This window comes from Ochotona curzoniae, unplaced genomic scaffold (genome assembly GCF_017591425.1).
Source record: "Ochotona curzoniae isolate NIBS_2020 unplaced genomic scaffold, NIBS_Ocur_1.0 contig_66, whole genome shotgun sequence".
In the NCBI taxonomy this organism is placed as follows: Eukaryota; Metazoa; Chordata; class Mammalia; order Lagomorpha; family Ochotonidae; genus Ochotona; species Ochotona curzoniae.
In genome coordinates this window covers 8,583,156-8,653,807 of record NW_024466512.1, presented here as the reverse complement: position 1 = coordinate 8,653,807, position 70,652 = coordinate 8,583,156, and the positions used below count along the sequence as shown (strand labels likewise).

At 49.9% G+C, this 70,652-nt stretch overlaps 2 protein-coding genes and 2 non-coding genes across 9 annotated transcripts; 1 reads left to right on the top strand and 3 right to left on the bottom strand.

Annotated features, from left to right (window-relative positions):
- Positions 1 to 35,090: 35,090 nt before the first annotated feature.
- NANOS1 (nanos C2HC-type zinc finger 1) lies at positions 35,091 to 36,969 on the top strand. 2 transcript variants are annotated; one of them, XM_040992034.1, is made up of 2 exons: positions 35,123 to 35,300; positions 35,382 to 36,969. In XM_040992034.1, exons 1-2 carry the CDS (start codon positions 35,123 to 35,125, stop codon positions 35,993 to 35,995), a joined length of 792 nt encoding a protein of 263 aa, XP_040847968.1. In that variant the 3' UTR covers positions 35,996 to 36,969. The 2 variants fall into 2 exon arrangements, with proteins under 2 accessions (XP_040847967.1, XP_040847968.1); XM_040992033.1 differs by having other exon boundaries at positions 35,091 to 36,969.
- A 2,176-nt stretch (positions 36,970 to 39,145) lies between these two features.
- Positions 39,146 to 69,403, bottom strand: EIF3A (eukaryotic translation initiation factor 3 subunit A). Of its 5 annotated transcripts, none has more exons than XM_040992030.1 (23): positions 69,215 to 69,392; positions 64,100 to 64,290; positions 63,808 to 63,944; positions 63,346 to 63,509; positions 61,869 to 62,068; positions 60,279 to 60,487; positions 59,264 to 59,435; positions 55,232 to 55,336; positions 54,178 to 54,276; positions 53,060 to 53,176; positions 52,288 to 52,473; positions 51,115 to 51,462; positions 50,924 to 51,028; positions 50,726 to 50,839; positions 48,705 to 48,827; positions 48,030 to 48,183; positions 47,476 to 47,660; positions 45,058 to 45,146; positions 43,632 to 44,320; positions 41,645 to 41,840; positions 41,007 to 41,185; positions 40,330 to 40,436; positions 39,146 to 40,293 (listed from the first exon to the last, which is right to left on the bottom strand). In XM_040992030.1, exons 1-23 carry the CDS (start codon positions 69,261 to 69,263, stop codon positions 40,150 to 40,152), a joined length of 4,062 nt encoding a protein of 1,353 aa, XP_040847964.1. In that variant the 5' UTR covers positions 69,264 to 69,392; the 3' UTR covers positions 39,146 to 40,149. The 5 variants fall into 5 exon arrangements, with proteins under 5 accessions (XP_040847964.1, XP_040847965.1, XP_040847963.1 ...); XM_040992031.1 differs by having other exon boundaries at positions 40,336 to 40,436; XM_040992029.1 differs by having other exon boundaries at positions 39,146 to 40,436; positions 43,632 to 43,796; positions 43,827 to 44,320.
- On the bottom strand, positions 53,479 to 53,609 carry LOC121164421. Its single transcript, XR_005885090.1, has one exon. It is a non-coding gene; the product is annotated as a small nucleolar RNA SNORA19 (small nucleolar RNA).
- On the bottom strand, positions 54,994 to 55,119 carry LOC121164422. Its single transcript, XR_005885091.1, has one exon. It is a non-coding gene; the product is annotated as a small nucleolar RNA SNORA19 (small nucleolar RNA).
- Positions 69,404 to 70,652: the final 1,249 nt, after the last annotated feature.

Genomic DNA, 70,652 nt, shown 5'->3' with positions numbered 1-70,652 from the left:
CTAGCTCCAGAGACCCCAGACAAGTAGTCAATGCTCTACTCCCTGCTGTGAGCATGCGGGTTGGAGGGGTCTCTTCTGTCCCCACATCTCTTTGCAAAGAGTTCCTGATTCCCCAGGAACTTTTTCCTATATCTCACCCCCAACACCCCACTTTGGACATCCCCTCTACTTCCTGCCAGGATCTAAAGGACCCACCCCTCCCTCTCCAGGAATTCTCTCCAAATGTCTCCCACCTGGAGCTCCACTGAACGCTCGCAGGAGCCCTCGCCCTCACATGGTTTGAGGTTGGTCAAAACATGCCAGTCTGCTTTGCCCAGCTGGCTCCTGACCCTCAGGGCAGGGACTGGATATACTCACTCTGTGTCTACTAAACAGCCTGAGCTGCTTACACCTTCAGCAGAAGGCCCCTTCCCCACCAGGAGCAACCTGAGATGCCAGGTGGGGCTGAAGGAGGGCCTGCGGAAGAGAGCTACGGGTGAGTGACGGGAGACCAGCTGGAGGCACACCATTGCCCTCTCACTTGTACATCTGCAGGATGCCCTCCTCAGCCAACAGTGGGCCCCGAGGCAGAAGAGAGGATCCTCCCCGGAAGGCCAGCACCCTCAGGAAGGTCACTCAAACAGCCCAGAAGTTGGGCCTTGGGGCCAGGAACATCAGACACCTTGAGATCTAGACGCAGCCAGCAGCAGTGTATGTTCCGAGGGGGTTCAGCATCCGTCTGGTCCGGGCCAGATCCTGCCTGACTGGGCTGCTCCCAAGGGATGGCTTAGGTTTCCTACAGGTAGACCTGCACACAGAGAGCTGGGAATTTACCTGGGTACAGCCCCAGGAGCCACGGGTAAGGGAGGAGGGAAATGTGGCTGGGAAGGGAAGAAAGTCACCAAAAAAATGAGTGAAGGAGTGTTCACCATTGAGTTTCCCTCAATCCCATGGGCAGCCTCCAGGGAACCAGTAGGACACCTCCACCTAGTCCCATGAGGAGCTGTGCTGCTTTTTCAGCAACCCCTCACCAGCAGTGGTTGGGGATTTGGAGAAAGTTCCAGGGTGCCAGTCCAGGCTAACACCCAGGTCAGCAGCATTCACCTCAGCCAGTGAGCACCCTTGAGAGAAAAAGCAGAAAGGGACCAGGGCGACCTTAGGGGTGAGCTGAGGAGCCCACAGCAGCTGGTCCCTTCAGCTCTCTGAGCCTCACTGTATAATGAGGTCGCTGAGATTGCTACGTACACAGAGCAGCACAGTGCATTATGGGCACCCTCCACACTGGCCTGGAGCCCAGCACCATCTCCATAAGTAGCCACTGTCATCCCAGAATGACAGTAGTTCCTGTGCAAATGGGTCTCAGACCCTAGAGGCCTCTGAAAACAGTCCTGAGTGGGAGCTGAGAGATACTGCCCAAGAGGCACTTGAAGGATGGGGTGGGGGGTTTGACCAGCAGGTAGAGAATCCAGCTTAATCATCAGACACTTCTGCTCAGTCATTGCTACTGAGGCTCTGGGAGAGACCCCAAGAGGCATCTCAGAGGAACAGGGAAGGAGTCCCCCCGGGAATAGCCTGCTCCCCAGTCGGCTCTCCTGACACAGAGGCCTGTGTCCCCCACTGCCTGGCCTGCACCCAGCCCCTTACCCTGCCCTCAACGTTGCTGCTCCACCTCCTCCAGATGGCCACAGTACCCCTGGGCACCACTGGGAGAGGTGCCAGATCCTACAGGAGCAGCTGCCCAGTTCTGCAATCCAACTCCCTCCACATACAAGAGTCTCATAAACACGTCCACCTGCAGCTGCGACAAAGGCAAGGGCCAAGTCCCAGTGGGTCGTCTCCTGAGCCACTTCGCCAGGTTCCAGCTCCCTGAAGTCTGCCACCCGAGTGGCATCTTTGCGTTTGAATCTCCCTCCTTCCACCAACAAGTATGGAGTACTTTCAGGAGCCAGACACTGAGATCCAAGTCCAAAGAGGAGATAAGCCCACACCAGCAAGCACAACCCCATATGAGTGGCATGTCATAAGAGAGTGCAGCTGGAGGTGCTAATGGCCAAGTTGGCTCCAAAGGATGCAAAGGGAGCCCAGCATTGTGGTGTGGCCATTGAAGCTGCCTGCGATGCCAGCATCCCCTGCAGGCATCAGTTCATGTTCCAGCCGCTCCACTTCCAAATCTGCCCCCTGCTGACAGCCTGAGAAAAGCAGTGGAAGACAGAGAGCCCAAGTGTTTGGACTCCTGTCCAAACGGACAACCCAAATGGAGCTCCTGCCTTCAGCCTGGCCAGCCCTGGCCATTGCAGCCATCTTGGGAGTGAACTGACAGATGGAAGATCTCTGTCTCTCCTTCTCTCTGTAATTGACTTCCAAACAAATTAGTCAATGTTTAAAATTAAAAAAAAAAGCATAGGGGGATACAAAGGAGCTTTCCAGACATAAATGCAGCCTGAGAAATAACATTACCATTGGAAGAACATTGTGAGCAAGGAACATTCAGGAAAGACTGGTTTGTCATGACTAGGGCCCAGGTGCTAGGAACCGATTAGGGCCCAGGTGGCAGGGACCGCCTCGGGCCAGGCTGGAGACATGGGTGCACACAACAGCTGAAGGTGTTGCCATGGCAGCCTGTGTTGTTTACAGCCAGCAGTGGTCCTGATTGGTCAGTACCTGTTCTTGCTCCAGCTGTGAGATAATTTGACATGCTGCCTGTTTGGACAGTAGCTGAGGCAACGAAGATCAGTGGAGAATGGAGAGCCAGGCTCATCCTTGCAGACACAGCCTCTCTGAGCCTGGCAGGGATGGGCACAGGGGAGAAGTGGGAGTCAGCTCCTCAGTCCCCAGAGAGTGCTCAGTGATGGGAGGCAGGGATTCCCAAACCATGGCCCTTGAGCTAAGCCCAGCCTTCTGCCTCTCTCCACAGGCAGCAAGGGAAGAATGGGTGCACTTTGAATGAGTTTTGAAAAACCAAAATTAAGGGAAGGAGAGAGAAAATAGGCAGAGAAAGAGCAGACAAGCAGGACACCACTAGGGAACCTAGAGGCACACACAGCCAGGCAGGACTTTGCCCTCTGGCCCTCTGCAGGGGGTTAGCTGCGTCTGTAGGAGCAGGACTCTAACCCACAAAGCTGGGTTCCCTCCCACTTCCTTCAGGGCTGCTGCTACCTTTGGGAAGAGGGAACATGGCCATGGTTCATCAGAAGTTCACAGCACTTGGCCACCTGCCCAAGAGCTAAGAATCCGGATTTCCGGCGTCTCCTTCCCCACCTGCTGTCTGGGGTCACACTACAGTAACCACAGCCGTGTCTCCCAGTCCACATCACACAGGCAACAGCTTCCCCAGGGTCCTGGGCCTGCCCCTCCCACTCAGCCCTCCCCAAGTCCCCAGAAATCCACTGCTTGGATAATCTGCCTTCCTGTGATTTCAGGCAAAGAACTTTCTCAGTCTGTGATTCTGAGTCGAAAGTGTTGGCACTGGACAACAGGAAGGAAATACTTCGTCCACATAAACCAGATACTCAGCGCTAGCTGCCCCAGGCACTCCCCAGGCGACCGCGAGAGGAAGCCCATGAGGAGCCAGAAGCACAGTGGTGTCACTCTTGGACTCACTGCTCCACTCCATCAGCCACACCTCCCGTCACCTGCCAGGCTGCGGGAGCCCAGGAGGCCCAGCAGCCAGCCATTGTCCGTCTGCGCTCAGCTGCATCCTGGCTCCATCAAGGTCTTTGCTTCACAGAAATTAAACCAGTCTGTTCTGAAATTGTTAAACAAGCTCCCTCCTGGAACTCAAGGAATTCATGTATCCACACAAAGTGACAGATGAACACTTTCCAAAGGAATGTTAGACACATGAGGACTACGGACTCAGCACTCACCCCAGAAGGCTTCCCACACCATTTCCACAAGAGCCAGAAAACAAGAAACAGCAGGAACATTCTAGAAGCTGCACCCTGAAATCTGAGCGTCAGAGTGCTAAATTCAACCAGACTTGACGTGAGGAGTTCTCCAAGGTGGAGGGACCACTGGCAGTAGGGGTGGATATGGGGCTTCTCCGAGAAGCAGATGAGAGACCACACAGGTATCACTTAGACCCTCTCCAACCCTCCCACCGCCCTGGAAGCCTGGACGCTGAGTCAGCAGGAACTGGCCCATCCTTAGCCCAGGCACTGCTGAGGCCCCAGGGGAAACAGGAAAGCCCCCCACGCTGGAGATGGGGAGCCACAGGTCCCTGCCCCTACTTGGAATCCATGATGCTCTCCAACCAAGTGCAAAGCGGGGAAATCCCTCACAGAGGAGGCTGCAGGTCTGCAGGCAGGAGCTGGGACCTGGGAGGCCTCGCCCGTCTCCTCTGAGGCTGCAGGAGAGAAGGAAAAAAGTCTGCTTTTCTTACTTGAAAACTTGGAACTAGTTCCTGTCACAGAGAAAAATCTGGCTTCCCACACCTACTCCATGTTATCTAGTTTAGAAGAGGGGATAACAGTATCCCTTAGCTGACAGCTCTGATGACATGCTTCCAGAACCTTCTTATGCTTCTGCCAGTCTGTTTCTCAGGGCAGCTGAAGTAACACACCCTAGAGCAGGGTTCTCAACACTGGTTGCAACTGGAGCCACCTGGAGAGCTGCAACAACCACCAATCCCCAGTCCCACCCACCGGAGCCTGACCTGACTAACCAGCCAGGGGAGGGCCTACACAGCTCCAAAAAAGAAAACAAACTAAAAGTTCCTCCCAGGGTAACTGTAATGCGAGGCAAAGGTAGAAGTCTTTCCACAAAGCCTGCAGTCAGAGCACCCAGTAGCATCTTAGCGCTCACTTTTAAGGACAACAGGATGAGCAAGATGGCCAGGTATTAAAACACAGAGTTCAGCCCAGCAGTGGAGCACTGCTTGAGGGGCCTGCATCTTGATTAGAGAGCCAGGGTGGGAATCCTGCCTCCGCTTCCCATTCCAGCGTCCTGCTAATGCGTGCCCTGGGAGACAGCAGGTGTCAGCTCAACTAGCTGGCTCCCTATCACCCACGAGAGGCCCCAATCAAGTCCCTGGCTCCTGGCTTCAGCCTGGCCCAGCCCCAGCCTCATAGGCACATGGGGAATGAACCAGCAGGTGAAGACCGATCTTTCCATCTCACTCCCTTCCTCCCTCCTTCCCTCTCTAATTCTATTTTTCAGATAAATAAACTAATCTTTTTTTTAAAGATTTATTTTTATTATTTTTTTTATTGGAAAGGCGGATACACAGAGAGGAGAGACAGAGAGAGGAAGATCTTCCGTCCGATGATTCACTCCCCAAGTGAGCGCAACGGCCGATACTATGCCAATCCAAAGCCAGAAGCCTCCTCCAGGTCTCCCACGCTGGTGCAGGTTCCCAAAGCCTTGGGCCGTCCTCGACTGCTCTCCCGGGCCACAGGCAGGGAGCTGGAAGGGAAGCGGGGCTGCCGGGACAGAACCGGCGCCCATATGGGATCCCGGGCGTGCAAAGTGAGGACCTTAATCACTTGCGCCACCGCGCCGGGCCAGAATAAACTAATCTTTAAACACAAATAGTCCTGGGCCTGGCATGATGGATTAATTGGCTAAATCCTACACCTGTAAGCACTGGGATCCCACATGGGTGCCAGCTCATGTCCCGGCTGCCCCACTTCCCATCTAGCTCCCTGCTTGTGCCCTGGGAAAGCAGTCGAGAAAGGCCCAATGCCTTGGGACCCTGCACCTGCATGGAAGACCCGGAAGAAGTGCCTAGCTTCTGGCTTCAGATCAACTCAGCTCTGGCTGCCGCAGCCACTTGGGAATAGCAACAGATGCAAAAATCTCTGTCTCTCTTCTCTGTAAATCTGATTTGTCTTTCCAATAAAAAATAAATAAATCTTTAAAAATTAATAAATAAAATTTCTAAAATAAATAAATGTAACTGAAACCACAATTGGTGTTTAAAAAAAAAAAGGCCTGGCCCCTTGAGAATCAGAGATTCTGATTCATTGGTCTTTGATGGAGCAGCTAGGGAAGTGGTGGGCACAGGAAGGGGGTGCAGAAAGGAAGGGCAGGTGTCAGCTGGACCCTCTGACATGGTCTGGCTTCTGCCATGTTGGTGGTGGACAACAAACGCCAGGTACTTCAGTTCAGCTGTCTCCTCTCCACCTGCCTGGGGAGACAGAACTCCTTGATGTTCTAGTGGAAAGTAAGAGAGACTGCTGAGAAAGATTTGATTTGGGAAGGGGCGGGGAGAGGAAAGAAGGGCAGGGGGAGAGGAGAGGAAGGAAGAGGCCCTTAGGCTCCATGGAGAAGGAGCAGATACTGCAGCTCCAGTCTAGCCACTCCTGGACAGCAGGGAGGAAGATGAAGACAGGCTGGCCAGGCAGGAAAGGGCTACAGGGGGCTGGCTGGGCAGCAAGGCCAGCTACTGGATGTGCCTGGGGACACAGCAGGACTGGTGCTACTTCCAGGGGCTGCTGCAGTGAGGCAGGATCGGGATAAGGAGAGCTGAACTTTAACCCTGGCCCAGGGCCCCCCAAGAAAAGCCCTAACTTTGCTTGTACCAATTGGACAGTGCAATCTGCAAACCATTTCCCTACAGCTGCCATGCCGTGGGGCCATCTCCAAGCCCAAGCTCTAGTCCTAGTTGGCCCCTGTTGTGACCCGGAAAGGCCCTGCTGCTCGTCACACGCAGGCCAGTAAGATGTGGAAGAGACAAGGATTCCCTGGGCGTCTGGGAGACAGACCTGACACCACGTGCTTCCTTAAGGAGATGCAAACTCCCTCCAAGGAAAACTCTGGCCAAGCAGGAGCTGGGAGATTTATGGCAGGCAGAGGCATCCAGTGACCCTGGGCTGGCAGCTGACTCTACTACTCAGGTGAGCCAATGTCAGCAACTGCATCTATGACCCAGAGGTTTCCCAGGTGGAGGGGAAGGCTGTGCTCCCCCTGTCCCGACGGTGACCAGGACCCTTCTTGGAACCCCTCATGGCAAGTGCTCCTCGTGCCAGAAACACTCCCCGAAGACTGCTGAGTGACGGACGGAAGTCCAGCAGGTCATGAGGGCAAACTAATTCTGACATAATGCATTACACGTTACTGTGAAATTTCATCGTTTCTAATGCTGATAATGGATATGCCGCCGAACCACCATAGAGATGAGTACAATTTTTACCTTCTTTTGTAGATAAGGAAGCTGAGGCCCAGAGAAGCCAAGGAGCTTGCCCGAGGCCACACAGCTCCCTGGTGGCGGTGTGTGCTGGAGCCTGGTGTACAGGTGTAGCCTCTCTTGTTCTTAGCTATGCAGCCAGTCTCATTCCCTGGGCCAGCACCCCCAGAAGCTTTAGGCTCCAGCCACATCCCTATGGGTCCCACCCGGGACTGGGTGTTGGATGCATACCCTGGCATCTTGGGTGATGCTGGGAAGTCTGGGGGCAGGGTGCGGGGACAATAGGAGGCTGAGACAGTTCCCTCTAGCTGCAGCAGTGACTGGGGGACAGAAGTGCTCAGACCCCTGTGGCTTTGATTCAATGCAGACTGCGAAGAGCATGCAAGGGGGTGGGGGAAGGGACTGAGTGCCCCTCAGGAGAGAGACCACAGCCCAGCCCACCCAAGCCACGCCCTTGTCCCCAGGGACCTGCCCTCCTTCAAGTTTCCACAAATGTCACACTCACATGACTCTGTTGACCACACCTGACCACAGGCACCAACCTGCTTCACTTTTGTCCCCAGGGCTTCTCTCCATCACACATACCCTCTAACTGATCTCAGCAGGACCAAGCCATGCTTGGCCCTTGGCAGACAGAGCTCCCAGCTGCAGGCCTGTGGGGAGACGTTGAGCCCCTCACCTTGATGCGTCTCAGACCAGAGCCTCCCGCACTGGAACAAGTGAGATGGCTTTAGCATCAGCCTTTGCAATGGACCTCCAAGGGACAGTCTGGAATTCTGCCTCTCCCGGGCCCCTCCTTGTACCCTATTCACCCTTGCCCTCCCAAGAACTATCCCAGGAGTTAACCAACACCCTCAGGCACTACCCCAGCCCCATCTCACGGGGCACAAAGGTCAGAGCCCCTGATTCTAACGGTTTTCGCTTCTTATTTGCAGAAGTGACAATGTCATTAAACCAGGAGACCCTTGAATTTAGTCAGTGTGGCAGAGCTTACCGGGCTCCGTCTTAATAACCACATAATGACTCCCATTAGCAGCCCATCAAAGGCAATTACTCCTCACCCAGCCTTCTCTCTCTCCCTGGGCTCTCCTTCCACACCTGCAGCCTGCAGCCCCCTTCCTGTGGCCTCCACCTGTGGCTTCTCAGCTATCAGCATCCCTTCCCACCGGCCGGCCAGCACTTCTGGGGGGACCCTGATGGAGACCCCAGGAATTCAACAGGAACCAAAGGTCCACCTACCAGGAGTCTGTGCTGGGAGCTTGTTGACACAGCAAGAACGGGGAAAGCAGGAAAAAGCAACAACCTGCACCACTCAGCAGGGCCCCAGCTAGCCAGAGGGGAGAGGAACCGCCACAAGGAATTATCCTCACTCTGTGAGTCCAGTGGCTTCTATTATCTCAGCCTGAATGTGAGAGATAAATGACGGCTGACTTCCCAGCTAAGGAAAGGAAGCTTCTGGGTGGTTTCTTATGTTTGTCCCCAAATTGAATTTCACTCCATAGCAACCACTCTCCATTCTTTACATGAATTTCTTTGGTCTTTGAAATTGGGAGGCAGAGAGAGAAAGCAAACTCCCATTGGCTGGTTCATGAGACTCTTCTAACACCTTGGCCACACCTTCAAGCCCAGCCACTCCTAACTGGGGAATTCCCCTAACCAACAGGGACCATCTTCCCGTCTTCCCTGCAGGTTCCCACCCAGACAAGCAGGGGTCAGGGCAAGACCCTTGGAACACCTCAGTGTCTCCCTCTCATCTTCCAGGAGGCACTCAATCTCCCGGGTCCCTCCCAGGAGGTGCTTCCTTCCTTCTTCGCCTGTTTGTCCGTTCACTTCACAAATAAAACCTCTATAACTGATGGCTTTTTATTTCTATCTAAACTGAAGAGCTTGGTCAGGAAGAGTTCACTGTCCCAAATTCCTGCCATGGCCAGAAGCCATAGGACTTATTCCAGGTTTCCCCCGCAGGTGACAATGACTCAACTAGGTAAGCCTTCACCTGCTACTTCCCAGGGTAGGTGTGAACAAGAAATCGAGCAGCCAGAACCAGGCTGTGAATCCCGCCACTCCGCTGTGGGACACAGCATCACACCTGGTGTCCTCGCACTGAGCCAAACACCGACCCCACGTGTTCACTACAAACCAGGGGAAGACAGAAGCCACCAGAAAGTCACATGAGAGCATCCTGGCAGATGCCATAAGAACCCGGTGTAAACCCAGCACTTAAACACGCAGAGCTGTGTGTCCGTTGGTCCCGACACACCCTGCTCCTGGGTGCTCAGGACACAGATGGAGAGTGCACTGCAACTTTCCCCTATGCCAAATCCTACACCCCTGTCTGATTCGGGGCCACTCTGGGAGAGAAGATTATCAGGTCACTCTGGCAGTCCCCAGCCAGATCTGATGGTGAGGGTGGCAGGCACCAGGGGGCGCCCTTCCAGCAGTGCAACCACCCCTGGCTCTTGCTGCTGCAGCTCACTAAGGCCTGCAGGCCCACTGAGGAGCTGCTGGCCATGGAATAGGGGGGCTTGCCTGAGACCTCCCCACAGACGCTCTGCAGCCTGCTGCCCTGAAGGCTGACCTGGCCAGTCCTTGCAGCCCCCGTGGCCTTCCGGCTGCCCAGAGGCTCATGGAGAGCACAGCCATGCGGATGCACTGTTCACAGAACCAAGTGGGAGCAGACAGAAGAGCCTGAGGAGTGAAGGCTCGGGGAGGGGCACCCTGCAGGGTCAGCCCAGCTGGCATGGGTGAGGAGGGTACCAGGTTGGCCATGGTGGGAGACAAGCAGCTCAAGCCATTGTAACCACACCCCCTCAGTCAAACAGGGCCTTCCTGGAGGGCAGGGAGAAAGCCGGGCCCTCGGAATTGGGGAAGCAGCCAGGGAGTGGATCTGGGACTGGTGTCCCCAGCTACAGTGTCACCCAAGTCTGGGACAGAGAAAGACAGTACAGGTGTGTGAAGAGGCAGCAGCTTCCTCACCTCTCCCTGAGAGCAGGTGAGGGCCAGACTGAGCAACAAGGCCTCAGCAAAGGATGCATGCCCACCCCACCCCAGGGACACCGTGCTGGCCCATGCTCTGTTGTGGTCAGACCTGGCCTCCCTGTTCAGCAGCTGGCCTGCAAATGCTTGGTCTCCAAAGTCGGGGCCTCACCAGCCATCACAGCAGGGAGATGCTGTCAGAGGGTCACATTCCACACTCACCAGGCAGAGCTGGGACCAACGAATCAGCCAAGGCCTGGGCACATCAGTCCTCCTGCACATACCCCACCAGAGCTTCAGCTACTCCACAAAGAAACAGAAAATCAGCCCCTCACTCCAGGAGGATGTGCAGGGCTAGGATCCACCAGGGTCACCGCAGATTGGCAGCCAAACCTTGCTTCTGTCCAGTTTCATCTCAGCTGCAAGCCCCCTTCTCCCTGGATGACGGGGACTTGCTCAGCTCCCAGAAGCTCCATTTCCCTCCATGCTCTCTGGGTGGGCTCCCAAGTTCCCCATGGCCCTGAGGCCTGGGAGGGGAGAAGCAGCAAAGGCCTCTGTCCAGTGGACATCTTCTGAAAGACCTGCCCTGTCTGGACCTGCTTTGTCGAGTCACACGTATCCTGACTGTACCTCCCTCACCAGAACAAGGCCCTCCCATTGTCAGTGCTCGCCCTGGGTCTGCGTCCCTGGCACACGTTACCACATTTAGAGCCAGATGGTTCTTTGTGCTACCCATGGCAGGATGTCCAGCAGCATTCCTGGCCTCATACAGGAGCGACACAAACCACCCTCCCACCCCCCCGCCCCCGCCAACAGCTGTGATGACCAACAATGTTCCTGACACTGCCAAACGTCTCCTGGCAAGACAACTCACCTCCCACTGACAACCACAGCCTGGGCCACCCAGCCCCTCCTGCCTCAACCACCCCAGGGTCTCCCCCCACATTCCCCAGGGCTCTGGGAGGATGCAGACAGTAGCTGCAGGATGCAGTGGCCACATGGGGCATCTGGCAATACAGCCCCATGTGTGGAAGACAGCCTTCCTGTCCCCCCAAATCCAATGGCAGAAACTCAATCCCAACTCAACAGGGTTGCATGGCGAGGTCACAGAGGTGACCTGGTCCTGAGAGTCCTGGACTCTCCAGTCTAACAAGAGCCTCGGTTTGGTCCCCTCCTTCTCCTCTCTGGAACATGTGTTCTCTTGGAGATGGCAGTGTTGTAGCAGGCTAATCCTTTACCTGTAGGACCGGCATCCCATAGGGCACCAGTTCACGTCTTGGCTTCTCTAGTTCCAACTCAGCTCCCTGCTTACAGCCTAGAAAATCAGCAGAGTGGGCTGTTTGGGCCCCTATACCTACTTCGGAGACCCAGAAGATGCTCCAGAGCTGGCCCTTGCAGCCCTCTGGATACTGAACCAGTGGATGGAAGATATCTTGTCTCTCTCCACCTCCTTTTCCTCCCTGTAACTCTATCTTACAAAGTAATTTTAGTTTTAATCTTACACCTTCCAAGAAAGAATGACACAGCAAGACAGCCTTCACCAGATGCTGCCCCCTCAATCCTAGACTCCCTCAGCCTCCCAGGTGGCCATGACAGCCCAGCTGGCCCCTGCCCTGCCCTGCCATGCCCTGTAGGTGCTCAGTGTGGTCTCAGCCCTTGCCTGATGCTCCCCACGGTGGCTCCCTGGGCCTCCCTCAGCTGCCTTTGCATTTCCACCATGCCAGTGATGCCACCCATGGCCCCTGTGTCTGTTGGGGACAGGTAAAGACATTTCCATGTCTGAAGTCCAACCAGTGTCTCCACGTGACGGAGGAGGAAATGGCTCCCCCAGGTGAGAGATATTTTTTTAAGATTTATTTATTTTTATTAGAAAGGCAGATGCACAGAGAGGAGGAGAGACAGAGAGGAAGATCTTCCATCTGACGGTTCACTCCCCAAGCGGCCGCAATGGCTGGAGCTGAGCCAATCCGAAGCCAGGAGCTCTCCCGGGTCTCCCATGTAGGTGCAGGGTCCCAAGGCTTTGGGCCATCCTCAACTGCTTTCCCAGGCCACAAGCAGAGAGCTAGATGGAAAGCAGGACTGCCAGGATTAGAACCGGCACCCATATGGGATCCCAGCACGTGCAAGGCAAGGACTTTAACCACTACGCTATCGCACTGGGCCAGGTGAGAGATTTTTAAAAGGTAAAAGTACCTTGGAAAGCAACTAAAGATGGCCCAAACACTTGGGCTTTTGCTACTTGTGTGGGAAACCCAGACAGAGTTCCTGGCTCCTGGCTTCAGAGTTCCTGGCAACCCTGGCTTACGTAAGGTATTTGGGGAATGAACCAGCAGAGGAAGATACTGCCCTACTTCTGCCTCTGCGACCCCCTGCCCCGGTACTATAATACCCTTCCAAATAAATAAACCAATCTTTTTCAAACACATGGTTTTATGACATCAGCCACTGAAATGCTTGAAGACATTCCTAAAAAGCAGCAAAGTTTTCGTGTTATTGAAATTAAGCTGGTGTATCTGAGTGTTACAACTTTTGGATGTGAGTTCATCGCCAATGTAATCACAAAGCAAACAGCTATAGCACATATGCAAAAGGGAACAAAAGAGATTTAAACAGTTCACTACAATTAAAAAACACACAAAAATAAATCACAACACAGAAAACAAGGAACACAAAAGCACAGGGCATACAAAACAGGCTCCCCCCAGTTAATAGTTAAACGGAGGCAGGCTTGTACCTCCTGGTGTTGGGGCAAGTGTTTGGCCTAGTAGTTCAGACTCCCATAGCCCATACTGAAGTAGCTGGGTTCAAATCCTAGCCCTGTTTGATTCCATCTTTCTGCTCACAGAAGCCCTGGCAGGCAGTAGGTGAGAGCTCAAGCAACTGGGTCCCTCCCACCCTCACAGAAGAGCTGAACTGAGTCCTCAGACCTGGGCTGCAACCTGCCTTATGCTGGGCTGTGGTACGTGTGGGGTCAACAGTGCATGAAAGACCTGTCTGTCTCTTGCTTTAAAAAAATAAAATAAAACTTAATATGTTACATAAAAGAACAACTTCCCTAAACAAGGTTTTAAAAATAATGTAGGACAATTGGCAACTCATGCTTACCTCTGATAATAAATTATCATCTGGAATATAGAGAGAACTCCTAAAACTTCATGAAAGGAAAAAATAACTCAATTCAAGAACGCACAAAGGATTTGTAGACATTTTTCCAAAGAAAGCTCAGACAAGCTTCCCTAGCAGACCTCACTTACACCTGTTGTGACAAGCTTCTCTGTGTTTCAGCTTTTCATTTTATTGGAGAGGCAAAGACTGTTTTACTTCCAAAACACCTGCAGTACCTGGCACAGGGCCAGGTGGACGCCAGGAGCCAGCAGGATCTCAAGCCAGCTATCCTGGGTGGAAGGCAGGAGCCCAGCAGTACCACCCACTATCGCCCAGGATCGACACCGGCAGAAAGCTGCAGTCAGATGCCACAGCCAGGTACCAAACCTAAGCACTTGGATATAAGACACACGCATCTTAAACAGAGTCTTAACAACTGAGTTGAATGCCCGCTCTGGGTGTCAGGATCTGATGCCGGAGGGATTAACCACATCCGGGGGACCCTGCTTGGAATTCCTTGTCTCGTTTCCTTTAGATTTCAAACAATGTACCTCTCCCATTTGCCATTTTCCTTTGTCTCCTTTTGCTGCCCATAGTCTCAAGCAATGGGTACAACCGCTATGCCTGAGGGAGATCTTGGAAGTCCCCAGCACCTCCATCAAAGATGGCCCTGAGTCCTCCACTCACATGCAGAGTGGTCTTCTCATGCCATGGCTCAGACCTTTGTCCTAGCACCCGTTCTAAGAGACCAGCTTCAGAATCACCTGGAGAGCTGGCTGACCTACCAGGCTCCTGCAGCCCACCCATCCTCTGATTGTGTGGGTGCAAAGCCAGCCCACGAGATAAGGTGGTCAAATAGCCCCACAATGGGATCTGACATTCTGTAGGCATGGGTACCCTGATCTGAAGGAAGGTCCTTAGTGCCCAAAATCTGGACACTGGAGGTTCAACTCCAGTGAACAGGGACCACAGGAGCTCATTGGGGCCTAATTCTTTTGGGGCCCCACTTTCTGCCAACTCCGATTAAGGGGCTTCTCCCCAACTCAGGGCTCTTAATATCTTGGAGGCCCAAGATCCCTTGGTGAATCTGATTAAGGCAAGCAGCCCTCTACCAAGGCAGCACATGCATGCACACACACACATCCACAGTGCGTGCACACACTCACACGTGCACAGGTGCACACACTCACACACATCCACAGTGCGTGCACACACTCACACATGCACACACATCCACAGTGTGTGCACACACTCACACATGCACACACATCCACAGTGTCTGCACACACTCACACGTGCACACACTCACATCCACAGTGCGCGCACACACTCACATGTGCGTGCACACACATCCACAGTGCGTGCACACACATCCACATTGCATGCACACACTCACACGTGCACACAATCCACAGTGTGTGCACACACTCACACGTGCACACAATCCACAGTGTGTGCACACACTCACACGTGCACACACTCACACGTGCACACACACCCACAGTGCATGCACACACACATCCACAGTGTGTGCACACACTCACACATGCACACACATCCACAGTGCGTGCACACACTCACATCCACAGTGCGTGCACACACTCACACGTGCACAGGTGCACACACTCACACATGCACACACAATCATGTGTACATTCATGTGTGCACACACCTATCCTGCACAATTCACATATAAACACACATGCACACATTCACACGTGCATGCATTCACATGTGAACACACGCACACATTCACTCATTCACATATGAACCCACATGCAGAGATTCACACGTGAACACACATGCACAGATTCACACATTCATACATGTGCACACATTTACACTGCACACTCACTCACTGCACACTCACATACGCATGTACCTGCACAAGCAGAAGCAAAGTTTCACCTGCCGGGCAGGAACCTTCACACTGCCCCACAAGTGAAGATCCCTGGCCAAAGGTCCTCACAGTTCTGTCGACAACCCAGCCAGGCAACAAAACCCGCTCTCCTCTCAGACCCCTGAATCCATATTTCTTGCATCGATCTCATAACGTCTGTAAAATTGCAAACACCGAGACTAATTTTCTCTCTGGAGACAGAAGGTTACATCGAGTATGGTGATTAAAGTTTCCATATTTAGCTGTGCAAAGCCAGGCTCCTCAAGCATTCCTTAGATACCACCAGTTCCTGATCACCAGAGAGGCAGCTGCTGCAGGGATCTCAACCTGGTGACTCAGGTGGAGCAGAGGCTTTGGTCCCTCCCTGGGCCTGTCCCCGAGTCAGCTGAGGTCCTTGGCACCCAGGATGGAGGAAGAAAATAAAGAAAAGCAGCTCAAAGGAGATGTCCTTTCCGCAGGCACACGCAATTCCTTCTGTGGACTGCACCGGCACATTCTGGGAGCTGCCACTACAAGCTTTGAAGTGGTCTGGCAGGGGCCAGCACTGTGGCAAAGCAGGTTAAGCTGTCACCTGTCTAGCCCATAAGTGTGCCAGTTCAAGTCCTACATGCTCCACTTCCAATCCAGTTCCCTGCTAATGGCTTGAGAAAAGCAGCAGAAGATGGCCCAAGGGCTTTGGCCCCTGTACCAGTGTGGAAGATGTAGATGAGCTTCTGGCTCCTGACTTTGACCTGGTCCAGCCCTGGTTACTGTAGCCATTTGGGGAGTAAATCAGCAGATGGACAATCTATTCTCCCATTCTCTTTGAAAGGTAGTAACTCTGCCTTTCAAATAAATAACATTTTTTAAATGGTCTGGCAAGTATGACCTGTGCTTGTCTGCCTCCCTGCCAGAGTGAGTCATTGAAGATGAAATTCACGTCTGCACCACAGGTCAGATACTCAGTAACCATAGCTGCCTGCTATTTCCTTAAGACTATCCCAGAAGTCCTGGGCCAGTGTCCCCCTCAGCTCCAGGGCTAAGCCTGCAACCAAGGCCTGACCAGACAGAGCACTCAGTCTCAGCATTCACCAACAGGTATTACAGCCTGGTTCAACCTGGCCCATTCCCAGCTCAACAGCAGGTGCACTAGCCTAGCCCAACCTAGCACCCCCAGCCCACATGTGAACTGCATCCTGTCTAGGCTCTTGCTTGTGTCCGAGTGTTCAATGGACTGGTCCGCCCAGCCAGCCCTCTGACCCAGCTCACACACGTACCAGTGGGTGCTACAGGACAGCCCGGCTTGTCCTACACCCATTCTGGCTCTCAGGACTGCCAGCAAGTGCTGGATCCTTGCCCAGTTTAGCCTGCCTCTAATCCCAGCCTATACATTCCCTGACTTCAGCCAGTCCACAGACCCTTTATAACAAATGTAGTTGAACAAAACACATGAGAATGTGAAAAAGTTGAAAGTAGCATCATTACTTTCTCTCACTAATCGGCATGTGGGGCAGCACCCAGCAGGAATAACTCCTCTCTGCTCTACTCGGGCTTATCTGGAGTAACTCAAACACGTGGGTCAGAGTCATTGAAGGCTCCTCCAGACGTGGTGCAGCCGAAGTTTTGAGGACTCGGCCAGCCAGGGGCTGGGCCAGCTGTGAGTCTTCAACCACCTGTCTACCTCATGGGGCCTCCATGCTCAGTGGCCAGGGGAGCAGCTTCAGAACCGTCAGACTTCAAAATGTTGGCTCAGGATCCCCACACTATGAGAGACAGAGAGAGGGAGAACTCCAGATGGAAACTGGATCCCATTTTATTGCCTAGCTTGATTCCAAGCAGTCTTATTTCCTCCACATTCTATTTTTAGAACTAAGACCAGCCCCCACTTAAAGGGAAAGACATCAACCCTACATCTCTCAATGAAGGACTCTCACCATCACACCCCAAAAACAGCAAGGCCAATGGGCTACATGGGCAACTGTGCTTGCAAAACACAACCTCTCCCTGTCCCCTTGGGAAAGGACTTGGCTATGCCACCAAGTGATACCTGCATCCATGGGCCAGGCCTGTCAGGGAATACGAAAGTCAGGCTCTAAGTCCACACCAGCCATGGTGGCCATGGCCTCGTCTACCGGGACGTCTGGGCCTTGACAGTCATTACACCTGTGTGGCCATTCCCCGACTACTAGGGACCAGTCAGGGAAGCAGCAACAAGTTGATGACATTGTGTCAGTCACTCAGTCACACTGTTCTCAGTCTCCAGAACAGAATCTCTAACCATGGAGGTGCCTTCCTGCAGGTCATGCGTTGGCTAGTTCACAATCACATTATCAAACTAAAGAGATGGCTTCCACAAGTCCACATACAGTATACGGAAAGTATAAAATTGATATTTTATCTCTGTCAACTTCCACCTTACCAAGGGTCCTTTCTGGCAACTTGAGACCAACAGATGTAATGGTTCAGGGAATAATTTTTTTTTAATCCTGCCCTACCACAATGAATTTATTATGAAAGATTAGCTGGAAGTAGGGAGTACTTTAATTTATTATAGGAAAACACTTCTGTGGGTGCCAAACTTTCTTATATGTTGCAGAGTTGGATCACAACACACTGACCATTTGATTCCACCGTAACATCTGTTCTTGCAGCCACGTTGAAAACTGCATGTCTGGGGCTTGCTTCACACTAAATAAATCTGCACTTGCTCCAGGAACTAAACTTGGCTATGGTCAAGATCCCTGGAGGGAACTCTGTTCCTAATGGAACCCCGTCTGGGTTGCTGCCCCACTGTCATCAAGGGACCTATCTCTGCCCTCCACAGAGCCACACCGTGCCAGCTGTGCCCCACGAGATGCCAATGCCAGGGCTTTGGGCTTTCTCCTCCATTTGGGAACAGCTCACTCATGCTGCCCAAGCCCAGCCTCATTCCTAAGGCAGGAAGCAGGCCAGCGGCATTTGTTCTGTTTGTTTCCTAACATGTCTCCTTTCAGGCCAAGTTCAGACCCAAGGTGACCTTAAGGAGCAGGGGTGGCACGGCAGGTACAATCTGCAGCTGACCACCTTTGCTGCCCCTCCCCAGGTCTACTAAGTCACCCTGGCCAATGGCTGCAAGCCATGATCTCAGAGCCACAGGCCAAGGAAGAGCTGGGAGGTTCTGCAGAGGAGAAAGGCAGCAAAAAGGAACAGTAATGTGGCACACAACAAGAAAATGAAAGAAAAGCTGTTAGGTGGCACAAGGGAGCTGGAACAATGACATTTCCTTGAAGTTCAAAAAACAGAATCCCACATCAAACCAACTCGCAAACAAGAACAAGAGATTTACTTGCTCACTGTCCTGGGAATGTGTGCTTCAAGCACAGCTAGGTCTGGGGGCTTGAAGCAAAGATGCCACTGGGGCTATGTCTGCAGTTTTCCTCTGCAAAGAAGTACCCCTCTGATGCCAGCAAGATGACCACCAACAGTGACAGCTCCAGGTGGACAGTGAAAAGGACACTTCTCTCGTAGCTTTCTCGCATTAATCTCCGGGAAGAGCCTGTCTTATTTTGGACACACATCCTGTCCCTGCGAGCAGGAAGATCCTCAGGTTGGCCTCTCTGTCCTGTGCCCCACTGTGGTGGCCGCAGAGCTGACAGACAGCTGTATGCCTCAGCTTTTCATTACCATACCAACACACCTAAGGCAGGCCATGCATTGAGCTCCCAGTTATAGAGGTTCCAGGACATGGCACAACACTGGCTTAGCTCTGGAGAGAGCCTGCTCAGCTGCATGATACCGTGGCATACGGCATGGGCAGAAGCATAGTGGTTGCAGGCAACAGCATCATCCAACAGGAAGCCAGCCAGCCTCAGGTTCCAGCTCCAGCTTTTAGGACAGCCTACTCTTGCAAGGACCCACCCCAGAAAAACAACACTCCCTTCCTGGGGCAGAGCTCCCAGGAAGGGACAGGCCTCCAACTTATAGATTACACCATCCCCCTAGAGGACAAACCCCAGCCATATCCTAACAGAACCCTGTCAAGACCACAGGACACGAGACAGTCCAGAGGAGCATAGGAAATCAAACTCTTGCTTCTTTCTATTTGAAATGCCTTATTGAATAACTATGTGTGCTACATACTCCAGCTGTTTGTATCTATGTATTTAAGAGGCAGGAAGAGACAGACAGAGAATAAGAAGAGAAAGGAAGAAAAGAAATGAAAGTAACAGAGGGAGGAAGGTGGATGACAATAAGCAAGCAAGTTTCCATCTGCTGATTCACTCTTCAAATGCCAGCTCACAATGCTGAGAGCCAAAGATTCCTTCCAGGATTCCCATTGTGGGCAGCAGGGACTTAACTCTCACCTGATGCCTCCTAGGGTCAGCCTTAGCTGGAAGCTGGAATTAAAAGTAGAGCCAGGACTCACACCTGGACATTTCAATATGGGATGCGGTCCCCACAACTGGTAGCTTAACCCCTACAGTAAACACCAGCCCCAGAAAATATGCTTTGATTGTCAAAGGCTTGAGACAATGCTTGAGCTGGGCAGGACTTACTAAGGGGCAGTGAGGATGACAGGAAGGAACATGTGTGGGACAAGAACAGTAACAGAGTCCCGGAGATGGAGAGAAAAACAGAGATCACCCACCAAGCCCCACCAGCCTGCCTCCCTCTGCCCCAACTCACACCTCTCCAGGGCTGTGGAACTGCTTGGAGCTAGGGCCGAGGCACTGGGATAGGGGGCAGTGAAGAAGCTTTTGGAACCCAGACTTCTAACATGCTTTGAAAAGGCAATTTAGCACTATAGAATCCTGGCTGATGCTCAGGTGTGGGATGCTCATAAGTCATTGGGAAAAGGCCACAGGAGCAGGCACAGCCACCTAGGCCTCCCTGGCAAGTGGAACTGCTGACCACTGGCTGAGTCCCCAAACACAACGGAGGCAACAGAACTTTAATAGCAGAAAAAATAGCAAGGATGAGCCTGGAATCCAGCATTTGGAGCCAAATATCTTATGGTCATTTTTGTGTTTTTTAAAAAATAAGTAAATGCACAGCACGTGTTTCACCTAGCAGTTAAAACGCACATGTCCCAAGTGGAGTACCTGGGTCTTATTGTCAGCTCCAGCCCCTAAGTCCACATTCCCCCAGATGCAGCAATGTTGGCTCAAGCGACTAAGTTCCTGCCATCCATTTGAGAAACCTGCATGGAAGTTATCAGCTCCTGGCTTTGGCACCAGCCCAACCCAGCTGTGGCAGAAACTCAGGGAGTAAACTGCTAAATGGGGACGCTCTTCCTCAAGTAGACTTTTCTCTTTTTTTCTTTTTTCTTTCTTTTTTTTTTTTTTTTTTTTTTTTTTGCACATTTATTTACTTATTTGAAAGGCAAAGTTAGAGAAAGGGAGAGACAGAGAGAGAAAGATATGTTCTACATGCTGATTCACTCCCCAAAACAGCAAAGGCAATGGGACTGGGCCAGACCAGAGCCAGGGGTCTGGAATTCCCACAGGGAGAATGAGGCCCAGGTTCTTGGGACATTTTCTGTTGCCTTTCCAGGAAGAAAGCGGGATCTGAAGGGGTCGTGGTAGGACTTGAACCGACACTTGGTACAGGGTGCTGCCACTGTACTCCCTGTGCCACAGTGCCAGTCCCTACCCACGGTTTTATTATTCTCCTGGTGGTAAACAAGGAGAGCCATCAACGGAAGTGAAGTAAGCCATGTGACGGACATCCAAGACAACAAACTCTACAAATCTTTTTCTGAAATGGGTTCCACATTTCCTGCCTTCTTAAAGACAATAAGTGAAACATAACATGTTCCAAAGGATTCACAATCAGCATTACCCAACAGCACACTTTGCCACTGTAGAGTAATGCTCAGAGAGAAAGGTGAGTGGTGACCATCAGCACCTCCTGTCAGCATCAATCCTGGAGCTAAGAACTCAGCAATGAGAGCATGTGAGCAATGCAGGTGAAGGGCCCAGGCAGCAGCTTAGTGGCTAAAATCCTTGCCGTACAAGAGCCAGGATCCCATATGGGCGCCAGTTCATATCCCAGCTGCTCTACTTCCCATCCGGCTTCCTATTTGTGGCCTGGAAAGGCAGTAGAGGATGACCCAAAGCCTTGGGACCCCACACCCATGTGCGATACCTGGAAGAAGTTCCTGGGTTCTGGCTTCGAATTAGCTCAGCTCCAGCTGTTGCAGCCACTTTGGGGAGTGAACCAGTAGATGGAAGATTTTTGCATCTTCTTCTATCTGTAAATCTGACTTTCCAACAAAAATAAATAAATCTTTTATTTTAAAAAAAGACATTATGGATTCCAACCATGTTGGATTAAAGTCCCGGTGTTACCATTGTGGTGCATAAAGTTAAGCTCCTGCCTGTAACACCAGCATCCCCTGTGGGCACTGGTCCACATCCCAGTTACTCCACTTTCAAACCAGATCCCTGCTACTGTGCTTCGGAAGATGGCCCAAGTGTTTTGGCTCCTTCACACACATAGGAGACCCAGCCAGTCACAGGATTGCTCACCCACTTCTCAATGCATAACTCCATTCAGCGCCAGTCACTGAGCTTCCCCGCCAACAGACGCTGCTGAGTCCAAAATGCCAGGCCAAGATGGACACAAACTCTCCTAGTGAGAAGAGCAGTTAGCTCCCAACAGTCAGTCCCACCTTGTGACAAAGACGTAGCTGGTACAGTGTGCCAGGATAGTCAGAGGACAGAGTAACCAGCTCTGCCACAGGGAAAGGGGGCAGCTTCCTGAAGGAGGGGCATTTGAGCTGAGCCTTATACAGACAAAGAGAAAAAAGGGAAGGGTGTTTCTGGCAGAGGGGACAGCTGGCGCAAAGGCCCAGGGGTAGGGTCTGTTCACAACTTAGGGACAGAGACTAAAGCCAGAGTGCAACTGTCCCCCTACTGGCCAAGCAACAACCTGCAAAAGGACCCAGGAATCCTCCCAAGTCCTTTACCTCCTAGCTGCAGCTGATGCCAAGAGACCCTCAGGTCTGCTCCACCTGAGCCCCTATGCCAGGTCCACCCAAGGCCAAGGCACACCTCAAAGGCTGGAGACCACTTGCTGGAGGCAAGGCCTCCCAGTGCCCAGCACCTCCACAGAGCAGCTGAGCCCTGAGCCAAACAGTCTAAAAATAAACTCGGGGTAGATTTCCAGACAGGCCTCTGACTCACTCAGTCCAAAAAGATTTGGAGATTGGCACAGTTGAGGAAAATGAAAGTATCAATAGGCTCTCCCAGCTTGCAGAGTGCTTGGCTCAATCAGGCAGCAGTGATTCAGCAAGAGAGGTTTGTCCATTGAGCACCTGCCACACTAGGGAACTTGACACTAACCCGTAAATACACCATGGCTCATCCTCAGAACAGGAACACAGGGAGGTGGCTCTGGAAACACGGTCTGCGGGGACTCGAACGTACGTAATGAAGAATGCAAGCTGGAGGATACACAGGATTCCAGATATACTAACTTTAAAAAGAATGCATGCATACATGTGCATGTGTGAATGCATGATTAAAAAAAAATCTGGAAGGTCTCCCTTGTCACATGCTGAGCATCCCTAACCCAAAAATGCAAAATCTAAAAGTTTCAAACTGCAACTTACTAAAGGTTGATACAACACAAATGAAAAGTTCTATGCTAGGGCCCGGTGCGATAGTGTAGTGGTTAAAGTCCTCGCCTTGCACGTGCTGGGATCCCACATGGGTGCCGGTTCTAATCCCGGCAGCCCCGCTTCCCATCCAGCTCCCTGCCTGTGGCCTGGGAAAGCGGTCAAGGACAGCCCAAAGCCTTGGGACCCTGCACCCACGTGGGAGACCCAGAAGAGCTCCTGGCTCCTGGCTTCGGATTGGCTCAGCTCCAGCCATTGCGGCCGCTTGGGGAGTGAACTGTCAGATGGAAGATCTTCCTCTCTGTCTCTCCTCCTCTCTGCATATCTGCCTTTCCAATAAAATAATAATAATAAAATAAATAAATCTTAAAAAAAAAAGAAAAGTTCTATGCTGTGGAACTTTGTTTCATAAACAAAATGATTTAAAATGCTGCACAAGGTTACTTTCAGGGCACATATGTCACATGTGAATCTAAGAGAATTTATGCTTAGAGTTGGGTTCTATCCCCAAGATAACCTCATTATATACATCAAATATTCCAAAATTTGCAATATTCCTGTTCTAACCATTTCAAAGAAGGGATACTGTGGGGCTAGTAATTAATCATATGGCTACTAAATTGTAGAAGTGGAATACAATAATAATTTTCAAGATTGATGTGGTATGTTTTTGAAAATAAAACTGAAATAATACCCACCAGACCCACGTACTCATCCATTCAGCAAATATGAATGGCACATCTACCACGTGAGCACCACTCCCAGCTGGAGATTAAATGATGAAAGAATATGCAGGCCGCCCAGACGCTCCTGAGCGCTGCTGTCCCTGGGCTTGCCCCTGGGGAGGGAGGGGCCGAGGTGAGGGCCAGGCAGAGGGAGCAGAGCAGCCTTGTTCAGGCTGCTGGGTTTCAGACTTAGCCCAGTGCGAGGGCTTGGACAGGGGCCACTCCCCTAAGGTCCCCAATGTCACAGTGCTGCAAGAGGGGGACAAAGTGGAAAGGATGGGTTCTGGGGTCACCACAGGGAAGGGATTCCTGTAGTTTAATTATCCAGGTTTACCGTCCCCCGTGTGTGTCTGCTTCAAGAGCAGCCATCCCCCTTTCTGCTTCTCTGTCACATCATGATGTGACCAGGCAAAATCATGAGCTGAACAAACCTCTTTTTTATAAAACCTCAGGTATTTTGTTATAGCAACACCAGATGTGTATCCATTATTTAAATAATCAGAATTTAGGTCAGCATTCTCATTGGAGGTCAGTTACTCTTCAGGTCTACTGCCCAACCACCAGGAGTTTGTTTTTAAGAACTTCAGTTGTAATTATTGCAAGAGTAAGGCACATACAAAAACAAAACAAAAAACAAAACCCAGACGGACAGCACAAGGGGCCTGGGGGGACCCACAACTACACATGCCTTCCACAGCCTGAGCGTCACAGCCACTGCATCTGATGCAGCAGCTATCAGCCACGGCTGATTTTCCAACATGTGGTACAGTCTGCAGACATCCGTATTTGTCACACTGAGAAGGAAGCATTTAACTGTTCACCCCTGAAGCAATTCTGAACCCCATTCAACAGATGAAAATAAGCACTTTATAATTTGCCATGCTTCTATTTTTAGAGGAATTGTACCTTTTTCTCATATATTTACAAATCATACTGATTTCATCTATGCACAATTTGTTCATGGAATTTACTCACTTTCCTACTTATGTGTTAGGTTTCTAATCAGGTTGTTGTTACGTGATCTTACCTGTACATTAGATCTTCAGAAAGGTCATGGAGAAATGTAATTAGAAGGCAAGTTTAGGGTTAGGCATTTGGCGCCACTTGGAACCCCTACCTCCTGTGTGATACAGAGAGGCCAGGAATGCTGCTACAATCCCACAAAGAAAAATCCACCCAGCACTGACAGTACTGAGATGGGAAATTCCACGACACACGAAGAAACTCCAGTTCCAAAGAAGAGGACGGACAGGGCAGTGGGGGCCAGGACCTGCCAACAGGGTACCTTACTGTGAAGTCCCAGAGACAGAGATGGGGTTAAGAAGAAAGGTGGCAGTGGCCTTGGGTTTGTCTGAGTGAGCCCAACATAACCCCCAAGCGTCCTTACAAGAAGGGGGACCAGCGGGAGCATGCCAGAGAGCAGGAGCGTGAGGAGACAGGGGTCTGTATGACCCACAAAGCCTAGCTCCAGACCACTACACCAGAAGGCGTGGGGTAGCCCAAGGAGAAACACTCTTACTATTCCGGGATTCTACCACAGTGATAGACTTACGTAGTGAACATTCCCCTGTTGTTAAAAAGGAATGATGCCATAGTTCATCATTCATATGGATCTCCCTCTAATGTTCTCTCTTTAAATAGCCATTGTTTACAATCCTGCACTGCTGCAAATAACCCTGAAATTTCTGAAGGAATTTTTTTTTTGGGGGGGGGAGGGCAAAATAGATTCCTAGAAGTCAAATCCTTGATCTAGTGAGAATTAAAATGTTGAGCCTCTTCACATACCCTGCAAAATGCCTCCGGAAAGGTCAGCACAGAGAAGGTCAAGAGAGACAGAGTGCTTCATTCCGCTGGCCCACTCCCCGCACTCACGCAGGGCACAGGGCCAGGTGACAGCTAGGTAGGGCTGACTGAGATTTGAACTCCAAGTCTCCCACATGGTGGCAGGAGCCCAATTCCTTGAGCCACAGCCTCTGCCTCCCAGAGTCTGCGTTAGAGTCAGGAGTCAGAGCTGTGTGGTGACCCCAGGTACTCCCAGCAGGATGCAAGCATCTTAAGCGGTGCCTTCAATAACCACTAGGCTATATGCCTACCATGCAGAAGGTTTTAAAATTGATTGATAGGGGATCTAGCACGATAGCCTAGCAATTAAATGCTTACTTTGCATGTGTCAGGATCCCACATGGGCACCAGTTAATGTTCCAGCTGCTCCACTTCCCATCCAGCTCCCTGCTTGTGCCCTGGGAAGGCAGTAGAGGATAGCCTAAAGCCTTGGGACCCTGCACCCTTGTGGGAGACCCGGAAGAAGTTCCTGGATCCTGGCTCTGGATCGGTACAGCACCTGTCGTTGCAGTCACTTGGAGAGCAAACCAGCAGATGGAAGATCTTCCTCTCTGTCTCTCCTCCTCTCTGTATATCTGACTTTCCAATAAAAATAAACAAATCTTTTTAAAAGATTTGCTTGATAGGTTCTGGTGCTACAGGTGACTTGGCAGGCTAGTGCTCTACTCTGAGTACCAGCATCCCATCTGGGTGCTGATTTGAGTCCTAGCTGCACCACCTCCAGTCCAGCTCCCTGTTTATGGCCTGGGAAAAGCAGCGGAGATGACTCTGGCCCTTGGAGGAAGCTCCGGGCTCCCAACTTCCAAACAGCTCAGCTCTCACGATTACAACTATTTGGTGAGCAAACCAGCAGACAGAAGACCTCTTCATGTCTCCCCTTCTCTCTGTAAAATTTGCCTTTCTAATAAATCTTTTTGAAAAAATAATTTGGAAGGTGAAAGTGAGTACTTTCTAAAGTGTCTTTTTTCATCTAGGAACCATTTGTTCATGGTATTTGTTCACTTTTCTTCCTCTGTGTTGAGTTTCTGATCAGGTTATGTAATGCTGTACTACCCCATGATACGTTATGTAAGTGCTTCTTCAGAGAGTTCACAGAGGAATGGAATTAAAGAGGTAGGTTTAGGTTTAGGTGTTTGTCATGGAGGTTAAGACACCACTTGGGACACCTACGTCCCATATGACAGTGTGGAGGCCCGGGTCCACATCCCCCTTCCAGTGCCAGCTTGCTGCTAATGCACATCCTGGAAGGCAGCAGGTGGCAGCTCAAGGACATGGGCCCATGCCACCAGTGTGGGAGACCCAGGCTGAGTTCTTGGCTCTCGGCTTTGGCATGGCTCAGCCTGAACTGCTGCAAGCATTTAGGAAGTGAACCAGTGGAAATCTCTCACTCTGTCTCTCTGCCTTCCAAATTAATTAATTAAAATCTACTAGAAATAAATTTGATTTTAAAAAATGAAAATCCACTGACACGTTTTCATATGCATTTTTTCATGGACTTTCCAAAAATTCATTCTTTCTGTCTCTCTTAAACTCTCTCTCTCACACACACACATTTTAACATTTAAGATAGTAACCCTATGCTCTCATTATGACAAAAATATTTTGGAAAATATTTGTTGTGCATGCTTATTTTGGGAAAACATTTGCCATCAACAGTTTAGGTTGCCTTTTGGCAATTAGTGTTTGTTAATATTTCATACTTTTTTTTTCTTGTTGTCAGATCTGCTACATTTCTCTGTGGGATTCTATCCATGATTCAAACACTTGCAAAGCCTACCCAGTCCAGAGGTAAATATTTACACATTCCCTTCTGGGTTTTATGCGTGTATCATTTAATTTCTTAACTCTGTGACTTAATAACTTCACCACCATGAGATGCCAACCACAAAATAAAAAGTGGCAAAATTCCTGCCACTTTTTAAAGCTACAAACAGGTGACACAAACCTCAATGTGATGTACTAAACTATCAGTCTCCTTATGTAGTCCAGGAAGGCCATCAGCCACAAAAGACAAGCAGGTCATTTGGGATGCCCTGGTGCCGCCCCAAGCCACAAGCCAATCCCATCTCCTGTGGTGATCATCACAGGAGAAGATTCCCCAGAACTTGCTCTTCCCACAGCACCTGCTCAGCCTCACCTGGACTCCCTGTTCACCTGCCCCCATCCCCAGAAGGAAGGATGGAGATTCCTCCAACCCCCACCCCGCCCACATCCGAGAGGCGATGGCCTGGAGCTGTAGCAGTGACTGCCAGTACATCTCCACTCCACGGTCTGGTTGGTTCTGAAAAGGAGCAAGAGCAACACGCACCAGCAACAGCTAATAAAGGACGCAAGATGGCAGATGGCAGTCAACATTTCCAGACTTTAAGTCCTGAGGTGGTTTGAAAGGCCACCTCAAAAACAAGAGTATGGTGCAAAGAAAATCAGTGACGGGCACCATGCATAAACCAGGTCATGTGACACCAACTCCAACTGCCCCTCTGTGAGGCACTCATCTCAACGACTCTCCCACACACGCGCGTGTCCTTAAAGATGTTAGTGCCGAACGCCTATTAGCCTTATTTAAATTAAAACATAACACATCACATTCTTTTGCAAATGCATTTTTCCATTCAGCAGTAACTGCTTGGTGCCCATGTTTCCTCATGCAGCTATAATTTACCCATTAATACCGCTCAATGGGCTCCATTAAATAAACATGCCACAATTCATTTGCCCAGTCGACTGTGGATGAACATCTGGGCTGTTTCCAGTTTGGTGCAGTCACAAGCGATGCTGCTGTGAACACTTGTTAACAACTTGATTGAGGTATAATTTATATTACCACCAAATTTACCCACGCCAAGTGAATTACGCAGCTACAGGGTTGGGTAACCATCACCACCACACAATCCAACTACTCTCCCACTCCCCACCCCCCGCCCAACCACCCTTTGTGTCCATTTGCAGCCAATCTCACCCAACCACTGGAGCCACGGCAACCATGGAGCCAGATCTGGCTCTGGACAGCACCACTGTTTTTCTTCTAGAAATTTCCCACTAGTGAAATCCTACAATGTGTCATCTTCTGTGTCTGGCTTCTTTCACTTAGCAAAGTTTTGCTGAAGTCCCCCCACATTGTTGCTTGTATCCAGAAGTTGTTCACTTTTGTTGCTGAATAGTTTGACATACGTGTAACATGTACACATGTGATGTCACATACATGCAAGTACATATAAATATTACTGTAACCACAGTACTTCTTTCCAATCCAACCAGCTTCAGGTGGATTAAAGACCTCATGGTGGAAGACAAAGCTCGAGGTTTTAGCAGACAGTGTAGGAGAAGTTCCACGAGGTCGAGGCACACAGCCTGCACCAGCTCCAAGAGTATTTCCAACATTTCATGGGGAAATGAGGAAGGGCACTTGCCACAGTAAGCTAAACCTCTGCTTGGGATGCCCCCTGCATTGCATGCCATCCAGCCCTGGCTTTTCCACTTCTGATCCAATTTCCTACTAATACGCCATGGGAGATAGCAGAAGATGGTTCAAGTGTTCGGGCCCCTTCCACCCACTGGGTTAGCTTTCATTCTGCTCAGATCTGCACTTTAAAGTGAAGAGATGTGAAGGTGGACTTATCTCTCTGCTCCTAAACAACCCAAGGATCTTAGAGCACTCTGCCCCAGTTTCCTGATGGACACACTGGAGCTCTGCCAGGCACCTCTGCTTTGTCCTCCACTTCCAGCCACTGCTGCTTGGGTAGCGTTCTCCCCACTAGTTTCCTTCCTTGGTGCATTCACCCTCCTTGTCACTCAGACCCCTCCTCAGCAGTCCTGTGGTGACACGCGCACACAGGGTGGGACTCTGCCAGGTCCCAACTGATGAATGAAACCTAAATTCCTCATCCCAGCTACCCTCTGGCTATACCACAACACACCCCACTGTGCTCCTGCTGTGCTGTCCCCCAACCCTCTGTGCCCCCAAAAGATGTGTGCATCCCGACTCCTGAACCTAGGATTATGCTGCCTTCCATGGCAGAGGGGCAGTAAGGTGCTTAAACAATGCGAGATGATTCTGAGTGTTGCAGCTGCACGCTGGCCCAGAAGTCCGAGCAGAAGGCTGGGAAGAAAAGGGGAAGTAGCAGCATCAGAAGGACCTGGCCACCTGCTGTCACCATGAGCCCAAAGCGCACGGCACCTTCTAGTAACTGGGGAGGACCAGGGGACACATTCTGGCCTGGAGACTCTAGGAAGGAGCCCCACCCCGCCAGCACCCTGCATTTTCTCCTGCCAGACTCCAGACCTCCAGAGCCGTTAGGCAAATGCATTTGCCTTGTTTAAGCACTGTGTGTGTGGCTTGTCATCTGATGACAACAGCTATAGAAACTCAAACGTCTCCCAGCCAAAGACTCCTCCCCTGTTCACCCTCTGTGCCCACACAGGGTGGAGGCCCCGTAAGCTGGGAAGTGTGCCCGTCTCATGGTCATTCAGTTCCAGGCCTGGGTGGTGAAGAAGTGAACTGGGTGGTGAAGAAGCGGCCCAGCAATGAGACACCCATGAGCCACTCTGATGATGCCACACAAGAAAAGCTGGAGATTCAGAGAAGCGATTGACTTGGTCTAAGGCTGCTCCACCAACACAGAGCCCACACCCTCCCTGGCAGCCCTTGGGTCCCCTGCCTCAGGGATCAGAGCCCAGAATCCCTGGACAGATATAATCTCCAACACAGCACCACAGAGAGGCACCATGAGAGCCCAGGAAAGCTGTGCAGAGCTGGGAGAAAGTCAGTGCAAGTCATGCCAACCCGGAAGGGGGAAGTGACTAGAACAACCTCCAGGAGCTGCTGGTGCGCCGGCAGCTGCCTGAGCAGCTCTGCCGAGAGAGGCACTGAAGTATGAGGCTGGACACCTAGGAATGCCAAGCCAGCGGGCGGCCTGCAGGACAGACACTCGCACCCCACTTCAGAGCGCCTGGGTTCCATGCAGCTTGGCTTTTCATTGCAGCTTCCTGCCGTCGGGCGCCCCTGGGAGGCAGCATGGGATGGCTCAAGTACTTAGATCCCCGCCACCCAGGTCGGTGAGCCAGACCGAGTCTCAGCTCCTGGCCTTGGCCTGGCCTGGCCCAGCCCTGCTGATGTAGGTGTTTGGGGAATGAACTAACAGACGAGAGAGCTCTCACTCTCTCTGCCTTTCACATAAAGGTGAAAGATCCCGTTAGGGAAGCAGCGAAGGTGGGAATCCCGAAGGCACGCACATCTGTGGGCCAAGGCAGGATCCAGCAGTGTGAAAGTCAACAGTGCAGGCTCTCCCGAGAGGTCGGGAGGGCCCCGGGGACGATTTCTGGAATGCCGAGTTGAAGCCCACAGCACCAAGGGCTCGAGGGCTCTGTGCCTAAGCACCCCTGCTATGTACACACGCTGCCCGAAACAGAAACCTTGAGTTCCAGGCTACTGAGAACCGGAAAACAATGCATCCTCCCACCCCTGCAGCCTCGTGTTGCTGGCCAGTCCCTCCCTTGCCACCCAGCCTGTACCCTGGAAGCCCCAGAAATACCACGTGCAACTGAAGAGGCGCCCCCACCTTGCTTTGGGAAGAATGACAGGTGCAACCTCGCTGCTTTGTAAGAGGCAGGCAGAGCACCTGCCCCCGAGGCTGGGGCTCCTGCAGGCAGTGACGGGTGAGGCTGGGGGTGCGGGAGGCCAAGCCACAGGGCGTTATTACCGCCCTCAACTGGGAGGCCTTAGCCCAAACCAGGTGGGTGAAGATGGGGAACGCCACCTTCCAGCCCAGCCTTGTCACACACAATTCTGACGTGGTTGTCCCTTCCTCCTGGCCGGTTACTTTTGGACAGAAAAGCCCGATGCACCTCACCACTTCTCACTGAAAACGAAGCAAGCCGCAAGTAAAGGATGCTGTCCCTCTAAGAGAGTGAAACCGTGAAGGCAGGACCCACCTTGTTGAGAAGACACCGAGACACCAACCGCAGCATCCCAGCCGCGTTTCCTGGCCTGCAAAGCCGTAACCCTTCCCCGCTGGCTGGCCACCGCCAGTCCTGAAGGCCCCAGGGCTGAGCTACCTCCAATTCTGCATTTATCTGTTCTCCCTTTCTAAACGGGGAGCAAACTCCAGCCCGGGGCCAGGACTGGGTCTCCAGGCCTCTCCTCACCCAGTCATGACCCAGGAAATGGGAGCCGGGCTCCCCTGGGGCACAGGGAGGACCCCACCGAATGACGGGAGCCGGGAGCCGGAAGCCGGAAACGGCTGCTGCTACGCCTGGGGAGCCCTTTGGCTGATCCCCGGAAGCCGTCGAGGCGCTCTAAGGCTGCTCCCAGGCCTCAGGAGACACTGCTGAAGACCTGGATAGCAACCAGGTCCCAGGGTGCAGAAGGGCCCACTTCCTCCCGTGGCCTCTCTGCTCCTGGCTGGCTCTAACCCGGGACCCGGAAGGACCTACAAACGCTGCCCGGACAGGGACCAAGCTGCCTCGCTCCCTGGGGCTGACCTCACCCAGACCTATGGCTGCCCCTCACCGTTGGGTTCCGCAGTCGGCAGAGGAAGTGGCTTGGGTACAGGACAGGCAGCGAGGTAGGAATGCGGAGCCCAAGCAGCCTGGACAAGCACCACCCACCCTCCAGCGTCTGAGAGCCGCCCCGGCCCCCACCTCCAGCTGCTTCCCATCACCGAGACGCAGACTTGCCCTAAAGAGATGCTCGTTCTCTGGCTGTGGCCATCTGGGTCATTCCCCACTCCTGGAAAGCTCACAGAGGAAGATCAGCCTTCATCGGAGGCTCCAGAAACCCCCTGAGGTCAGTTCCAGCAGCATGCTTGGGGTCAGACTGTGCCTCTGCCAGTGAACAAAGCAGCTGTGGTCCAACCCAGCGCCCAGCAGTGCCCACTCTGACCCTTCTGTGGCCACTCAGCAGAGCCTCCCTGTTCCCCCCTCACCCCCCCGGGCCCTGTGCTGTGCCTCCCTTCCAGTTCTGGTACAGTGACAGGAGCTTGGGAAACCAGCCCACAGCCAGACCCCAGACCCTCACTGGAGATACCTCTGCCCCGAGTCCCACACACAGCAGCTCCCAAGCCAACACCTGGCAGAAATTCCTCTGCTCCTTGCACAATCACAAGGATGGGAAAGGCAGCCTGGGCCAGACTGGACCGTCAGCGGCAGCAGCTGGCATCTCCTCTCTTCCTGGAGTTCTTTATGGAACACTGGCGCCCACTCTAACGCACACCTCGCATGTGCACAGGAGCAGGGCTCTTGAACACAGTGGCATTTTCCCTTCTCCCCTCTCAATCGATGGCTGCTGATGCAGGCACAGGCGGGCTCTGGGACACCTGCTGCACGTTTGCTGTAGCAGACTTGGAGCGAGAGGCCTGACTCCTAGTTCTGGCTGTCCCTTCATCACTGTGGGACCTCAGGACGTCCCTCCTCTGCCCCGGGTCTTGTTTTCTTCATCTGTGAAGCTGACTTGCACTGTGAGCATTCTGATCCATAGTAATGGCAACCCATGCTGGTGCTGGCTTGTGGACCAGAGCAAACCTGCTGGCACAGCCAGACTCTAATGGGAGCTGCCAGCTTCAGGTACCCTGTCTCATTGTCTCCAGCACCACTGCCAGGTCCCCAGTGGGGAAGGGAATCGCTGCCCACACAAAGCCCCCCACCTACCCACCCACCCACCAGAAGTTTCCCTGGCCCCATCCTAGAAACACTCTCAGTCCTCTTCAATTAAAAGGCGGCAGGGGGAACTGCAAGGAAGGGCAAGAAAGACCACCCTCTCAAGCTCCTGAGCAAAAGCCATCTTGCCCTGTAACACACAAAAGCCTTCGCTGGGTTTACCTTTTCTCTTGTTGCTCCCACTTTCTGAAATTCCACTGCCAAGTCCCCGCACATGATGATCTACATTTTTTCTCTAACACATACTTGGTTTTAATTGATATAATTAAGTTGCTGACCCTCCTGGAGTTCCTTTTCTGCACACACAGGATGAGGCAGTTGGAGCCTAGCTTCATTCTTCCGCACGTGGCGCTCTCGTTGGCCCAACAGCACCTGCCTGTGGCAGAGCTGTCTTCCTCACCATCTGCTTTAATGGCACTCTACCCCAGTGGTGCTCAGTGCCAGGACCCAGGTCACCAAACCCACAGCTAGATAACTTGCAGTCCCAAGAGGTGATCCATGTGATCACATCTGCCTCACGTACCAGCAGCAGATGGGGCTATCTTGCTAGGACAGTTTTCCAGGCTGTCCATGAGTGGATATGCAGAGATGGCTTCTAACTGTTGTATGTGTGTTTGTCTTTCATCCAGGTGAGCTCACAGACTACAGTGCCTGTCTAAACAAAGAAGGGACTTCATGCCCTGTCAAAAACAATCTTTTTGTATTTTGTGGGGTAGGGGGCAGCCCCAAGGGTTTTCATCTACATGTTACTGTTTAGAACTGCGCTAAAAGGCCATCCGTAGCTGCACGGGGTGGGGGTGGCAGCCCAGAAAACAGCAGGTACTAGAAGCCAGACTGTGTGTTCACAAGCTACTGGTAAACTCCACTGGTAAATACACTGCAGGTTGTACTGTCCTGCTAGATTGTCATTGTCAAACTCTTAATCTGTTGATTTTAAAAAGTCATTCTTAAAAAAAAAAAAAACTTATTTCCAAGTATTAACATTATAGGGCCCAGCACAGTAGCCTAGTGGTTGAAGTCCTTGCCATGCATTATAGGATCCCATATGGGCGCCAGTTCTAATCCCGGCTGCCCCACTTCCCATCCAGCTCCCTGCCTGTGGCCCGGGAAAGCAGTCGAGAACAGCCCAAAGCCTTGGGACCCTGCACCTTCAAGAGAGACCCAGAGGAAGCTCCGGGCTCCTGGCTTCGGATTGGCTCAGTCAGTCCAGCCACTGCAACGACTTGGGGAGTGAATCATCAACGGGCGGAAGATCTTCCTGTCTCTCCTCCTCTCTGTATATCTGACTTTCCAATAAATAGATCTTTTTTTAAAATTACAGAGTATGTTTTCTTGTCAAATTGCACGCACTCCAGACTGAGATCCAGGTCCGAGGTCTGAGGAACGACTCATACAGACACTTGTCAGTCGCGGCTGGAAGACCCTGGCTCTGCCACTGCCCCAGCCACCTGTTGCTAAAGGCGCTGCACGAAGTGAGATAGTCGGGAGTCCCTCGGCCGCTTAGGACAGGTAGCTTTCTGAAAGCGGGGTCTGAGCCCCGGGAGAGCGCGCCAGAGCAAGGTACAAACGCAGGGCTCTGACAGCGGGGGGTGGGGCAGGGGCTGGCATGTCTGATGGGCGGAGAGAGGAGAGGAAAGGACCATTAGCCGGAGCCTTTCGAGGCCAGGAGAAGGGTGTGTAGACTCTGTCCTCGGCACCCCTAGGCAGGTTCACCTGTCCCCCACCCCACGTGCAGCGGCAGCCTAAGGTTGGCCGAAGCAGCCACCCTTCGCCGCCCAGCTGCTCCGGCAGCGCATCTCCGTCTCCGAGCCCACCAATCAGCATCCGGAGCGGCGCCCGTGGCGCGGGGTGGGGGCTGTCTCTGGTCCTCAGCCAATGAGCGCCGCGGCCCGAGGCGGCGCCTCGCAGCCCCCTCCCCAATGAAAGCAGCCGGCGAGGCCCGTGCGGCGCGCGGGGAGCCGGAGCCGGGCCGAGCCGAGCGCGCCCAGCACCCGCCCCCGGCGCGCCCGCCCGCCCGCCCGCCCGCGCTCCGCCTCCGGCCCGGGCGCGGCGCGGTGGCCGGGGCGGGGGAGCGCAGGGGGCAGGGCCGCGGCGGCGAGGAGGGGGCGGGGAGCAGAGGGCCCGATAAAGAGCTGCGAGGCGGCCGCACCCCGCGGCAGGCTCGCGGGCAGGCTCGGCGCGTCCCTTCCGTCCGGCCCGCGCCGGCGGGGAGGCGGCGCGCGGCCCGCAGCCCGCCCATGGAGGCTTTCCCTTGGGCGCCCCGCTCGCCCCGCCGCGGCCGCGCCCCCGCGCCCATGGCGCTCGTTCCCAGCGCCCGCTACGTGAGCGCCTCGGGCCCGACAAACCCTCAGCCCTTCAGCTCGTGGAACGACTACCTGGGGCTCGCCACCCTCATCACCAAGGCGGTGGGCAGCGAGTCGCGCTTCGGCTGCGCCGGTGGCGGTAGCGGGGACGGCGGCGGCGGCTCCCCGCCCTCCTCCTCCTCTTCGTCCTGCTGTTCCCCGCACGCGAGCGCCGGGCCCGGGACGCTGGCACCAGCCCTGGGGCGACCCGACTACGACGAGGAGGAAGACGACGCGAGCGACGACCCGGGCTCCCGGGGCCGCTGCGCGGGGGGCGCGCTGGAGCTGCGCGCGCTGGAGCTGTGCGCGGGCCCCGCCGAGGCCGGGCTGCTGGAGGAGCGCTTCGCCGACCTGAGCCCCTTCGCGGGCCGCGCCACCGCCGTGCTGCTGGGCTGCGCGCCTGCCGTCGCCACCGAGGGGACTCCGCGTGGGGAAAGGGTCGCGGCGTGGGCGGCTGAACCCCGGCTGCACGCGGCCCCCGGGCCGGCCGCCGCCCGACTGCTCAAGCCGGAGCTGCAGGTGTGCGTGTTCTGCCGGAACAACAAGGAGGCGGAGGCGCTCTACACCACGCACATCCTGAAAGGGCCCGACGGGCGCGTGCTGTGCCCCGTGTTGCGCCGCTACACGTGCCCCCTGTGCGGCGCCAGCGGCGACAACGCGCACACCATCAAATACTGCCCTCTTTCCAAAGCGCCGCCACCACCGCCTACCGCTCGGCCGCCGCCGCGCAGCGCCCGAGACAGCCTGGCGTGCAAGAAGCTGCGCTGAGGACCACAGCCGATGTTGTGGGCTCGCCGAGCCGGGTCTGCTCCCGAGCCTCTGTGGCCGCCCCGGAACCCACTCGGCACGGGGTCTCGGGAGTTTGGCAAAGCAACCGATTCTGAGGACGACTTTGGCGCTGAGCGCCTGGGACTGGACACTCAAGTCTGCATCTCCCCGGTTTCTCGTGGCTGGGTGTTATTTTCCGCTGGCTGAACACGGCAATTCCGCGTACCTGTTTTAGATGCGCATCAGTATGGAATCTCGCTCTAATCTTGGATATTTCGTTTTACCAACGGAGGCACCTTATTAGGTCTGGAATATTTTTAATGGCCTCTGAACTGAGCTTAAAACTGGCGATTTTATGGAATGTCGACAAAAATGACTATTTTATTGTTTGACGCAAGTAATGCTTTAGTTGTCCTTATTCAGTTACTCTAATTCCAGGTGGGGTAAGCCCCTGGTGCCTTCACCGTAAACTTGACAGTATTAGTTTGGACGGAGCTCGTTTCCTTCCTAGCTGGAGGTGTAAGACGTGCATCTGTAGCAGATAGAATACAGCTCATGCTTTTCTGTACCAGCTCTTTTATTATTCAACTAGCCTTTTTCACCTTTAGAAATTGTGCCAAGTCATAACCATATTGTGTATACACTTGGAAATGGTGCTGTTAAAGTGTATTTATAGTATTAACAGTATTTGCATTTACTTATGTCACAACTCCTAGTTGGCCTTTTCTCCTGGGCGTCCAACCCGCTTACAGCTCTCTGGAAATGTTTGGTGTTACGACCAGAAGAGGGAGGAAGGTAACACAGGGGCAATAGCCTAGCCTGAACTGCTTGGACTGGGCTCCACAGTGGAGCAAGGTTGACCCCAGCTGTCGCCTCTCACCGGCTCCTGGAGCTCTGGGAGGCTTGTGTACTAGCGTGCGAGGAAGGGCTTGGCTCTGCTGGGTCTGGCTCATGCCAGGATGTGCAAAGGCACTGCGGCTGGTGGTGGTTGGCAGCGAGGAGCACAACCTTCGCTGTGGAATTACTCCTGTCCGGACCACCCCTAGGCTCTGTTCGTTAGCCCCAAGTGACACTCGATTCTTGACAAAAGCTCCTAACCACAGTTGCACCTTAACACCTTCATGTTAAAATTTACCCTTGGGGAAGGCCATTCCCATCATGTAGCCAGGTCAACACTCTTCCAAAACGCACACACTTCACTATCTGAAAATATCAGCCATAGGTTCAGTCCAAGTCATGAAAGGCGCCCAGATTCAGCTAGGGTGTTGGGAGTTAGACTGCTGACACTGAACAGCTAGTTTCCTCCACAGCAAACTGGCTTCATGTGGGACACTGGTTTATAAGTGTGCCAAATTGGGATAAGTTAACACTGGGCAGCTGCCAGCCTTTCTGGCCAAGGAGAGCTGCATCAGAGCCAAGGGGGTTGCAAGGTCCCTGCCAGCTTAAGCCCCAAATCAGAGCACCGCAGAGCTGGCTATGCCACAACCTGATAAAGGTATGTAACTGTTCTTGTATGAGGAAATCAGCCAGTTAAAATGGTCTTTGCTTTCTGGGTAATTCTTCTCTAAGGGTCCCCGTAGAGACCAATGTGTTCTCCAGGCCAGAAGGCCCAGCAGGTTTAGGGTCTCAGGCGTGTGGCCTTGGCATCTCAATGGTGTCACACTAATCCAGTCTTCTGTGACCTCTGCCAGTGGGGACATTGTGTGTGATGTTGGGAGGTGAGGAGTACAAGACCAACCCCACTACTCAGCCAAGATTTCAACCCATTTAAGAATTCCCTCCCTATTCCACCCCCCACCAGATCTGTGGATTTTTCAACATTGCATTTTTTACAACAAATTGCAGATAGTTTGCAAGGGTAAAACAGGATCTTTGGGATTTAGAGGCATCTTCTTGTGTAGAACCCGCTGTAGGCAAGACTAAGAACCAAGCCAAGCTGTCTTCCAAGGAGCTTCACTCGGCCCCGGGAGGGGAGGGGGCTGACCCGGGGGCTGAGGCAATTACTCATTTTTCCGTCACACATCCCAGTGACAACTTTATTTTTCTGCATTGTTTTCTATGGTCTTTTTTTGAAGCTGCAAAATTGCTAGCTTTGATTAAAGCAACTTTTTCTGATACCCCCCATGTCCTTCAATTACTTATGCAAAGCCCAGGAGAGAGCACTAGTGGCTCCCGTGACTAAGACCCTGTCACCCGTGTGGGAAACCTGAACTCAGTTCCTGGCTTCAGTCCCAGCAGGGACCATTATCTTGTTGGGATTTAGGAAACAGACCAACAGATTAAAAAAAAAGAAAAAAAAAAAAACCTTGACTAAAAACATGCCACCCCTAGCTGCAACTCTTGCACTGAGGACAAGCGGACAGTGTCTTGGTGGACAATGTTTCTGCCCCCAGAGCCACTGTGCTGGACAATGTTACTCATGCAAAAAGGCACATCAGTGACAGGGTAAGCAATTTAGCTTTCCTATAACATCTGCCAATAAAAAGGGAAGATGGCAGAGTGGGAGCAGACCCTGCCACCACCTCCTGGCCTCTTGATTCCTGACTTCCAAGACAAAGCAGCTGCAAGGGCATGCTTGGAAAAGTCTGTGCCGAAAGCCAGGCCCTGAGACCAGCCTTTGGACCCATCCATCACGTGTGCACCTAACATCTCAGCAGGCTTTTCTGTGATGTGTGACAACTGTAACACCAACTCACCGGGGTGAAATTATCCTCTATAAAAATCAGTGCTCTGAAAGTCTTACTGCCATGAAAGAAAGGGCCCCTCCCCACAGAAGACCCCTTGCGGTTTGAAATTAAGAGTCCAGGAGTCAACCGCCATCACGACTCCCTCTCCTGGCCTGAGCTGCACTGCACCGGCAGCAGGGGAGCAAACAAGCAAATACAGGAAGCAAATGATTTTCTGGAGAAACTAGAGCTTTTCTAACTAAAGGTGGCACCTTACAGCAAGTACACCAACTCACAGCATTACAAGGAGCTAACAGAGGACATTTGAGGGGCAACACCCAAACAAGGCTACTTGCAATCTTCACTAATGCTCAACACTGAGATGCTGAATGGCACTCAAGTGAAATAAACCCAGCTGAATGTGCATGCTTACCATTATAAACACAACACTGACAAATTCAGCACTAAACAAAAAACAGTAAAACAAATTCTGTAAGTATTTTATTTTTCACTGAAGAAAAAACACAGCAGCAAGTTCTGTGTTGGCTTCAATAAGACCAAATAGTTCATCTTTAACACAGCTACGACACTCCAAAATTGAAGCCAGCACAGTCGTTACTACAAATTACTCGTGGAAAGAATCTATCCTGAAGAGAAAGAAAATTAGCAAAGAATTTAAACAGTTCCTCCAAACCACACATTTATAAATATTGTCATATTTAAAATGCTTGAAAGGCATGAATTCTCCATTAATGGAAAAGCAGTTTGCTATTGGCAACAGGAAAAAAAAAAAAAAACCCTCAGCGGTAGTTTACCAAATGCTTTAAAATGTAAAAGCCTTGTTATTTTGGATTCCCACTTGAGCAGCATCCTTATCATGCCTGTACTAGCCTTGTACTCACCTTGCCTCAAGTGAAAGCTACAGAAGACCCCACTGGATCCAATGTGTGTGATGTTTACTGCAGAGTGGATCTAAAGTCTTTGCAAATTTAGTTCGCAGTAAATACCTCAAAATTCCTAAATGAGGTATGTTACAATTACTAAGTGATATGGAAACTGTCTCAGGCCCACTGCCCTAAAAGGTCTTCAGACAGACACATTTTAAACAGAACCTTATTCCAAATTCTCATTCCAAATTAATATCAGATATTTCAAAATCAAAAGAAAAGGATCAATTCTATACCAAGATACAGGTGTTACTCAATACCTGAAGGGTTCACATTTTATTTTTTAATTTTCCTTTTTTGTAAACAAATGATTGATGAATAATGCAACACCTTAAATTTCAGAAAATGGCATGGTTTTCCAACCTTCTGTGGATATGGTGCATGATCAATCTAATATATAGGATTAATACAAGTTCATGCTTTTGTGTAATGGTGAAACAAGGTTAAAGAACCCAATTGAAATTGGCTGAAGCACAAGTATAATAATCCTTGAATGGGACCAAACCTAGGTAAGACGGCGGCTGGAATCCGTCCTGGGGACCTAGCGGCGCACTGTGGTCCACCCGTCCTCATCAGTCTCATTCTTGGTGCGCCGCAGAGACTCCCTGTCCTTGTCACCTCTCCAGGTCTTCTCCTTGTCGCCCTCTCGCTCTCGGTCCCGCTCCCGGTCCCGGTCCCGGTCCCGATCCCGATCCCGATCCCGCTCTCGGTCCCGCTCTCGGTCCCGGTCCCGGTCCCTAGAAAGAGCTGGGGGAGGAACTCGACGAGGAGGTTCCCGCTCTTCGGCTCGGTCATCTTTCCTGTCGTCAGCACGCCTCCAAGAACTTACTAAAAAGTTGAATTTCAAAAAATAGTGTTATCACAATTAAAAACAACAGGTAATTATAATCATTTATGTAATTTCTGACAAGATATTGAAAATAAACTACCAACCTACAGATACAACTCAAAGTTGAAAATAAGATCAAATTATTTCTCTGAGATATGTCTTAACTTGTATAAATCTTCAGAGCAAAGTGACAAATTTTAAACTACAGGAGTTCCGGGCGATTATTAAGAATTCTAACAGCAAATTAGCCATTACAATACGAAAGCTGTTAATTGTTGTGCTAACAGAACGAACGGCCTACTGTACAGCTAAAACACTGACCATTTCTAAGTAAGGCAAGCATGTAAGGACGCATCCTAACCACATTCAGGAAGCAGCTGCTACGTGCACTGCAATTTCAGAGCAACAGTGTGCACGCCCGGTAAGCTTCACGCTCAGTCAGTGCCCCCTCTGCTCACCACTCCTTAGCACTGTGAACACCCAGACAGCTCCACCTCGCTCGCAGCCTGCCTGCCAAGGAGGGGTCCTCAGGGTATCAGACACCACATGCGCCTGCCATGTCACCATACCTTCTTCGCGCTCTGATCTCAGGGGGGGTCCTCTCCGGTCCCGGTCATCTCTCAGATCCCGTCTATCTCTCAGATCCCGCCGGTCGTCTCGGCGCCGGTCATCCCTATCATCTCGGCGACTTGAATCTCTCCAGCTAGAAGCTTCCTCAGCTGGTCCTCGCCTCCAGCCGCCTTCATCCCTGCAGTGCATGAGAGGACAAATGAAGCTCTTCCTGCTGCCTGTGGAGCTGTGCAGCTGTGTGCAGGGTGAGCACGGCAGATCAAGTCTGTGCTCAGCACCAGGCCCTGATCGGAGTCCTCGCACCAAGAGCAGATGACCAAGACCACAGCTCTGCTCACAGCCTCTGCTCTGCTGCCCCGTGCGACAGACCATGGACGGAAAAAGGGCTCTCCTGTATGTATCACTTTGGCAAATGGAACATGCTAGAACTAGGTAAGAGGCTTTTGAAACTATAAGGGCAATAAACTGCAGCCATATGGACTGGGCCTATATCAGCTCAAGCCTCCATGTTATCATTCAGAGAAGCCTCTAAAGCTGCATTGCTGTATCTTGGACCGGGCAGGGGGTTTGGAACCCACAGTAAGAGCTGCAGGGAAGCAGCAGCACCGGCCCACCCGGTGCGGGCAGTGGACCTTACCTGGGCCTTCGGAAACGCTCTTCTCGGTCCCCGTCCCTCTCCCTGTCCCGGTCTCTTTCAGACTCCTTGTCATTCTCCTCGCGGTCTGGATGGTCTCTGTCTCTTTCTCTCTCCCATTCACGTTCCTCAGGTGCTCTTGATTCTCGAGGAGGTCCCCAACTCTCTTCTCTCGCCTTTTCTTTCTCTCTCCATCCACCTGTATTTTTTAAGAAGCAAAATTACTTTTTCCACTGGAAAAATAGGCAATCATCATGGGGAATTTAATGCTGGCATGAGTTCCTTACTATGCTAAAATGTTAATGTAAGAAAACAAGACTTTGGGGGCCCAGTGCTACAGCACAGCCGGTCAAACTGCCACCTGCAGTGCAGGCGTCCCGTAGCCAGGCTTGGGCTCCTGAACCAGAAGGAAGCTCCTCGACTGCTTTCCCAGGCCACAAGCAGGGAGCTGAATGAGAAGCAGGACTGCCGGGATTAGAACCAGTGCCAGAAACGTTCCAGGTTCTTGCCTTTCACATAGCACAGAACTGACCATGCGGTCAGTTGGGAAATGAATCAGGGGATAAAGACCTCTCCCTCTCTAACTTGACCTTTAAGAAAAGTAACAATAAAAAAACATTTTCAAACTTCACAAAAAGCCCTGCTAAAACCCGTATTCAAAGACTGAGTACAAGTCAGTTCTTACGGAAACAGACTGTTCGAACAGCAGAGTTTTCAGAGAAGTAGAAAGAACCTGCCTTCTTAAAATCTACTAAAAATGAACACTGATGGCACTTTAATGCTTTGTGAGGCCAAGAAACAGAGCAAGCAACTTCAGAACAGCTGGTTTCCTCCCCAGATACCCACATCAGCTGGGCCAGGTCAGACCAAAGCTTGTAGCACCAGCATCCCATATGAACACTGGTTTGTGTTCCAGGCGCTTCATTTCCGATCCAGGTACCTCCCTGCTTATGGCCTGGTAAAGCAGCACAGAATGGCTCAAGTCCTTGGGCCTTGCACCCATGTGGAAGACCAGGAAGAAGCTCCTGGCTCCTGGGTTCAGACCAGCTCAGCTCCGGCCACTGCAGCTATTTAGGGAGTCAACCAGATGATGGAGGATACATCTCTCTCAAGTCTCTCCTTCTCTTCTGCTTGTGACTCTGCCTTTCATTAAAAAAAAAAAAAAAAGCTATGACCCCTCAGGCTCACAGAAAGTGAGCCTGCATGCTCGAGGATTTCTCAACATTCAAAAATCCATGATTTACAAGAATCTACCATTGACCACATTTACATCAGGCACAGTAAAATTAACTCATGTGCCCTGGTCCTCACAGCTCAACTGTGGAAAGAGGTGAGACTAGAAATGACAGAATGCAACAGACGCCACTAACAGTAGAAGGCAGGAGGCCACTTGGAGCAGACTGTCCTGGCAACTGTACAAAGAACTGAGGCGAGGGTGTGCAGGGGTAGCCCGGCAGGTGAGACTCGAGTCTCACGTGGGAGTGTGTGCATCTCCAGCTAGCACCTTCGCTTCAGCTTTCTGGTAACAGGAGCAGACATGGCTTTAACTGAATTCTTGCCATCAACATTGCACTACTGGATTGAAGTACCTCCCAGCTTTAGCCCAGCTCACTCCCAGACACTACAGGCATGAAGTCCTTGCCTTAAATGCGCCGGGATCCCATATGGGCACCGGTTCTAATCCTGGCAGCTCCACTTCCCATCCAGCTCCCTGCTTGTGGCCTGGGAAAGCAGTCAAGGAGTCAAGGAGGGCCCACAGCTTTGGGACCCTGCACCCCCGTGGGAAACCCAGAAGAGGTTCCAGGTTCCCAGCTTCAAATCGGCACAGCACCGGCTGTTGCACTCACTTGGGGAGTGAATCATCGGACGGAAGATCTTCCTCTCTGTCTCTCCTCTCCGTATATTTGATTTTGTAATAAAAATAAATAAGTCTTATAAAAAAAAATCTAATTTTCTGAATAGCCCACCACCCAAAAAATCCCAATGTTACCTGGCTTCACAAATGGTCTCCACGGACCGGGTCTGGAGTCCTCGCCCCGCCTGGAGAGCCGGTCATCATCCATGTTTCTCCAAGGGCCCCTGTCGTCATCAGCTCCCCGTCTAGGAATTCGATCATCATCGGTATTTCTCCAAGGTCCTCGGTCGTCGTCCAGGCCTCGCCGGGGACCCCGGTCGTCGTCCAGGCCTCGCCGGGGACCCCGGTCATCATCCAGGCCTCGCCGGGGACCACGGTCATCATCTAGGCCCCTCCGGGGACCTCGATCGTCATCGGCATTTCGCCAGGAGGCCCTCTCGTCGTCAGCACCTCGCCTGGGCCCCCGGTCCTCGTCCATCCCACGTCTTGGTCCTCTGTCCTCCTCCAGTCCTCGTCGGGGAGGCCTGTCATCATCCGCATGGCGCCAGCTGCCCCTGTCATCGTCGCCAATCCGTCGGGGAGGCCTGTCGTCGTCTGCACTGCGCCAGGAAGGCCGGTCATCGTCCAGCCCGCGGCGGGAGAACCGATCGTCGTCGAGACCACGCCTGGGGCCTCTGTCGTCATCCAGGCCGCGCCGGGGGATGCGCTCGTCATCCGGCCTGAGAGCAGACTCTCTGTCGTCGTCGTCTCCCAAGCGCCGCGGCCGGTCCTCCTCTCTGCGGTGAGGCCGCTCTTCATCCCGGCCTTCTGCGCGTCTCCAATCCCTACAGAGAAACAAACCACATCTTTAAAGCAAAATTCTTAGAAAGCAGGATTTCTTGGAAAATTATCTTTCAAAAAAATCAATCCAGTCTATATTCATTGATCCTGGTCCTTAAAATTATACCCTAATTAAACCACAAGCACATGATACAATCCCTGCCAATATGCCGACACTGCCCGGGAAAGGCCGTCTGTGCTGTACACACAGCGCCGCTCGACAACCGCTCATCTTCGAGAACTTTCTAAATTCAACTTAGAATAAAGCCAATATTCTTGCCTATCATTAGCAGTTATTTTAAAAGACGAAATTACTTATTTAGAGGATTAAAAAAACGGACAGCGAATGCATCTCGACATGAGTCAATGTAGGTAAATGGCATAACCCAGAACAGAGGGCAGTGCTTTGGTCCCACAGGCCCAGTCACTGACGACATCCAACAGAGCACTGGTTCAAGTCCCTGCTGTTCCACTTCTAATCCAGCTTCCTGCTAACGTGACGGGATGGCAGCAGAGCACGGCCCAAGCACCTGCACCCCTGCCATTCACACTGATCAGTATGGAGTTTCTGGCTCCTGGCTTCAGCCTGGTCCAGCCCTGGTCATTGCCCTTTGCGCAAACATCTCTCTCTCTCTCTCTCTCTCTCTCTCTCTCTCTCTCTCTCTCAGGACAACCACAAAGCAGCAGTTTCAGCGCCCAGGGCTGCAGGCACACTGCGTGAACAGGACCAAGCAGCACTTACTTCTCCGGCGGGCCTCGTCTCCACTCAGAGTCCGCCTCGGGCCCCTTTCTCCAAGTGCCTTCTGAGTCTCTGTCTCCCCAGCGCGAGTCCTAGAGGAGGAGGGACGGGAAGCAGCGCTGTGACGGCAGCTGGCAGGATCCTACTCCCTCAGCCCTGCCAGCCCTTTCCCAGCAGCGAGCACAGCGACACAGCCGTAAGCCTAGTATTTCCATAGACCACGTTCAGCTTGTAAACGCAAGCACAACGACTAGAGAGCAACCTGGAACAATTAACATGTCTACAGATTTTCTATCTAGAAATTTCTTTTTCAGGTTATCTGGAAAAGAAAACCAAACTAAACTAAATTAACCACAGTGCCTATGACAAGCCAGAAAGGACGGAGCCAATGAACTGTGATGGCTACATGACAGCATCTATCTCTCCCAAATATCAGGCTGATGTCTCGATGACCAGCCCCTTTGGGAGAATTAGTTTCTCTGCACACTTTTCCACATGAACGCACACAGCTGTGCAGCCACCAATAGCCTCAGTGTAACCACACCAACACAGAACCCAAGGCAATGAGCTACAAAATAAACTTCATGAATCTATTTGTTGGTGGTCATTACTTTTAAAACAAATTTATTTAACATTGGAAAGATTTACAGCAGAGGACAAAGATCTTCCATCACTGTTCACTCTATCACACTAGTTATTAAGTGACCACAATGGTCAGGGCTGGTCTGAACCAAAGCCAGGAGCCTAGAGCTTCTTCCAGGTCTCACCCGTGGGTGTGCAGGGTCCCAAGGCTTTGGAGCCATCCTCCACTGCTTTCCCAGGCCACAGGCAGGGAGATGGAAGGGAAGTGCTGCAGCCAGGACATGAACCCGCACCCATATGGTATGCTGACACATGCAAGGTCAAGATTCAGCCACTAGGCTATTGCACCAGGCCCTGGTGTCAGCAATTTTAGTCACTAGATTTTCAAATTTGTCCCTAAACACCAGGTTTAATCTGTTGACCATTAAGTGTGTCTCTTCTTGGATACAGGCAAGCATTTTTTATTTCTGCAAATGCTTACCCCTGCAACTGTTAGCAGCTGTAAAGACTAAAGGGGGAGGAAGCTGCAGCCACCACAGGTTCAGGTTATTTGTGGAAAATAATATACAGCCTTAAAATAAGATGCAGGGCCAGCACAGGTCCGGATCCCAAATGGGTGCCGGTTCTAATCCCAGGGTCTCACCTCCCATCCAGCTCCCTGCTTGTGGCCTGGGAAAGAAGTCAAGGATGGACCAAAGTCTTGGAATCCTACACCCGCAAGAGCTCCTGGTGGTGGATTGGTTCAGCTCCTGCCGCTGTGGTCACTTGGGGAATGAATCATTACATAGAAGATCTTCCTCTCTGTTTTTCTATATATCTGACTTTGCAATAAAAATAAATAAGTCTTTTTTAAAAATTTAAAAATTAAGCCACTTCTAGGACTGGCACTGAGGATTCTCCACCTTCAAATGCCAACTTCCCATAGATGCCAGTTTGTGTCCCAGATGCTCCACTTCCCATCCAGCTTCCTGCTTGTGGCCTGGGAACACAGTGGGGACAGCCCAAAACCTTGGGACCCTGCACCCACATGGGAGACCTGGAAGAAGCTCCTGACTTCCGATCACTTCAACTCCAGCCACTGTGGCCACTTGGGAGAGTGAGCCAGTGTATGAAAGATCCCTGAATCTATCTTTATCTACCCTTCCAATAAATAAATAAATAAATAACTTTTTAAAAGGTGGGGAGCAGGCTTGACTGCAGCTGACTGATCTGCCTCTGGGGTCCCCATTCCCCACGTCACAGTGCCCATCTGTGTACCAGCTACTCCCTGTTTCTGATTTAGCAGATGCTAACCATCTGGAAAACAGCCCCAAGGGCTGACCTTACATCCTCCTGTTGTTCCAAGCGCCTGCGACCACGCAGGGAGTGAGCCAGCTCCCTATCCCTCAGCCATTTTGTCCCTTTCAGTAAGTGCACAGAACAAATTAAGTAAGACACCAATCAGAAGGTTTGGGGTCAGGTCCCAAGAGCCTCTACTTCTGAGAGGATTGAGGCCACCTGACCCTGCTCAGCCCGAACCTGGATCTGAGAGCATGACCACCCTCCACACCACGGCAACTTCTGCCAAGGGACTAGCAGACAGTCCTCTGCTGCAGCACCAAGGGACACTCCACTCCAAGACTCATTCTGGTTGGCAAGTATTTGGGAAAAGTATTTCAAACCCTACAAAACTCCCACACATCAAATTTATTTCCTCTTTAGGGTCATTCCACCTCTGGGAAGATTAAATGCCAATAAGAGATGTGCAAAGACAACTGATTTAAACAAGCAGCTAAGACATTCAGAGACACCATGCAAGACACCTGACTGCAAAGAACAAACCTGAACTTCTCTACTTACCTTCCTAGACAGTGGGTCCTCACCAAGCCGCCTCTCCTCCTCACGCCGACGCTCTCGCTCTTCAATCTCCAATTCCCTCTGGCGCTTCTTTCTTTCCACTTCTTCCAGTTTCTTGACACGTTCCTGATATTCTCGGAGCTCTTCCTCTCGTTTTGCTCGTTCAGCACGTTCTCTCTCTTCACGCTCTATACAATTCACAAGGTTAGTTAATTGCGTCTTTACTCACACCTTTCTCACGGAGCAGGGTCTACTCGCCTGGGATACATGCAGCGCTGATGTGAAGGAGTTTACAGCAGTTTGCCGTCATTAAATGGCAGGACATAGCTGCCCCTCCCCCTTCCTGCTGACAGCTGTCATGTCACAAGATTCCCAGTAAATAACACAGTGATAAAAACAGTATTCCTTTAAAAAACAAACCCCAAAACAAGCAGAAACAAGAAGATTCAGCATGTAGCATTTCTAATTAGTTTCTGATTACCAATTAACCGTGGTGCTAAGAGGCCAACCACTGACTGCTTTACTTCTAAACCAGCGCCGACCCACCCCCCAGTCACCTTTCAGCATCTGCTCTTCCGCCCGCCTCTGCTCCTCCTCCTCTTTCTCGCGATAGTAAGTGATCCTGCGCTCCTCTTTGCGCTGTCTCTTGCGCTCCTCCAAGCGACTGCGTTTTTCCTCTGCTAACCGCTCTTCAAACTGTTTAAGTTTTTCCTGCAATTTGATAGTTGCCAAAAGTCAGAAAGGAAATTTATTTCTAGAGCTACAGACTAATAGTAAGCTTTCAGGCTTACAAAAACCTCAAATTTTTGGAAATCACAGCAAGCATATCAAACTACAAAAATCAGAATTCCCAAAGACTGGAGTTTCCACATTTACACCAAACTTTGCAAACTGTAAATTGCTGACAGCAGCTACAGTCAGCAGGATTTCCTGCAAAAAACCAAATGATTGCATTAGAGTCCAGCCCCACGAACTTGACCAATAAAACGTGATCTAGTTTTTCCCTTTCTAAATCAAACAAAGAAACAAAGCTTGGGCCCAGCTCGATAGCGTAGCAGTTAAATCCTCACCTTGAACACGCTTCTCCCTTTATCACCCATTTACCCGAGATACAGGAAAAAAAAGTGTGGAAATAACAGTCTTACCCACTTTCCTGCAGCCCTTGACCTTTGTGCCCTAATTAACTATGTAAAGATTGTCAAAAATAAAGAAAAAAAAATGATGAACTTCACCTCGTATACAGACTGTCGGGCGGCTTTCAGTCGCATCACAAACAGATCTCTGTCCTCCAGCATCCGGGACATCCGGTTCTTGTGCTCCAGAGCCTTCTCCCGCTCCAACTGCAGAGTTGTAATCTGCAAGAGCGTCACACAGCAGATGTCAGGCAAGCATTCAGTGCTCACCTGGGAACAGACGCTGCTCCTTGGCCTTTGCACTGTGCCACACACACTGCCACGCCCCCAGGAGGCAAACAGGAACAAGACAGATGCAGCATTCCCAGACACAAACATTGCTAATTTAACCCCGCAGAGTCAGAAATTTAAAACAGAAATGAAAAACTTAACTGATGAAACAAAACAATACCGCTTGATATACACAACACCACATAGACACTATGGTATAATTTTAAAGGTAATTTTTATCTTTAAAAATCATTTGGGGCCCAAAACAGGAAGCCTAGTGGCTAAATCCTCGCCTAGCATGTGCCAGGGAATCCCTTACGGGCACCAGTTTGCGTCCCAACTGCTCCACTTCCCACCCAGCTCCCTGCTTGTGGCCTGGGAAAGCAGCGGAGAATGGCTGAAGCCTCAGCATCCTGTGCCCACGAGGGAGACTCAGAAGCAGTTCTGGCTCCTGGCTTCAGCTCTGGCCATTGCAGCCATTTCAGGAGCAAGCCAGCAAACAAAGATCTTTTTGTACATCTGCCTTTCCAAGAAAAAGAAATCTTTAAAAAAAAAAAAAAATACACAAATTGAAGTTAAGGTGCCTTTAGATGGAAATGTTATCATTCCTTTATTTTATCTGGCTTGTGGCAACTATTATTTTAGTAATCAATTTGAAATATTTATCAAGAATTATCACAGAAATCCCATCTTTTCCTTTAAACACTGGCAGAGCCAGCAGTAAGCACCAGGCCCACAACCTCCAGCTGATAATACTCAGTAGGACCCACGGGGCGCCAACTCCACCCCTGTTCCAGGAACCTGTGTTCTCCTGAGCTGGGTCACGCTTCATAGCCAAGACCAGCATTCGCCATCACAAGCAGCTGCAAATCCCACTTCCGCCTACCAGGCAAACTTTAATATAGACTAAATGACCAAAAATGAGGATGTCAATGTGCAGACTGCACAGGGTGCCTCTACTGACATGAATCATCGCACAAAGGCCAGTCTACAGACAAATCAGTCTACAGACAAATGCAAGATGGGAGGTGGGGGGTGCCCCTGGGTGTGACTGTCTGTATGAAGATTATGTTAAACAACCCTGTGAAATGAAGAACCATGAATCCTATGCAAATCAGACTTTTGCTAAGTTTCATTTTAATCTCTAGCATAAAAATCTCTGTCTTTCCACCTATGTGTTAGCAGGCAACCATTAAAGAATCATTTACAGGGGCTGGCATCATGAATAAGTTGCCAGTATCCCTTATAAGCATTTGTTCCAGTCCCAGCTACTCCACTTTCAACCAACAGACTCCAACTGCATGCTCAGGAAAGCAGCACAGGATGACCGAGGGCTTGGGTCCTAGCCGAACCTCGTGGAGTCAGGGTGCAATCACAGGATCCTGCTCAGTGTGGCCATTTTGGAGTTAAAACAGTGAAAGAAAAATCAATTCACCTCTCTTACTGTCTTACTCTCGACCCTCTCCGTCCCTGCTTTACCTGTGCCTTTCATACAACTATATTGTAAAAAGATAAACAAGGGCCTGGCACAATAGCCTAGTGGCTAAAGTCCTCACCCTGTATCTGCTGGGATCCCATACAGGTGCCAGTTCGTGTCCCGGCAGCTCAAAGCCTTAGGACCCAGCACCCATATGGGAGAACCGGCTCCTAGCTTCGGATGGCTCAGCTCTGGGCACTGTCGCCCACTAGGGAGTGAACCAGTGCATGAAGATTCTTCTCTCTGTTTCTCCTCTTTGTAAACACAACTTTCCAATAAAAAATAAATAAGACTTTTTTAGCAAAAGAATGCAAAACAAACAAACCGTGATATCCCACCCCATTTCTGCACTCAGTACCAGTGACAAACCTACCCTCTCTTCCTCCTGCTGCTCCCACAGATCCATATCCTTAATCCTCTGTTCCTCATACGCACTCTTGATCAGAGGGATTTCTTCCAAACGTTTTGCTCTTTCAAAATAGTCGATCTGAATGACACAAAAACCAATTCAGCTTTTTAGACAAAAATCTCTTTTAACGTTATGTTCACAGCTACCTGGTCCCTTCTTTACCTTCTTTTCTTGATTCTTTAGTCGTTCTTGAAGTTCCTTCTTTTCCTTTTCCAGCTGTTCAACCTGTTTGGCCATGATGAAATCTGGATCCAGTTCTTCAAGATCCTAAGCAGTCACGCAAACACACCGTTAACAGACAGCTCGTGGCTAACGGGCTTCACTGAGGGAAAAAGGCCTAACGCAGGACATACCTCAATGTCAATGTCTTTGAATGCTTTGGCCCCCAGTTCTGTCTTCTTGATCTGCTCCAAACGCTCACGCACAGTCTTCTTCTTGATTTGCTCATGTTCTTGTAAGATCCGCTCCTTCTCTCTCTCCTTTGCCTCCTGGCGCAGCCTTTCCTCCTCAGCTTTCCGAACTTTCTGCAGCTCGGCTTCCCTCTGCTCCAGCTCTTCTTTCTCCCGCTGAATATTCAGACTCTCCAGCCTTTCTTTCCGTTCCTCGATTGTCTGTCGGCGAGCCAGGATGCGTTGATGCTCCTTCCGCGAGTTTTTCAGATATGCAGTAACAGCCAACTGATGCTGCTCCTCTTTTTCTTGCTTTAAAAAAAAAAGTTTCACAAATGACTGCAGCGTCATACCTGGTGTATTAGCCTTTCAAGAAACTCTCCTGATTCTGAGTGCTGCCCATGTGCGCATGCATCTGTCCAAGCCACCTGCTTCCAGTACCCAATGCTGGGTGCTGCGCCCACTCAGCCTGAATGGCAATGCCACAGCTGAAGAACCTTTTCTGTGAAGTCTACCTTCCCCTGCACCAAATCCCCCAGAAATGTGCAAGCTACAGAAGAGTACCAACACACTCACAAGCAAGAAGTTACTCCCCGCCTTGCGTGGTCATGACATGCGCACAACCCATACTCCTAACTTCCTGAGTAGTACAATGCTTTTTTCCAAGGAAAGCACATGCACTGTGTGTCCTGTCACAATATCTGACAAAATAAACTACCAAACACAAGTGAATTGGAAATTCCTTTCAGACATCTTCTCAAGCCTTTCTGTGAGCGATTTGGTACAAGAGTGCCTCAAACACTCTAGCTGATTCTCCCTCACAAAAGAAATACCATGGCAGGCACTATGGCTCGTTGGGTCAAGAAACCACCTGGGATGCCAGTATCCTGTATCAGAGCGCCATTTCCAGACCCATCTACTGCACTTCCGATCTAGCTGCCTACTAACATGCCTGAGAGGCAGTGGTTGAGGGTTTCCATCAACACGCTGGGAGAGTCAGGAGGCGCCCCTGGCTGCTGCCTCAACCTCACAGCTTCCTCTTCCGGAGGAGTGAACGAGCAATGAGAGATCTGTCTGCTCTCTTAAACTGTCACTGTCTCAAATACATAAACAAATCTTAATTTAAAAAATGCCTACCAGTATGTGAGCTGGTTTAATGACTTCAAGCGCTTTGGCCAGCACCGAGGACATGGCTGTGAGCTGGTTTCTGATCTGCTCTGAAGGCATGCTTTGCAAATGAGGACCAATTGGAGCATCTTCGCGGGTAGCATAATTCAAATCAGATCCAAAGCTCAGAGTGCGAGTAGTGTGGTCAATACGAACCTTTGAAATTAGTAAGAAACATGAAGTTGCTATCCAAATTAAAGGTTTTCCATACAAATCTGAAGTGAATCAGAAAATAAACAAAGGCTACATTGCGAATCTAAATGATTGGCTAAGAGGAGTGCTAAAATGATACCACTATACCAAAAGTTAAAAAACTACATGTCCCAGCTGCTTCACTTTATCAAAAGCATAGAAACTACAGTATGTCATCTCTCAGGGTCCAGCACAATGGCTCAGTTCCATTCCCGTCTTCCAAGTGCCAGGATCCTCATGGGCACTTGTTCATGACCCAGCTGCTCCACTTCCCATCCAGCTCCCTGCTTGTGGCTTGGGAAAGCAGGACGGCCCAATGTTTTGGGATCCTGTACCCGTGTGGGAGACCTGGAGGAAGTTCCTGGCTCCTGGCTTCGGATCGGCATGACACCGGCCATTGCAGTTCAGTTGGGGAGTGAATCATCAGATGAAAGATATTCCTCTCTGTCTCTCCTCTCTATATATCTGACTTTATAATAAAAATAAATAAATCTTTTTTAAAAATAACAATAATAAAATTTTAGACTTAGTGTCCCCTAACAGCACATACCTGCAGGTCACAATGCCTTGCTGCATCTACTATGGCCCGTTCCAGTTGGAAAGCATCAACAAAAGGAACCAGAGAAGTCAAACGAGAAAACTCAATGCTCTGATAAATCTGGGCCACCTGCATATAAAACACATGGTTAGTGACAGCCACCTTCTATCATGTAATGTACAATCTTATGACAGCATGCCAAGCAAAAACTGCTTGCTAAAACTCAGCTCATGCTAACAGTATATAGCCGGAACTGGAGGTCAATTCCTAGCCATCTACTACAAATCCTAGGCTGTGCATCATCATGCTTAAGTTTTCCTCAAATATTCTCTTATCTTTTCAACTCCTAGTTTCACCATCAAAAAACTTAAATAATCACACAGCTATTACCTGCTACTTACCTTTACTTACATTTAAACATTTTCTAAAAATCATGTCTGAAGGAGACTGGCAGCATTACTACTTCATAGTCAGGCTGCTAATTAGCCTTCAGTTTTGTATAGCACATCAGAAATAACACTGCTTACATGTAGAAAGGAAAGCAGGTCAATGAAATGTGCAGAAAATGACATGACTACAGGACAGCCACCCCCTAAACGAAAACACGTGGGACAGGAACTTTAAGCTATTATAAGACACAATACTCAAACTTACTCAAGAAGATAGATGAAATGCATAAAAAGAAAACACTACTGATTTATAACACTGGGGAAAAGTAACCTCCTCACGAGGGGCAGTGACTGCCTGCCAAGTTTTCTGTGCAGTCTCTAAAGCTTTCCGGCGTCAATTCTGACTAATTCCACATTGACACAAGACAAAGTCAGAGAGGTGTGCAAAGATTCACATATGAAGGTGCTCAATGTCACATTTTCTAATGGGAAGCAAACTAGTAAGAAACAAGAGTCTGAACAACAAAGCCACGGTACCATCAGCCCACAAAAACAAATAAGGAAACGCCACATTCGGGAAAAAAGGAGAGGGTGCATTAAGACAGCTCTTAGCAAATAGGTGATGATTCTTACTTCAGTTAATCATAAGACTAATTTTAGCAAAGAGAACTTGGGGAAGCTTTCGAAGTTTGTCCAATTTCAGCTCAGTGCCAGGGTGCACCCAGCACCCCACGCCCTCACCTGCTGCAGGAGGCGAAGGATGGTGTTGCTTTGCAGTTGCGGCACATACTGCTGCAACTCTGGCTCCTTCTCAGGTTGCTCCCGCACCCAGTTCAGAACCTACAAAGGCCATTGAATTGACAAGGTTACATTCTGCAAACAGATAATGTCAAAAAGGCAAAAGCTTTCTCAAGCTCATTATTTATGCTTGTAGAAAAGGCAGAGCATGAAAAGACAGAAATCTTCCATCTGCTGGCTTACTCCTCAAATGCCTACAACTAATGGGGCTGGGCCAGGCCAAAGCTGAAAGCTCAAACTCCACTTGGGTCTCCAGGTGGGTGGCAGGAACCTAACTACTCAATTCATCGGCTGCTGCCTCCCAGGGAGCACATGAGCAGGAGGATGCTGGACTGGAAGCAGAGGGGAGACTCCACAGTAAGACAGGTGTCTCAACAGCAGCCTAACATGCTGCACCACAGTCTTGCCCTTTCAATTTGTTTTACACAAACTGATCACCAGGGCTAGTCCGACGGTGCAGTAAGATAAGGAGTACCAGCACCCCATATGGGCTCTGGCTCTAGTCCCAGCTGCTCTACTTCCAACTGAGCTCCCTGCTTACAGCCTAGAAAAGTTTGGCTAGAATCCTTGGCACTCCTGAACCCATATGGGAGCCAGAAGAAATTCCTGTCTCCAGACCCTTGTGGCCATTTGGGGTATAAACCAGCAGGCAGATTGTCTCTCTTTCCGTAACTTTGCTTTCTGATTTAAAAATGAATAAGTCTTAAAAAAAAAATTACAAATGTCAAAAAGTAAAATATGTGCCACAAAGTTCCTGATATTTGTCTGAAGGTGACTGACAGCAATGGCTAAATCAGTCATGCTGCTAATTTTCCTCCAATGTTTGTTTAGCACATCAGAAATATCTTTTTTCTTGACACCAAGAAAAAAGGATGAAATGTGCACTGAATTCAAACACATGTGACACTGCTTCTTCCTCAGGAACCATAAATACAACCCAGCCCTGCACTCGGGCTGGCCAGAGCAGCACACCCCAACTCTGAATATGGCAGCTCACCTTCGTGACTCTCTCACAGAGCTTCAGCGGGTTAAATTCCACTTCAAGCCAATTGTAAAGGTCTTTCACTTCTGGAACAACATACTGCAGCACGTTGAATCTGACCTAAGTGGGCAAAAACAAAGACGACATGTGATAAAGGAAGCTTCTCAAGCGAGCTCCTGAACTCTAAGAAACTACAGAATTCCACCTCTGGAAAGACTACCTCCTCTCAATTCTTAAATGTTCACTAAGAGGAAAGTGGTGTTCATGCAACAGTCCTCTACAGCAAAACATTCACCCAACCTCATTCTGAATATTTTTGCAAACTGAAATTATACAAAGAACACACAGAACTTACATCTTGCCATTTATTCCCTGGACACAGGACAAGCATTTGAATTTCATGTTAAAGAAAACTACCAAACATTCAAAATACACAGAACAATGTGCATCCATTACATGCACATAGTTGAGGTACAGACCATATATGCCAGTTCACACACACACTGTCAAGGGCAGCCCTAAAACCCGTGTGGATATGGAGATGACAGCATGCTCGAGGTGAATGGTGGTCAGGGGACGCATTCAGAAAACAAGTACAGATCTCACAAACATAAGGTGAAAAACTGCACATCGTTCCCTTTGCATAAACTTGACATTTTATGTGAACCACACAAATAAAACCAAGCTGTGGTTTATCATCAGAACAATGGCTGATAAAAGAGTGGCATGTTTAGCAAAAACCCTGTGAGAGTTCACCCAACCACATTTACAGATCATTAAATGAATATTTCATTTCAATAGAACTCAATTTCTCTACAACAAAGCCAATCACAAGTTCTTTTTTACAAAGAAAACAAGACTATTATAATTTCATAGAACTCTAAGAATAGCCTATTATACAAAATTCCATCTTCTCTTTCACACTGGAATATGTTCCATGCTGGGAAATAAGGCAAGCAGAATAAATGCTAAGCCAGAGCAAGACTTGAAAACACAGGAGCAGACCAGGTAAACTGGCTGATGCACCTGCTAGCAGTGGGCAGCCGCACTCAGGCACTCCCAGCCAAGTCTAGCACCAACGCAGATTGGGTGCACAGCCGATTTCCTAAAATACCCGACTAGCTCTCCCTCAGAAGCATCCTCCGTCCACCACAGCTAGACAGGGCATACATTCCATTAGCTCATACGGAATGACAGGCTATTATTAATACTCTTCACACTAAAATTAGTAAGTGGATTTTCAATTTAAAAATCACACTCTACGCAGTCTTTTCCTGAAATAATGCAGCCAACTCCGCTCTCAGCAATTCACCTGCATGATGAGCAAGTCCAGGTCCTGACCTGAGACACATGACAGCATATGACAGCATTCACATTAATACCGTCGGGCAGTTATTTACTCCCCAGACACCACCCAGTGCCCTTCTCCAAATTTCTGCCCTTCATAAGCACCACAGGGCTCCAAATCTTCATGTCATGGCTGCTGGCCAAACGCTAACAATCTGTCAATAAAACTTCCTTCTAATAATGCAATTGCTTTGACACTTAGTCCTTCTTTGACATAGATTCTGACCAGACACTGTACTTCACAGACAATTGCAGCAGGCTACAACACAGAGATAAAGTGGAGAAATTCTTTTATATGTTTCCCCTACCCCTCCCCCAGAAACTTGAAACAAAGGAAATTACACTGCTATTATCAAGAGATAATGTTACAAAAGAAAAATGCTGTTATCTAGAAAACCTACTAGTTGTTATCAAAATTGATTCTTCCAGAAAGTAAGGCCATCAGTGACTGGACTTGCTTCCTGATTAGTCATTTACACAGCACCAAACAAAGCTGCACGTGCTGTATTTTTCTGGCATTTCTTTAACTGCTCCATTCACAAAGTAAGGACATGTAATGGTCTATACCCAAATTATCTCCACAATCCTTGTCTCCAGCACCTGTACCGTTTTCCCCCACCTCAAAGCAATGTGCTGGAAGGAACTGCGGTACTAGTAAGCAGTGTCAGTGTGAAGCCCGAGAACTTCAGCTTGCCAGGGAGACATGTTGTGTGTGGAATGTCTTGGCCAGGCGCAGAGCAGACATGCCACAAGGCTCCACGGAATCACACTGTGAAGATGCACAAGGCAGGGTCCACCTTTGAAGCTAATGGAGCATAAATGTTTGGCTAACCAAACACAGACAATATATTTGGAAAAAAGAAATTGTGTTGTATCAAATATTAGATGTCTTTATCCTGCCTGTATTCCCTAAACAATATAACTTACTTTGTATTACTAGTTATGCAATATACAAGGCAACAAGTACATTATATGCAAATATAACACCATCACATGTAAGGGACTCAAACATCTGCTGGCTTTCATATTCATGGGCAAAGTACAACTGTATCCTATACCTAATTTCATTTCGGTATATAAATCTGATTAAAACTACTCCTTGGGCCCGGCGCGGTGGCGCAAGTGGTTAAAGGTCCTTGCCTTGCACACCCGGGATCCCATATGGGCGCCGGTTCTAATCCCGGCAGCCCCGCTTCCCTTCCAGCTCCCTGCTTGTGGCCTGGGAAAGCAGTCGAGGACGGCCCAAAGCTTTGGGAACCTGCACCCGCGTGGGAGACCCGGAAGAGGCTCCTGGCTTCGGATTGGCGTAGTATCAACCCGTTGCGCTCACTTGGGGAGTGAATCATCGGATGGAAGATCTTCCTCTCTGTCTCTCCTCTCTGTATATCCGCCTTTCCAATAACAAAATAATAAAAATAAATCTTTAAAAAAAAAAAAAAAAAACTACTCCTTGTGAGTGACCTAAGAGGAAGATAGTGGACACCTCCCTCTTGGGTTACCACTCCCACTGGAAAGCACAAAAACCAGGACAGGGGCAGGGGTGGCTAGACAGAAAGGCACCTGCCGGTATGTGTGTGGGTTGTATAGTAGGGTTGGTTGAGTTGAACTTGGCTACAATGCCCATTGACATGTACAAGAGCTAAATGAGATGTGGGACAAACTGAACAAGCCTGTGGTACACACTGGCATGCATCGGAACCAGGGTGGGGGCAGGACTGGTGGGGGCAATTGGGGAGTCACCCCAACTAGGCTGCAACTCCCACTGGTTTGTGTGAGGGCAACCAGTATGGAGTGGGCAGGATCAGGATGGACTGCAACACCCATTGGTTCACGTGTAAGACAGGGCTGGAAACAGAACTGACCCAGCAGTTGCAACCACCAGCATGTGCACAAGCTGATTGGGGCAACGGAATGTGCCGGCCCCTGTAGTGGCAAGCACACACAAGAATCAGGGCTGGGATCACCTCAGACAAAGTTTCTTTGGAGATCCCTCCAACTGAACTACTGATATCAGAACCCCAACCATGAAGAGACTATGTCAGCCAGTGGATTCTGAATAGATTTCATCGCTTGGAACGGCGAGATTGGCAGCAATTCCGAACTGTTGAGCTATCAAAACTGCTTGAGCAGGACCCTCAGAGCACGCATCACATTGGAGATCTGGGATTAGAGGGAGGCTGGGTGGGGCTTTTCCCTTTGTTTCTCCTCTTACTCCAGATAGAGGGGGAAAAATGATGATATTAGTGTGGAAACAATGTTCTTACCCACTTTCCTGTAGCCCTTGACACTTTGTACCCTAATCAACTAAGTAAGATTATTTAAAAAACAAAAATCACTCCTCTAGTAACACAAGAGTTTAAGACAAGTCAGAATAGTTTAGGCAACCAAAATTGACCTAGATTTCTGATCTGCTGTCCTGACCTTACCACATTTCCTATGACTGCCACCTAATCAGCCATCAGCCATGACCCATGACCCATGACCCTGGGCACTGAGTGCTCTACCGTGTTCAGTCAGTCCAAGCTCTGCTTCAAGTCACACTAACTGAACCCCAGTGTGCTCACTCATCTCAACTAAACACAAAGCTGACTTCCGTCAGGGGTTCTGAAGAACGCACCCGAACGCCCTACAGCACTTCCACAATTTAATCATGAATTGCTGCAACTGTGGAGCAAGTTAGTTACTGAAACTCACACTAACCATATCATTAATGAGGCCAATTCGAGTCGGTGGGGCTTGAAGACCTAGCAGTGTTGCCAGGCGACGCTGCTTCTCCACTATGATACCATCCATGTCCAGAAGCCGAGCAATGTCTGTGCGCTCCGGTGTGATGGGGATGGAAAGTGTGGCCAGGAGGACTCTGGTAGACATCCTGTGACGGACAAAGTGGAATCATCAGGAAGCAGAAAAGCACTCTAACCATCTGGTAAAATCTGGCAGAATATGGACATCACAATAACTTTCAAATCTTATTCTATCATGACATGGGATGAATTAAACAAGCTCTGCTTTAACAAATACTTGTGGAATCCTACTTTATCCACCCACCTGGTACTGACATCGCTTTTGATAAGATTGTGACTAAATGGCAGAGAAGGCATAGTTTCATAAATAAAACTACGGCAGCTTCACCAACCAAGGTAAAATAAATGGGGGATAGGGTGTTACTAAAATACCATAAGTGAACAATTATAACAGGAAAGGGGAAGGGTGCTTCAAAAACATTCTCCATAGGCCCGGAGGCATGGCCTAGCTAGCAGCTAAAGTCCTCGCCTTGAACGCGCCTTGAATACGCCGGGATCCCGTATGAATGCTGGTTCTAATACTGGTGGCTCCACTTCCCATCCAGCTCCCTGCTTGGGGCCTGGAAAAGCAGTCGAGGACGACCCAAAGCCTTGGGACACTGCACCCGTGTGGGAGACCTGGAAGAAGTTCCTGGATCCTGGCTTTGGATTGGCATACCATCGGCCGTTGCACTCACTTGGGGAGTGAATCATCAGACAGAAGATCTTCCTCTCTGTCTCTCCTCCTCTCTGTATATCTGAATTTCCAATAAATAAATAAATCTTGAAAAAAAAAATTCTCCAATGTACAGGACAATTCCCACATAACAGAACTATTCAACCAAAACGTCCACAGTGTGGAGGCTGAGAAATTCTGACATGGACCAAGCCAGTTCTCACTTTACCACTGCCCAGCTGTATGGCAGCCTTACCGTTGCATCTCCTCTTGTGTAAGATTCTTCCTCATTTCTCTGGACAGATGGTAAAGACGATGGAGTGTAGATGCATGAAAAAGAGCGTTTCCAGATTTCCAGAACACAGTTGAGACTTTATTATAGTAATTTGCCATTAACTGAGGTTTAGGTGGCTTTTTAGACAATGAGAATAGCCCATGAATATCTTCCACAGCTTTGAACGCTTCCTGAAATCAACAGCATAGGTTACAGTCCTTTCATTACAAAGCAAACCTAACTTGCACATCTATGAAAACCCAAAATATACAGCACCTAAAAATAAATGCAGCAAATGTAACTTCAGATTTCTTTAGGAAACACTGCACGGAGCATGCTGGAAGGAAAATATTTACATAATATGCTACTTGAGCACTATAAAGAAAAAAAAATTGAAGGATGCAGCACAGAACAAACAAGCTGTTTCTCAGTGACAAAACAATGAATTTTTATTCCTTTATCCATTTTTTAATAACAGTAAAGACTTGTTTTCTACAAGTCTGGGCATCCCAATGGAAAAAGAACACATTATAGGACAAGAAAAAGAGATCAGATCAATTCTTATTGGGCTGAAACACTCTGAAATTTGGGCTTGTTCTAGTTTAAACTACACATTTTTGCCGAAAATGAAAAGGCTTCAAGTTTTTAAGGCTACATAATAATGTCTGAACTGTATTCTTTTTTACTAAAAAAGAAAAATATAGAGACAGTTGTTTTCCACCTGCTGGTTCATTCCCCAGACAGTGACAACAGCCTGCAGTTGGCCAGGCCAAAGCCAAGAGCCACGGCTTCTTCCTACTCCCTCGACGGTGGCAGTCCCAAGTTCTGGGACCACCTTCTGCTGCGTTCTCAGGCTACAGCAGGAAGGTTAGATGTGGAGTGGCTAGGACACAAACCAATGTCCAGGAAACGCTGAAGTCAGCTGCTCTCCCATAATGGTAGCCCCTAAACTAGAGTCTTAAAACAAAGGCCAGGCTGAGAAGGCAAATTTCTCAGCTCCCCAGACCTCCAATGTGTGGCATTCAGCACACAGCAGAGCGGCACAGGATATACCCAGTAAATGACCCACAGCAGCGAAAGGCAAGTCAATTGTTTTCATTTCCAAGTGCTTGGGACCCTGCACTCACGTGGGAGATTCCAAAGAAGCACCTGCTTCAGTTTAGGCCAGCCATTAGGAAAGTGAACCAGCAAATGAAGATCTCTCCCTCTCCATACATTTTTCAAGTAAATAAATCTTTAACAACAACAACAACAACAGAAAAATCTCCTGGGGATGTTAACACGTTTCTCTGTCCATATAGCAACTTAACCTATTCCCACACTGACAACAGTCAAGGAACCATGCTAGGACCAGCACAAGACAGAAACTGGACTGGAACAGATTTGGCCCAGATTTCACAGGCAAGCAAACAAAAATACTCTAAGCTTCCTGTCTAAAAGTATTTTTAATCCATCAGACAACATTAAATTCCTCAATTTACCTATTAGAATTAACCAATGCACACTAAGATGATTCTCATTAGGGAACAGAGAGCAGTAAGTTAACACACTGTTGTTACGATGCCAACCTACCTGCCACAGCTCCATGCTGATGGCGCTGTCCAGCTGCACGAGCCGCGTCTCCAGGTGCATAGACTGGCTCTCTGGGTTATTCAGATTGATGGCTGTGCTCTGGTTATGGTGGCGCTGGATTTGTGCTAAATGCATTCTCAAATTGTCACACAGCTTACGGAATTCAGCCTTACGAGTATACTGAAGGCAGAATTTGAAGGCTATAAACAAACACAGCAAAAAACATTAGGAAACTTCTACCGTCAACTTAAAGTTTTTATTTTACTTCACATATTAAGATCAGATATTAACCAAGATTCACCAAATTCATCACCAGTTTTTGAAGGTGACTGATGAAGTGTCATCACTTACTCCATGTCCTCACTAGGCTTTTAACTGACCTCTACAAAACCAAAGATAAAGCCATCAGTCCTGCCCTAGTTCCAGCTTCTGCTGGAGTTCCAGAAGCTTACAAACGGAAAACTGGAATTCAGATCTAACACTTCACATCCTACAAATATTTCTGAGATACAGTGGCAAAGAAAGCCACTTACACTAATTAAAACTAGAGATTAGCAAAGACCTAACTGCAACTGTATATACACATGTATGTGAACGGCTTGGCCATCACCGAAGTACAGTAACTTCTGACTGACACACACGCAATATTAACATTCTTGTTCTAGAATTACTGTGCTCTTAAAAGTCATTCAACAGATCTTAAATTAAAATTAATCATCAAAATGCCTAAGTTTACTTGTGTTGGGTGAAAATTCATATGCAATCCATGTAAACAAAAACACAGGCTCCAATACCCCAGCTAAGCACTCCTAGTCCAAAAGCACTCACACATGCTGATCACCCTGTAAGACTGCAGCATGCGCTGCAGCATCCCAGTGTAGCAGCAGCCAGGGACCAAGCCGCGACCCCAATTCTCCACAGGAAATGCATCCAGCCCAGCCCCTCCAAGGCTCAAAGCACATGTAAAGTAACAACTGACACTAGGATTGTCCATGTTCCTCACAACTGCATCTTGTATTCAGTTCTACTGCAATAGATGCATGGATAGATGGATGGATGGATGGATGGATGGATGGAAGGAAGGAAGGAAGGAAGGAAGGAAGGAAGGAAGGAACCACCAACACTCACAGAATTCTTTAAATGCAGAAACCTTTGACACCCAAGAGGCACAGAGCCTACCAAGAATTTGTAGTAATGGAGTTCTTCCCGGTCACCTGGAGAGTTTTTCTTTTTTTTCCCTCCAACCTGGAGAACTCCATGTTCAAGTCTTTGCATGTGCATTTCATGTGGAAGTGTTCTGAACTAGTAAAACTAGCTACTAATGCAACACTTACTTAAGACTAAAATGTCAATTTTATTCCAATAATGTCCAACACTAGTTGATTTTAAGTACTAACAAAGAAAAGGTTAGTCTGCAAATCAGAAGGGGTTATCAACTTTTCGAATCATTTATTCAGATCGCATGTTGCCATTTTACCTTGTTGGGCAATATCATGGTAGAGGCGTTCCACTCTAGAGTTGTTTCGAAGGAGGTCCAAACACTGTCTGTACGATTCCCACAGGAATTTAACCCAGGGAGTTAGAAGCAGTCGGTCAGTCCGATCCTGAGTGTCTTCCCCACTTACAGCACTCAGCAGAACACTGCAGAGACAGGAAAACCCGGTAACCAGACATGATTTCCCACTTCGTCACATGATTAAAATCCAAAACCAAAATCAAAAGTCATCATCTGAAAACAGTGAAAATTGCTCCTACAACTCTACACAGTGAGAGGCTCAGCATTCCCTACCGTGGGAAGTCCCAAACAACATTTTAATTATTGTACACTCTTTTCTCTTAGAGCTACACTGCTCTACCTTTGAGTATTACATCATTTCAGACTGCAAGCAAGCATTGTTGTGATGACCATCAGAAACGTTTTCGAGTTCAGCCCACACACCTCTCGGGGGTTTGAATATTATCCAGATCTTCTATATCCAACACCATCTGCTGGGACTCCTCCTTAGCAGCTTCGGTTTTCTCCTCTGCCAGCTTCAAATACGCCCTGACAACATCCTCCAAAGATTTAATGTTCACCTAATAACAGAAACCAAATGGCAAACTGTTTTCCCAATGAAACTAGACAAAGCTTCAAAAGTAAATTTTGATATAAGGTACATTAACTTTGAAAAGAAAACTCTTCCACAAACTTTAAAAGCATCCCTTCAAGATATAAACTGGCTCACGCGTACCTGCTGACAGATGTTCTTATATTGGTATAATCCTTCCTTAGCCAAGTGGCTCTTGCGAAGGTCCACGCAGAGTTCCAAGTATTTCAGCATAATTGGTTCGTGTATCTTTTGCCATGTTCTGTGTTTCTTACTTTTCATAACATCATAAAGAACATCCAAAGCAGGCTGTTTTTTGCCAACCTCAAGAAATTCTGGAAAAAAAAAAAAAGAAATTCTGAAATTCAGGATCATTAAAATCAACATATACAACACCAAAGTCTGACTCTTGTTTCAACTGGCTGCTTTAATTCCTACTCATTACCAACTTTCTGTGGGTCACATTTTTGACTCTGAAAATTATGCCAAAATTATCCAAAATAAATCAGTGAATATTGCTACTCTCAAAACACTATCCACAGTAAAATTGAATTTTACTCAATTCCACTGTGATTTAAAGGTTCCAGAAAATTAAGTCATGAAGTAAGAAAATCTCAAAATCCAATTACCTTCAGTCACCCAGATCTAGCTGAGGAAACTGTTGACTGTTCACATCACTAAGGCAGGAGAAAACATGAGACTGCCACTGCCAGCCAAGATCAACTGACTATATATACACACTCAGATGGGTCTGTTGCTGAGCTTTCTTTTTAAAAAGATGCGTTTATTTACTTGAAGCGCTGAGTTGCAGAAAGAGGGACAGAGCAGGGGAGGGGCGTCTTCCATCAGCTGCAACAGCAAGAGTAGGGCTAGGCTGAAGCCAAGAGCATCCTCCAGGCTCTGTCACAGAATGCAGGGCCCGAGCATTTGGGGCCTCCTCCACTATTTCCCAGGCCGTTAACAGGGAGCCAAGTTGGAAGTAGAGCAATCAATATGGGTGCCTGTATAGGACCAGCTCTATAGAAAGTGTCTTAATCTATTATTCCATTTATAGGTATTCTATTATGTAGATTAACAGAGCCTATGAAACCAGGTTGCTGAAACCAGGTGGTTAGTGCTCCAACTTTGTTCCTCACTATCAGATTTACCTGGGTTTTCTGCCTTTCCATGTTGTTTTACAGTAAGTATGTAGGATCTGATAGACGTACAGAGTAACTATCCAGTTTCCAATCCATAAACAGATTGTCCAAGCTTATTTACTAAACATGAGGAAGTTAGAGACTAACAGCAGGTACTTCAAAAACCATTTATCAATATGAGGGGCTGGTACCACAGCACAGCACGCTTAAGCCACTGCTTGGGATGGTCTACACCCACATGCCCCAGCTAAATGACACCAACCCAACTACCTCGAAATATACCTGCAAACAGACCAAAAGGGTCAAGCACCAGAGTTCGTGCCACTGACAGGGGAGACCCGGATGGAGTTCCTGATTCTTGGCATGGTCTAGCCCAGACCCAGCTGTGGACAACCATTTAGAGAATGAAGCACAGGATGGAAGCTTTCTCTCTCTCCACCATTCTATTTTGAAATAGACCTATTTTTTTTTTTAATGTATTTATTTGTATTGGAAAGTCAGATATACAGAGAGGGAGAAACAGAAAGATCTTCCATCTGCTGGTCCACTCCCTAGATGGCCACATTGGCTGGAGCTGAGCCAATCTGAAGCCAGGAGCCTGGAGTTTCTTCCAGGTCTCCATGCACGGGTGCAGGGTCCCAAGGCTTTGGGTTATCTTCTACTGCTTTCCCAAGCCACAAGCAGAGAGTTGGATGGGCAGTGAAGCAGTTGGAACCAGAACCACCACCCATAAGAGATGCTGATACTTTGTTCGATTCTTTACATTGTAAAAAAAAACACAGCAGCACTACTGAAATGACTAGCCTCCCATTTTTACAGTACTAAAATTTTACACATTAAACTACTATATACAAGCATCACCAAGTTTATAACACAAATCAAATTAAACTGATGAGCTAGTGCTAGCAGAATGATGACAGGATAAAAACTGTCTACAAATAACCCACTTTCCCCATCTCTTACTCTAAATGGGAGTCTTGTTTAAAAAACAGAAAAAGTGTGTTCTCCTTCTTAAAGTCAATCAAAACTTCCAATTCCAACTCTCCCTGCTTTATTTGAAAGGTGGAGTGAGCAAGCCTAACCAATGGCCCCAACATCCTTGGTTCACTCCCCCAAATGTCTGTTACCAGTCCAGAGCTAACCCAGGCTGAATGCAGGCTCCTGGGCACCACGTGGGATTTAACTGCAAGGACCCACCCACTGCAGCCCACTCATCAGCAGGGAGCTGGGATCAGAAGCTGTGTGCATCCCAAGCAGGACTTCACTGCCATGGCAAGCATTTGTCCCCAAATTCCATATTTCTTCACTTTGAAACTGTCTCAAACCAAAGCAAATGCAGGAGAAAGTTTACAACGGACATCCTGCCTCTCACCAAATAAAGACAAAATGGTTAGGAAAAGGAACTTTATGAAAGAAAACCACTGGAATAGGGATAAATTTTTTTCATAGAACTCAATGATGAATCTTCCATTCTATCCCAACTTATTACAAAGAGGACTTTGCTTCTCTAAATGAGTTAAAGGAGAGGGAGCTTTTCAAGACCCTTCACAGTTGATGTCTACATTAATCTTACAGATATTAAAACCAAAACCTAGCATTTATAAACTATTCCTAGGAAAGTAAGCATTTTGAGCTTACCTTTCAGGCACCTGTCAGAAACTCTGTATCTTCCTAGATAATGAAAGTTACTGTCAGTCCTTGGTTTAAGTCTACTTGTACAATACACCTAACAGGAAAGCTATAATGTTACCCAGTTGTGCCTGTAGTAGCAACAACTTGGTCTTAACGCACTGATTTTGAATTTAAATAAAAAATTAAAGGCCAGGCATGCAGTGGCCTAGCTGCTCAAGTCCTCACTTTCAACACACCAGGATCCCATATGGGCGCTGGTTCTAATCCCAGCAGCTCCACTTCCAGTTCCCTGCTTGGGGCCTGGGAAAGCAGTTGAGGACAGCCCAAAGCCTTGGGACCCTGCACCTGTGTGGGAGACCTGGAGGAAGCTCCTGGCTCCTGGCTTTGGATCGGCGCAGCACCGACCACTGCAGGTCACCTGGGGAGTGAATCATAGGAAGGAAGTTTTTCCTCTGTCTCTCCTCCTCTCTGTATATCTGACTTTGTAGTAAAATAAATCTTTTCTCTTAAAATATTCCTCTGATACAGACAGGTTAGGCTGAAAAATTACTGTGCTCAAATGCATTTGCATTTTGAGCTAAGCCAGTGAATTGGAATGTCTGGCATTACAAATGTTACAGATAAGATGCTTAGACCTAAAGATTGAGGTGGCCTTTCTCTGTCCAGGTCCAGGTGTCCTAGCAGCCCTGGGCCAGCTGGCCTGCTCATTCCTAAAACCACAGGCAACAGGCAGCACAGGAAGGGAAGGCTGCCTTCTCAGACACAGGTTCACACCCACACTATCCTCATCCTACTCCACACTCAGATGCTGTCCCCAACTTTCACATCATGAATCAAGCCAACTGCAACTTAGAAACTGAAAGAAATTTTGATTTCCTGTATGTATTCTAATTTTCAAAAGTTACTAAAGTGTTAAATCCACACGAAGATTCCAAAGGCAGGGATTAGGAAGGGAACAACCCTGAGCCTGTATAATTTGGGCCACTGAAATTCACAGCGCTTCAGCCTGCCGGCGTGGGGGTGGGGTACAAACATACCTACTGACAGCTCAGGAGGCCACTTTATGTACCACAATCTGGAATTTTAAAGCATAGCTTGCTGTAATGGGTTTCTACTTTAATTTACTTTTTCTCATAAACTAAAACAGTGCCTGAAGCTGTCTGTTCTTAGCACTCGATTACAATTACTGATCAAACGTAGGATGTCGTGTGCACATGCTTTAATAGTTACTATCATCCTCAGAATTTGGAACTATCCTCCAGACCGGTCCCTCGCCCTCCACAGAAGTGCTACTTTTAGCTTAAAATAGAAAGGATGCGACCAACACATCTGGGGAGCTGACAGAGCATCACTGGCACCGATTTCGCCCAATGACTTCAGCTAAGCTTTTCACAAAATGAAATTTCAGGCAAGCTAACAAGATAACCTCCCCAAACACGTATGCACTGTAGGACTCCAACATCCACCTACAACCTGGCCAGCAAAAGGTGAAAACAAGATACGGATTAAACATGGATACGTTTAAAGGAAAAAAAAAAAAAAAAAAACACTTTAACGAGAACGCTTTTAAAGACCAGATAGACGCATAAAACGCCCTGCACCCTTGTAATGCGACGTAATAAATGCCTCCTGCGGAGACCTGGGCGCGCCAGCCCTGCCCCGAGCGACCACGCCATGCGTGCACTTGTGGAAAAGTCGCACATCTGCACACTGAGACCTTGGGTCAGCCCTCGCGCAGCAACTCATTCCCCGAGTGACCTTGGGAAATTCTCTCTCCTCTCTCTCAGTGTTTCGTTCTCTTTAAGCGAGAATTCAAAATCCCTTTCCAATATTCACTCCGTTCCAACTTCCTGAGCTTCGGAATCGCCTTTCGGACTGCCCCCCTAAACCATGCCAGGAGCAAACAAGGAAGCCGACGAAATGGGTCAGAGGACCCAGAGTGAACCCTGTGGCCGGGCGGAGGCCGAGTGGACCCTGCCCAGGCCGGCCCTGCGCAGGGAAGAGCCTGGGCGCACGGCCTGGGACGAGGGAGGGGAGGGCGCAGAGGGGGCCAGGGCACTCGGCCGGGCTGCGGCCGGCGGGAGGTGGAGCCGAGAAGCTCGCGTGCATTGTCCCCGGGAGGGAGCCATGTTTCCTCCTCCCCGGCACTCCCAGATGGCGGCCCGGCAGCCGGGCCTAGGCAGGCGGAAGCCCCGCGGGGTGGAAGGCCAGCCCGGGGGCGGGGACCGGGGGCCGCCCGGACCCCAGGATCGCAGCCGCTGAGACGCAGCAGCGGGCGGCGGGAGAGAGAAGGGCCCCCGGGGCGACGGTTCCCGGCCGGGCGCCTCCCACCCCCGCTCGGTCGGCCTGGGAGGGGACGCGGAGCCCAGCCACGGGCCGGAAAGGCGGCCGCGGGCGGGCGGCCGAGCAGCGAGGAGGGGGCCGGGCCCTCGGACTCCGAGGCCTCCGGCAGCCCCGGCCGGCGCGCCCCGATCCCTCCCCAACTCACCGTTGGCGCGTTTGAGCGCATTTTCCGGCCTCTGGAAGTAGGCCGGCATCTTGGCGGCAGGCTCGGCTCACCCGGGGTCAGCCAACTCCCCAATGGCCAGGGCCGGCAGAGGGGACTGAGGGGAACCAGCGCGAGGACCCACGCGCCTCGCCAGCAGTCGCCCGCGCCCAGCCGGCCAGAGACGGAAAGGAAGGGGCCACGTGATCCCCGCGCGGCGGCACTGCCGCGGCCCAGGCCCCGGATGTAGGGGCGGGTGTCGCCGCGCGCCCTGCCCCCTCGGCACGCGCAGGCGCGCTGGCGCCGCGCACGCCGGCTGACGTGGCGGGTTACGGCGTCGTCGGAGAGCGCGTGTTTGGGCTGCGCACTCGGGCGTCTCGGGGCGGCGTTGAGGGACGGGGATTGCCAAGGCGCCAGGGGAGGATTGATGAGTTCCGGGGAAAGGCAGGTGTCTGCACAGGTTCGTGCTCAGCTTGTGCGTGAGGTCCCATGGCTGTTCTTGGGATGCCGGGTTGCTTTCAAGGCCGTGCGTGCAGCAGGTGTGTTGCTGCTGGCGGCGCCCGTCGCTGGGCATCAGTGCCTGCCTGTCCCCGGCGCGCAGGCCTGGGAGACCGGGAACCGTTAAGGCATATGTATGAAAAGTTTTTCTGCGAAGAGGTACAATAAGCGAATTTAGGAAGGCATACCACGTTAATAGGAAACCACAACACCCACAAAAAAGTTTTTTTTCTCCCGTCTGCAAGCTCATTGGCTGAAACTGGGAGGAACTCATTCCAGGGTCCCTATGTAGGGGAGGCCAGTTACCCACTGCCCGCCCCATCCCAGGGTCTTGTGCAGGGAACTAGCTGGGTACTGTGAGATGACACCTGTTGCCTTAATCAGTAGCGCAAACACCCACCTCTCGGTTTTTCTGTTTATCTAAATATAAAATTAGAAAATTTAAGATATGCAAATGTGGACCAAAATACTCAGTCACAAATTCTTTTTTTTTTTTTTAAGACTTATTTATTTTACTGGAAAGGCGGATGTACAGAGAGGAAGATCTTCTGTCTGATCATTCACTACCTAAGTGGCCGCAACGGCTGGTGCCACGCCAGTCTAAAGCCAGGAGCCAGGAACTTTCCAGGTCTCCCGCGTGGGTGCAGGGTCCCAAGGCTTTGGGCCATCCTCAACTGCTTTCCCAGGCCACAAGCAGGCAGCTGGAAGTGAAGTCTAGCTGCTGGGATTAGAACCGGTGCCCATGTGGGATCCTGGCGTGTTCAAGGCAAGGACCTTAAACATTAAATCTCAGTTCTTCCTTTAAAATGCTTAAACTCTTCTGTCTGAGATTACTACTACAAAAAACAAGAGCTAGAAAATTTGTTAGAAAAGCAGTGACTCTAAAAAGCTGTAGGGTAGGACTCAAGGAACTTGTTTGTATAAGAATTAAGTCAGAGAATTG

Bases quoted from the DNA above. Each gene is read 5' to 3' on its own strand.
- NANOS1 (XM_040992033.1), top strand. From the start codon at position 35,123: ATGGAGGCTTTCCCTTGGGCGCCCCGCTCGCCCCGCCGCGGCCGCGCC.
- EIF3A (XM_040992028.1), bottom strand. From the start codon at position 69,263: ATGCCGGCCTACTTCCAGAGGCCGGAAAATGCGCTCAAACGCGCCAAC. The intron at 48,184-48,704 runs GTGAAGTTCATC...ATCAAATTGCAG, and splicing joins CCCGACAGTCTGTATACGAG to GAAAAACTTAAACAGTTTGA. The intron at 45,147-47,475 runs GTAAGTAGAGAA...CTCCTCCTCTAG, and splicing joins AGGACCCACTGTCTAGGAAG to GACTCGCGCTGGGGAGACAG.